This window comes from Phyllobates terribilis, unplaced genomic scaffold (genome assembly GCF_046119375.1).
Source record: "Phyllobates terribilis strain yellow unplaced genomic scaffold, ASM4611937v1 Scaffold_4__5_contigs__length_816908805, whole genome shotgun sequence".
Lineage (NCBI taxonomy): Eukaryota > Metazoa > Chordata > Amphibia > Anura > Dendrobatidae > Phyllobates > Phyllobates terribilis.
The window spans coordinates 490,698,910-490,770,998 of NW_027362764.1; positions in this window are offsets into that span (position 1 = coordinate 490,698,910).

Sequence of the window (72,089 nt, forward strand, 5' to 3'; positions counted from 1 at the left end):
CCGGAGTTTCACCATCCCCGACTCCGGAGAGAGAGACCCCTGGATGAACCCCTGATCCCGGCTCCAAAGCCCGTAAAGAGGATCTCGCCCCCGCTAGCGGAAGCACAGTTTGAGTGGGACCCCACCGGAGAAGATCTTATGGGGTTCACTCAAGAGACTCGGGCAGCTGCAGCGGAGCGTGCTGAGTGCTGCTGCCAACAGCTCGAGGACTTCGAGAGGGAGCGGAGAGAGAGGCGGGTCCGGGAACAGCTAGCTCAAGTAAAGAGCGCGGAGCAGAAGAGCCGGGCCAGGAGAGACCCCCGTGCAGCGCATAGTCCCCGCACCACCGGGACTGTGATAAAGTTTAACCTGCAGCATGGGTGGGGCTTCATCCGAGACCACCACACCCTAGGCGACGTCTTCGTAACCAGGAGAGACGTTGAGTCCCACCTACCGGAGGGACACAGAGGTCGTGACCTTTACATCGGGGACGAGGTCACCTTCACCCGGCACAAGTGTGCCAAAGGTCCCTACGCCCTCCATGTGCATCGCCTGACGGAGGAAGAGCTGCGGTGTGAGGAGGAAGAGCAAGAGGACCCGGACGGGTCTGAAACTAGAGCCAAAGTTAACCAAAAAGCAAGAGCAGGAGGACGCCGTCGCTAAGGACAGCGAAGCAGAAGCTGTATATAGTTGCCCGTCGGGGCACCGTAAACTGAAACCGTAAACTGAAACCGTAAACTGAAACAGTAAACTGAAACTGAAACTGTTGTTGCTAATATAGTCCCCGTTGGGACCAGCAAGTGTGAACTGTTACCCGTTTTTCCCTTAATCCCACTGACCGAGGACTGAGAGCGGTCATTCCTCCCCAATACCTGGCCGAGGACTGAGAGCGGCCATATCCTTGTATATAGTTGCGCGTCCTAAAGCGCCCCCTACCGGTTTTATAGGAAAACCAGTTTTCTAGAGAGACTGTCGCACTTTACCCGGTCACACGTTGCACAGTGACCGGAGGAAGAGCCAGAGGCGACGAGAATGTTTTATATGGAAAAGTTTTATTAATATATATATATATGATGTTTTATATGTTTATGCAAAAATTTGTATGTTTTGGTGTTGTTTATGTCTTACAGCCCGAGGACGTGCTGTGATTTACCAGGGGGGAATGTAGCACCCTGAGGATTCGGCTGCTACAGGGGTATTGCACCTCAACCCAGAGGTGTGATATTCCACTCCCGGGTAAGGATGGAGTGTGGAACTGAGCTCGGTAGGCTGCATGCACTACATACATCCCATTTCCGAGGAACAGACCGACGGTACTCCCACTTAGAAATGTGCAGGTACGACCGAGTCTGTTCCTGGCTGGAGTGGGAGGGGGGTGGTACATCCCAAGTAGTGTAGGGGCAGATAGGGGGAGCAGCCTGGGTAAAGATAGGAGCTCATTGGGTGCTGGTCGCCTGAGCTCACACATAGAGGGTGTATATAAGGTGGGCACCATCAAAGATCAGGGTCAGTCAGCCACAGTCAGTCAGGCTGTGAGTCTTTGCAGAGAGAAGTCAGAGGAGCAGAGAAGCCCCAGAGAGAGAGAGAGGAGAAAGCAAGAGAGACCCAGAGGGGGAAACAGAAGAGAGGACTCTGAGACCCCAAATCCAATCTTCGGGTGAAGAGTCGGCATCAGGGTACCGGAACCCAAGCTGGTGGGGGCAAAAACATACCCCAGCCAGAGACCGGAGGCCGTGGGCAGCGTCTGCCACGGCCACCCACCACATCCACCACGAAGGCATACCACGTGGAGGGTCAGGGAACCCAAGGCCAAGGGTCTCCCAACAGAAGGCCCGAGGGAGCTGGACCTGGGTGGATCACTAGTGGGGACGGCCAGAGAAAGGACAGAAGGAGAGCTCAGGGTCACGCTCCGGACTTGCTTGGGGGTTGGCTGGATCCAGGACCTGGTGGATGCAGCACGGCTCGGGAGGTCACTTGAAGCTGGAGTGACCGGAACATCAGCAGTGAGTAAATACCCTAAACTGCATAACCCGACTCTGTCTTCATTTAACACCTATGCTGCACCACCACAACCCCCATCCTCTGCACCTGACCCCCTGAGGCTATACCCCACCCGTTGGGGGTTATACCATCAAAAGCTGCACCTACACCATCAGCCTCAGCGGACCCTGCTGCAGCGGCGGCCATAGTGACCGCAATACAACGGGTGGCGTAGTCGACATAAAGAACTTATTAACATCTGTAGGACTGCCACATACAACTGAGTTTGACACCCTGGGCACGGACCGGGTCACAGCCACTCGGAAGACTACAACTCCCATCTGATCCGGCTCCGGATATTCCCCCTAAAGAATATGGCCCAGGGGGCGCGTCACATTGGCTGCTACTAAGGTGGAAAAATAAACTGATGAAAAAAATATTACTGAAATATTTTTGATCCACAAAGGAATTCAGTTTGGACCTTTCTGTATCTTGACCTGCTGGTATAGATGATGGTCTTGACAGCAAAACTTTACACAATTCTTTTGGTCCTATTTTAACTAAAATATGACATACGGATATAACAATTGGTTTGGGTCTTGGATATGAAATTATACAAGAATAACCAAAGGTACTATTAAAACCAAGATGACTACAGCTGCTGTAGATCAGCCTGTTGTTCATTTTCTATGTAATATTTCACTTAAACAGCATTTTAAAACTTTTTGCATTACTTGTAATGTTTGTCTATTATTCCATATGACTTGGAGACAGGTGGCACTTCTTGTTAATAGTGTATTCTTAACTCATCTAAGACTGGAGCCACAGGTGGTCAGAGACTAAAAGCAGCTATTTGTAGAGACTTGGTTGCATTAACTGGCCTCTGTCAGCGGAGCTGAGCGCAGTCGAGGGTCATGGAAGTTGTCTTGCCTTTTTGATACAAAGACAGAAACAATGGCTAAATAGTTTGATTAGTGAAGTACACAGAAGCAGGGTTCAATATGTATCTGTAGATGCTGAATGACAGACAGATATGCTTTTAATACAAGTACTTTGAAAAATAAGGCATGTATTATAAAACATTTCAATAACAGACCAAAAATTCAATAAGCATTGTTCTTAATACACAAATACCTGAGTCTATCCCTTGTCTCAGTTCAAGATTTCTACTTTGAAGTGAGTACTATAAAATGTTTGTTTCAGTCATCAAGTAAAGCCACTGTAAGACCATGCCATTCTAATTCAGAACAGTTCATACATGCTTGTGAAAATTAAAACTACAGAATCCATCAATTAATACATGCTGTATATGGTACAGTCATGCATGATTAAAAAGGCACTCCCATGAAAATGTTCATCCTCTTAATATATTGCAATCATCATATTATAAAGCACTATGTTAGGCATCAGGCTGGTGCTGGATTTGAAATGGGCCCAGGATGTTCTGTGGTCTCCCATTCTGATCCAGCTGGGGCTGATGCTGCTCAGCATCATCATCAGCCTCAACGCCTACCTGGTCCACGAGATGCACAGATTGTCTCTTGGGGATTTGTGCCTAGCAATGTTAAGCATAGGTTGAGGAGGGAGACAGGGCTCTTGGAGTTTAAGTCCAGGTTTCGCCGCACTGAGCATGCCCGTGACCTGGCGGACCGTGATTGGTGGTTTGGCAACCACCTGACCCGGTGACCTGACACCGCCTGATTGGTCCACGGGTGGCGTCACCAATGGTGCGACGGTGGGCAGGGCTTAGTCTTTAAAAGGCCCGCCCACAAACATGGCAGCACGCTCTGATCATTGAGCAAGTGATGCTGTTGTGTGGACGACTGTGTTCCACTTAGTTTCCATAGGCAGGTGTAGTGGAAATAGGCTTCGTCTAGCAGTCTGGCTCTGCCAAAGGGGTCCCCTAACACCCCGAGCAGCCTGCAGATGTCCTATCCACGGCTATCGCCTGCCAGCCACGTGGAATAGTACCCTTCAGTCTGGTAGCACGCCAGCTGGAGGCACGTGTACCCGTCGGCGTAGTCACACATGCATCCTAGCGCCACCAGTATAGTCCCTGTGCTGTAACAGGACTATAGATAATCTATATCTCTCGTGCTGCTAACGGAGATGGTGCAAATTGCTATACCCGTTCCAGTGTGCAGTAACACGGAAGGGTTTATCATTTAAGTTGGTTGCTTTCCTTTTCACCCGGAAAGTGTTTGGCAGCAGTCCACCAGGCTGCATCGCGGACCCCGGGGTCGGTTGCGTTCCATTATAATAAAGTTGTTTGCAACCGCCCCCCTAACAGTATCAGAGCGCCAGGGTGTTGCCGAACATGGCTGAAAACCAGCAACTGCAGCGCTATATCCAGCAGCTTGATACCAGACTTCGGACTCTGGAACAGCTGACCCGGTAGTTCAAATCACTGCAGTAGCTACCCAGGCAGCTTCTCAAGCAGCCAATCTGGTTAACTCGGCTGCGGTGATTGCTGCGACAGCTGCAACTGCCCCATTACCCTGTTTTGCTCTCCCGGAAAATTTTCTGGAGACAGTAAATCCTGTAGGGGTTTTATTAATTTATGCTCCATTCAGTTGGAGATGATGGAGGCACGGTTCCCCTCCGAAAGAGCCAAAGTGGGTTATGTCATCTCATTACTCTCCCACAGGGCTCTGGAGTGGGCTACTCCTCTATGGGAGTGGAATGATCCGGTTGTAGCAAATGCGGGTCTTTTCCTTAAGACCCTAAAAAGTATATTCCTAGGTCCTCAGGTCACGCATGATATGGCTCTTAAGCTTCTTGCGTTGATCCAGGGTTCGGCCACCGCCAGCCACTATGCCATCCAGTTTAGAACTCTAGCGGCTGAACTGGATTGGTCTGAGCGGTCGCTTATCCCGGTGTTCTGGAAGGGTCTGGCTGGGCGTATTAAAAATGCTCTATCTACCAGAGAGATTCCAACCTCCCTGGAGGAGTTAATCTCTCTTGCTAACCGAATTGATTTGCGTCATGCAGAACACAAATTAGAGTTGGAGGTTCCCAGACCTCAGTATCGGTTGGCACCGTCCTTCTCTAGACCCGTTTCCAAAACCGTGACTCCCGACCCGGAGCCTGAGGCTATGGATATATCCCGGACTGAGTCTAGTCCCTCTCGTTCCCGACCTGCACATCTCTTGGAGTACCCTGAAAATAAGGGCTCCAAGCAGTCGGGAGAGCGAGTAGGTCTTACCACCGTTGGAGGAGGTGTGTTAGATTCTGGGTCTTCTTCCTCCAAATTATTATATAAAGTGACATTGTCCTTTGGTACATCTGCAGTTACTGCCAAGGCGTGGGTGGACTCCAGTGCTGATGGCAACTTTTTGTCATCTACGTTTGCCCAGAGGCACGCCATCCCTATAGAGTTACTGCCAAGACCAATGAACATTAGAGTAGTCAATGGTTCACTCCTGGACATGCAAATCACCCACCAGTCGATTCCCCTCACCATGTCATTTCCTCAGGGCCACCCGGAGGTCATCTCCTTTATTATTATTCCACGTGGATTAGACGAGGTGTTATTGGGTCTCCCCTGGTTACGTTGTCACACGCCACACATTGACTGGAATATGGGGAGAATTTCTTCCTGGAGTGAGAATTGTGTGTCTCAGTGTATGGTCACAGTCACCCGGAGGGTAGTCTCTGATCCCTCTACCGTTGTGGCTTCCGGTACAGATTCTTTGTCTGTCCCCAGGACCCGGGTCTTGTCAGACTATGTCAAAAAGAACTCTCAGGTAGAGAGGGTGGCTGCAGTGTCCTCTAACCAGGTTCCGTCAGGGAGGACGTTTGTTTCCCCTAATTTACAAAATGTGGTGCTCTCCTGGGCTCATGCCCCTAAGATCGGAGCTCATCTGGGGGTCAAACGTACCACTAAGTCCCATCAAAGGTCCTATTGGTGGCCCCGATGGCGCCAGGACGTCAAGGAATTTGTTCTCACGTGTGCCTTCTGTGCGAAAGATAAAATCTTTCCGTCAAAGTCCGGCTGGTCTTCTCCATCCGTCACCCGGGATGGACTCCACAGATAGTCAGTTGACATTTCTCGTCGTTCTGCTCCCGTATTCTATCCGGGCGACAGAGTGTGGCTCTTGGCTCGCAATACTAAATTATGCGGGAGATCTGCCAAGTTTGCTGCTCGCTTTATTGGTCCGTTCAAAATTTTGGCCCAGGTAAACACTGTAATGTACCGGTTACAGTTACCACGATACCTGTGGGGTCACGACACTTTCCATGTGTCGCTCCTTAGACCCGTTCACCTGTCAAAACTCGCTGAACCCCAACCTGCTACAGTCACTAGGGGTGATAATCTCGAGCTGCAGGCTATTATGGGGTCTAAGATGGTTCGTGGGAAAAAAGGGTACACCGGAGGGGTCACGGATCTGAGGATCTTCCCTGTGAACCGGTGGACCACATTCATGCTCCCCTGCTCGTTGAGGAAAATGAGTGTCAAGTGGAGGGGGATGTTAGAAGGGGGGATAATGTTAGGCGTCAGGGTGTTGCCGGATTTGAAATAGGCCCAGAACCTTCTGTGGTCTTCCATTCTGGTCCAGCCAGGGCTGATGCTGTTTAGCATCCTTGTCAGCCTCAACGCCTACCTGGTCCACAAGATGCACAGATTGTCTCTTGGGTATTTGTGCCTAGCAATGTTAAGCATAGGTTGCGGAGGGAGACAGGGCTCTTGGAGTTTAAGTCCAGGATTCGCCGCACTGAGCATGCCCGTGACCTGGCGGACCGTGATTGGTGGTTTGGCAACCACCTGACCCGGTGACCTGGCACCGCCTGATTGGTCCACGGGTGGTGTCACCAATGGTACGACGGTGGGCAGGGCTTAGTCTTTAAAAGGCCCGCCCACAAACATGGCGGCACGCTCTGATCATTGAGCAAGTGATGCTGTTGTGTGGACGACTGTGTTCCACTTAGTTTCCATAGGCAGGTGTATTGGAAATAGGCAGGCTAGTGGAAATAGGCAGGTAGCTTCGTCTAGCAGTCTGGCTCTGCCAAAGGGGTCCCCTAACACCCCGAGCAGCCTGCAGATGTCCTATCCTTGGCTATCGCCTGCCAGCCACATGGAGTAGTACCCTTCAGTCCGGTAGCACGCCGGCTGGAGGCACGTGTACCCGTCGGCGTAGTCACACACGCATCCTAGCGCCGCCAGTGTAGTCCCTGTGCTGTAACAGGACTATAGATAGTTTTTCACCGCATATCTCTCGTGCTGCTAACGGAGATAGTGCAAATTGCTATACCCTTTCCAGTGTGCAGTAACACGGAAGGGTTTATCATTTAAGTTGGTTGCTTTCCTTTTCACCCGGAAAGTGTTCGGCAGCAGTCCACCAGGCTGCATCGCGGACCCCGGGGTTGGTTGCATTCCATTATAATAAAGTTGTTTGCAACCGCCCTCCTAACACACTGTGTACTTACAATTGCTCATTTTGCCTTTCTACCCAACTAATTATTCTCTTTTCCATTAGGTCTACGACATCACGTGATTAAAAACTGACTAGCTGAATCCTACCAGGCTCTATGTAGAAACAGGAAGTCAATTTTCCCTGTATGAGTCATAAGTCACTGCAAAAGTCCATAGCAGGGGGGAGGAGGGAGCAGCTGGGTCAGGAGTTGAAGCGGGGAATGGTAAATTCAGGAACAGGAGACTTCCTGTTTCTACATAGAGCAGAGAAAAGAGAAGAATTAACTGGGTAGAAAGATAAAATGAGCAATTGTAAGTACACAGTGCTATATAATATGAAGACTGCAATATATTAAGAGGATGAAAACTTTGATGAGAGTGCTTCTTTAAGTCTATAGAAGTCTTCTCTAATATCAGCCATTAGATAAGTGTCACCCACTGTGCCACGGACCAGGCTTACCCTTGGAGGGGTGTGGCTAAGCGGTCACCTGGTTTTTACTAGAGCTCCTGATGGTGGAGTTGAGCTTGAGCTGTAGGTAGCCAACAGGTACCACTCCAAGGGCAGTGCCCATTGCTGCAACAGATAACCCCAGGGCTCAGGATCGCAGACATGGACTCGGAGTCCAAGGTAGGACCGGATACTGATACAGGTTCAGACAGTGCGGATTCTGAAACACAAGACAGGATGGACACTGGTACTGGTTCAGGTACCACCATAACAGCTTCAGGTTCAGGTACTGCCAGAACGGTGTCAGGCTTAGTTACAACTGGAGCGGTTTCGGGTTCAAGTACCGCCGGAGCGGTTTCAGGTTCAGGTACCGCCGGAGTAGCTTCAGGTTCAGGGACCAAGGGATGCAACTTCAGGTTCAGGTAACACAGATAACAGGAACTGGTTCAGACAAGGTGGGTTCAGCAACGAGTTCAGACTCTAACAGAATAGGTTCAGGAACAGGTTCAGGTTCAGACTAGGCGGGTTCAACAACAGGTTCAAGTTCTAACAGAATAGGTTCAGGAACAGGTTCAGGGACCTTACAACTAACTCACAGGGACAAACTCAAACTAAATGCTTCCCAGCTATTGGCTGGGGGCAGATTCAAAGTCCACACGCTACCCCATAAAAAGGCCATGGAAGACCCACACCCAGTGCGCGGGTCCAGGAGCAGGGGCATCTGCGGCAGAACAGGGAGATGCCACCGAGCGACCATTGTGCCGAGTATGTCAGCGTCCCTGCTGGGAGGAGGTTGAGGGAACATGCCGGGACGCCAACATTGGCGTTACAATAAGCAATTGAGCTGCTACTTGTTCGAATAATTATTAACAATTTGGGACTAACAAATAAAGTAGCACTCTGTAGCACTAAGTATGCAAACATGAAATATATGAAATTTGAATAGCAATACTGCTCAGGAAAATAGAAATAATTGAGAAATCTTAGCGCATAAATTGACCAATTAATGTATACCTGGTAGGCACGATAAGGCGTTTCTCGATATCAGGACCTACCAATGTGTTTCCTGTCTTAGAGACTAACTGTTAGAACCTTGCTCTTAGGTTTTTTCCTTTGCTGGTCACATGACCTTGTTGGCCTATTTAATCCTGCTCCGCCCTTCTGGCTTTGCTGGACTTCATTGTATAACTACTTTCTAGCTAGCCTGTGCTCTGTATCTAACTCTGTTAGTTTGCTTGATCTACGGACCTCTATGTTCTATATATTTTGTTTGTTCGTCTGTCTGCTACTATTTCTGTTAGGAGGTGTCCCATTTTCCTCCCAGTCCTGAGTACTTGTAGGGATTCCTTCCCCACATCTATACGTCTCCGTACAGACTAGCTTAGGACTTTAGCAGGTCTGATCGCAGGATCAGGTTCCCTGTTACATCGTAGGGATTCAGCTGAGTTCTATCGTAGGGACAGATCTCCTCTCTTTCCTTAGCTCTGGTAGCAGAACATAACAGTAAGTCCAGCCCGCAAATTCTCTAAGGAAAGATTTTTCTGTTCCATCATGGTGTCGGTTCAGGATTTGGCTCATCGCCTGCAGGGACTCTCTCTGGAGGTGGCCGAGCTCCGTCAGCACGTGAGTAACTGTCCTGGAGCACATTTCTTGGAGCCTAAGGTATGTTTGCCGGATTTATTTTTTGGTGAACACCGAGAATATTTTTCATTTAAAAATGCTTGCTTATTGTATTTTCGTTTGAGACCCTAGTCCTCTGGGGATGAATCCCAGCGCATAGGGTTCATAATGTCACTTTTGCGCAAAGAGCCTCAGGAGTGGGCCTTTTCTTTGCAACCTAGTGATACATGCTTCAGATCAGTGGATAGTTTTTTTTCTGCTTTGGGACTATTATATGATGATCCTGACCGTGTCGCATCAGCTGAGACTGAGTTGAGACGTTTGAAACAGGGATCAGGTAATGTGCAAAAATATTGTACTCATTTCCGTCGTTGGTCTACTCAAACAGGGTGGAACGATTCTGCTCTGAAAAGTCTATTTCTTGCTGGGCTCAATGAAAGGGTTAAAGACCTGCTAATTGCTTATCCTACACCTGAAGATTTGCAACAGGCTATGCAATTAGCTATACGGGTGGATAGAAGACTGCGTGCAAGGGTTAATGAGAGCAAATCCTCTGCTATGTCAGTTTCTGGTTATGAGAATGTGTGTACTAACAGTGGTGAACCGATGGAGATTGGATCGGTGGCACCTCGCTCTCAAGAAAAAGACCGTAGATTTTCTGAAGGCTTGTGTTTCTATTGCGGAAAATCTGGTCATTTGATTAAAGGCTGTGAGCTTCGTATGAAGAAAGAAAAAAAAAATGGTCAGTCATGCCCGTATTGCCTGTTTAAATTCCAAGGGTGTATTTTTAGCTGCTTCCACGATTGCTCAGGAAAAATTAATGGAATTTCGGGTGTTTGTTGATTGTGGGTCTACTCTGAATGTAATTGACGGGGGATTCTTGGAAAGACTCAGTTTAAAACCCGAACCTTTATCATCCCCCATTGCTGTGGTTTCTGTGGATGGTTCCCCTTTGAAGAATATTACTCTCAAGGTCTGTGAATTTCCTCTCACTATTAATGGTGTTCACCATGAGAAATTGGATTTGGTAGTTTTGAATAACTTGCCTTCTCCAGTAATATTGGGATTACCCTGGTTAAAATTTCACAATCCTGTACTGGATTGGTCTACCAGTGAAATTAAATCCTGGAGCCATAAATGTTATGACAAGTGTTGTAACGGGCGTATTGCAGCTTTGGATAGGGGAGAATTGCCTGTTCCTATTCAGGATTTTTGGAGAGTTTTTTCTGAGAAGGAATCGCAGGTTTTGTCTCCCCATAGAGACTATGATTGTTCTATTGAATTTGTCCCTGGAGCGACTCTTCCTAAAAGTCGTTTATTTAACCTTACTATTCCTGAGAGGAAGGCTTTGGAGGAATACATACAGACAAGTTTGGCCGCCGGTCACATTAGGCCCTCTAAGTCTCCTGTGGCGGTTGGATTTTTTTTTGTAAAAAAAAAGGACGGCGGTTTACGTCCTTGTCTGGATTTTCGTGAGATTAACAAAATTACTGTACGCAATCCTTACCCACTGCCATTGATTCCTGATCTGTTTAACCAGTTAATGGGGGCCAAGTGGTTCTCTAAAATTGACCTTCGGGGGGCATACAATCTGTTGCGCATGAAGGAGGGTGATGAATGGAAGACTGCTTTTAACACTCCTGTGGGTCATTTTGAGAATCTGGTTATGCCTTTTGGTCTTACTAATGCTCCTGCATTTTTTCAGAATCTTATTAATGACATCCTTAGACCTTTGATCGGCAAAAATGTGGTTGTGTATTTGGATGACATTTTGATTTATTCGCCGGATCTGGAGTCTCATTGGCGGAGCGTACGTGAGGTATTACAGTTGTTAATGGACAATTCGCTTTTTGCTAAGCTGGAGAAATGTGAGTTCGCTGTACAGAGAATTAGTTTTTTGGGTTACATTATCTCCAGCGAAGGTTTTGAGATGGACCCGGTTAAAGTTCAAGCTGTACAGGAATGGCCTAGGCCTATTGGTTTGAAATCGATACAGAGGTTTTTAGGTTTCGCCAATTATTACAGAAAATTCATAAAAAAATTTTCTAATATTGTCAAACCTCTGACCGATCTCACCAGGAAAGGTGCTGATGCGGTTCAGTGGTCTTCTGAGGCCATTGAAGCTTTTGTGTATCTCAAGGAGAGGTTCACCTCTGCTCCCATCCTTATGCAGCCTGATGTGACTAAGCCGTTTTTGGTTGAGGTTGATGCTTCCTCTGTGGGGGTTGGCGCAGTATTGTCTCAGGATAACGGGGATGGATTACATCCCTGTGCCTTTTTTTCAAAAAAATTTTCGGAGACTGAACTGAATTACGATATTGGTAATCGGGAATTATTGGCTATTAAACTCGCATTTGAACACTGGCGCCACTTCTTGGAAGGTGCGGAATTTCCCGTTCAGGTTCTTACGGATCATAAAAATGTGATATATCTTGATGCTGCCAAGCGCCTGAATGCCCGTCAGGCTAGGTGGGCACTGTTTTTCTCGCGGTTTAATTTCTCCGTTACTTACATCCCTGGTACTAAGAATGTTAAGGCGGATGCCTTGTCTCGCAGTTTTTCTCCCATAGTCGGTGCTGAGAAAGAGGAGAACATTTTACAAGAAGGTGTTGTGATAGCTGCTTTGGACTCCGTTTTGGAAGATGAGATTCTTAAAGCACAGGAGATTGCCCCATCTAACACTCCTCATGGGAGGTTGTTTGTGCCTGGGACCTTTAGGAGAGATTTGTTTGTTGAGTGTCACGAATCTCGGTTGGCAGGTCATCCCGGAATCTCTGAGACCAAGAGACTGGTGGGTCGCAGTTTTTGGTGGCCTGGATGGCAGAAGGAAGTCATTAAGTGGGTGCGTCAATGTACTATATGTGCTAGATCTAAGTCCTCACATACTCCTGCTGCGGGGTTGCTTTGTCCTTTGGAGGTTCCCAGTGCTCCTTGGACACATTTGGCTATGGACTTTATAACTGACCTTCCCCCCTCTGAGGGTTTTACTGTCATCTGGGTGGTCGTGGACCGTTTTAGCAAGATGTGTCACTTGGTTCCCTTCGTCAAACTGCCCTGCGCTAAAACTCTCGCTAAGGCCTTTGTCAAGGAAATTGTCAGACTTCATGGCGTTCCTACTGACATTGTTTCTGATAGGGGTCCTCAGTTCGTGGCTCGTTTTTGGCGTGCCTTTTGTGACAGGTTGGGAGTTCATTTGTCATTCTCGTCCGGATATCATCCTGAATCTAATGGCCAGACAGAAAGGAAAAACCAGGATGTTGAGCAGTTCTTGCGTTGTTTTGTGGCAGACAATCAAGAGGGGTGGTCTGATTTTCTGCCACTTGCTGAATTTGCTCTTAACAATCATACATCTTCTTCTGCTGGTTGTTCGCCTTTTTTTTGTTGTTCTGGGAGACATCCGTCGTTTGGGTCATTCTCCAAGTTGGGATCTGCCGTGCCTGAGGAGGAGAATTTTTACGGTGATTTGGAGAGAGTTTGGACGGATGTGCGTGGTAATCTTCAGGAGGCCAACAGAAAATCTAAAGACTACTTTGATAGGAAACGACAGGAGGTTTTGTTCGCTGTTGGTGACATGGTTTGGTTGTCCTCTAGGAATCTGCGGTTGAGGATTCCTTCTAAGAAATTGGGTCCCAAGTTTGTAGGGCCCTTTAAGGTGCTTCAGGTTGTCAACCAATCTGCTGTTAGGTTGGAGGTTCCTACCTCCTGGAGAATTAATCCGGTATTTCATGTCTCTCTGTTAAAAAAAGCTGCTGTGTCGGATGGTGACGCCTCTGCCTCTGTTCCTCCGGTGGTGGAGGACGGGGAATATGAAATTTCTCGCATCCTTAACTCTAGACGGTATAGAGGTAGTTTGCAGTATCTTGTGGCCTGGAAAGGTTTCGGACCCGAGGATAACTCTTGGGTGAGGTCAGATAATGTTTCCGCGTCCAGACTTATCAGAGCGTTTCACAGGAGATTTCCTGATAAGCCTGGTCCTAGGGGATCCGGAGGATCCTCTTAGAAGGGGGGGTACTGTTAGAACCTTGCTCTTAGGTTTTTTCCTTTGCTGGTCACATGACCTTGTTGGCCTATTTAATCCTGCTCCGCCCTTCTGGCTTTGCTGGACTTCATTGTATAACTACTTTCTAGCTAGCCTGTGCTCTGTATCTAACTCTGTTAGTTTGCTTGATCTACGGACCTCTATGTTCTATATATTTTGTTTGTTCGTCTGTCTGCTACTATTTCTGTTAGGAGGTGTCCCATTTTCCTCCCAGTCCTGAGTACTTGTAGGGATTCCTTCCCCACATCTATAGGTCTCCGTACAGACTAGCTTAGGACTTTAGCAGGTCTGATCGCAGGATCAGGTTCCCTGTTACATCGTAGGGATTCAGCTGAGTTCTATCGTAGGGACAGATCTCCTCTCTTTCCTTAGCTCTGGTAGCAGAACATAACACTAACATCTGCATGTGTATGGGAAGGTAAGAACCTGCTGTAATTAAAACCGCCTGTGGCTTAGAGGCGGAGTGCTTAGTCAGAATTGGCCAATTTATGCGCTAAGATTTCTCAATTATTTCTATTTTCCTGAGCAGTAATGCTATTCAAATTTCATATATTTCATGTTTGCATAATTAGCGCTACAGAGTGCTACTTTATTTGTTAGTTATATATGGAGGTGGCTACTCTTAGTAAGCACCTGTACACACCATTTTTTTGTTTTAGATGTGTTGATCGGTTTTTTCATTTATTTACAATTTGGGATAATCCAACAAGAATCCTCACTAACAAGTCCGGAAACTTAACTTTTATTATGAATTAAAATAGTGGGGTATTAATAAACATGAAACATTCTGTCCCTATATTGCCTAAACAAATCTAATATAGTGTAGAGGCGATTGCCAAAATATCACTTTGTGACACAGTGGGGCCTGGATGTCAACACTATAAGGCAGATAGGACAGTTTTTACTGGATCACATGTTCCCTTAACATGTTTCACCACAGATGCGGCATCATCCGCTATTCTAGCTATAGTCCCACCCCCTTGACGCCACATGGAATGCCTTTGGAAGTGCATTTTGCTGCAGGTTGGATTGCTGCTAAAAGGGGAAAAAAAACAAAAACCTTTAAATCTTCTTCCTTAGCGAGTATGACCGGAGCCGAGTTGAACAAGCTGAGTGTGACCGGAGCGTAAGTGCAAACGGAACGAGTGTGAAGGAACTGAGTGTGACCGGAGCGTAAGTGCAAACGTAAGTAAGTGTGTGACTTGTTTTTCAGTGACTTTGGATTCAGGGAGTTTGGAAGGGAGGAATTTGGACTGAATTGCTGTCTATATTTTATTAATTCTTTACATTTCTTTTTACCTAACATTTCTGTCTAGTGCAATCCCCATTAGGAAATGAGCTCCATTATTGACAATGCTATCCAGTGTACATCTTGCCACATGTATGCAATCCTTGAACAGCCGGTCGGGGGTGCATACTGCTGTGCGTTTGGAAGCCCAGGTACTGGATCTAAATGAACAGCTGGCAACACTGAGATCCATTGACAATATGGAAAGGAGTCTGCTGCTCACTGAGCAGCTGCTCACTGGGGTAGATGTGGGGGAGGGTGGTAGTAGGGAGCAGCAGGACAGTGAGGCAGCTAGCTGGGTGACAGTTAGAAGGGGGGGTAGAGGGAAGAGTGCCAGGGAGGATAGTCCTGATCTGGCACAACCCAATAAGTTTGCAAAGTTGGCAGATGAGGGGGGTGTCGGTACAGGGGTAGCACAGCAAGGCATGTCCTCTGAAAGCCAGAGGAGTGTCAGCTCCAGAAAGGAGGGAAATAGGAGAGCAGAGCAGGCCAGCCAGGTGGTGGTAGTGGGGAACTCAATTATTAGGGGAACAGATAGGGCAATCTGTCACAAAGACAGGGATCGTTGAAAAGTGTGCTGCCTACCTGGCGCTCGAGTCTGGCACATCACTGATCGGGTTGACAGATTACTGGGAGGGGCTGGTGAGTACCCAGCAGTCATGGTGCACATTGGCACAAATGACAAAGTTAGAGGTAGGTGGAAGGTCCTTAAAGATGATTTCAGGGAATTAGGCTGCAAGCTTAAAGCAAGGACCTCCAAGGTGGTATTCTCTGAAATACTACCTGTACCACATGCCACGCCAGAGAGGCAACGGGAGATTATGGAGATAAATAAGTGGCTCAGGAACTGGTGTAGGAAGGAGGCGTTTTGGTTCCTGGAGAACTGGGCCGACTTCTCAGTTGGCTGCAGATTCTACGCTAGGGACGGGCTGCACCTCAATGGGGAGGGTGCAGCTATGCTGGGGGAGAAAATGGCTAGAAGGAAGGAGGAGTGTTTAAACTAGGGATTGGGGGGGAGGGTATTCATTTTATAGGTGGGGAAGATAGTGCAGATAGTGACCTGGGCACAAATAAAGAAATTGGGGGTGGGGTTAGAACATTCAATATAGTAAGAAGGAAAAGAGGTACAGAGAGATACATAAAATGCATGTACACTAATGTCAGAAGCCTCACCAACAAAATGGAGGAATTAGAATTAATTTTGTTGGAAAATAATTATGACATGGTGGGGATATCTGTGGGTCCCTGTGGGTGGAGATAAAGGGAGGGGGAAAAAATAATAAGCAGCGGAGAATATCCTCATAAAGCAAATAGATGAAGCAGCGACTCAAGGAGAAGTCATTTATGGTGGACTTTTGTGGCGCCCCTGAGGGTTCGGACGCCACAGAGGTACTGCATCTCGTCCAGAGGTGTGGTATCTCACGCTCAGGTAAGGAAGGAGTACAGCTAAGGACCCTAACACCTGCATCCAACACATACCCGCAGCGGGGGTAGGGCGAGATTGCTCCTAAGGGAGAGCACAGTCCCGGGTTCCTAGCTGGGGGGCAGGAACTTTGTAGTGGGTGTGGGAGGAGGAAGTAGCTTAAGGGAGCACATGAGAGGAAGGTATATATAGAGAAGCCATCTTGTTGAGTTCAGTCAGTCAGATCAGAACAGCAGTGAGAGAGAACAGTCTACAGTGAGTGGAGCAGGGCTCTGCAGGAGCTCTGCTCAGGCAGAGGGCCTGAGGGGAGGCCCAGAACTGAATAAAGAGGAGAGGGAGCAGGAAGGGCTCCAGGAACGGAAGAAGGGACACCAGGGGTACGGGCAGTGCGAGAGGCCACCCGTACACCCGAATCTACCAGGAGGTGGAGGGGTCAGGCCACACAAAGGGGACCGGTCCCTCAACTAGCGGAGGACTTTATGCCTTAATTAGAAACCGGAGGCTGCAGTATTTCATGTCCTGTAGCCAACAGTCCATATCAGTCTCACCAAGAAGGTAACTATAGAGGACCCAGGGGACGGAACAGACGTCTCCCGACAAGGCCCGCAGGTACCGGATTGGGACACTTGGTATGAGGTGCAGGGAAAAGGCCAGAGAGAGGACACAGAAGGGGGTCCTGCTAAGTACTCCGGAGATACCTGAGGGTGGACTGAACCCCTAGCTGAGTAAGCGCAGCACGACGAGGGAAGTTACTTTGGTACCTGTAACTTGGACTGCAACAACCGTAAGTAAAGACCCTGAGGACTGCATTCCATTGTCTCTGTGATTCTTGCTGCGCCATCAACCCCTGCACTACAACGCCCAGCACAACCTATCCCATCTACACTGCCCTGGAGCTAAGCTCTACCTGTCGAGAGCCACACCATCCCTGCTGCAGTAACATCAGCTCCAGAGGACCTGCCCTGCAGTGGCGGCTCCCTTAGCTGCATACCACAGGTGGCATCACGAATATTGTACATAATCCCCCTGTAAATAATTCCCTATTGAATGACCGCCCTGGGTCACGAACCGGGTCACCGCCACTGTGACATCCCCCGGCATCGGTATCCCACAGCCCAGGGGGCGCGTCACTTCAACTACCCTGAAATACTTTGGGGAACAGAAACCTGTAGTTCAAGCAAAGGTAATAGGTTTTTGACAACTATGAGAGACAATTACCTTTCACAACTGGTTCAGGACCCAACAAGAAGGGGGGCACTGCTAGACCTAATATTAACCAACAGACCAGACCCCATATCAAATATACGAGTTGGGGGTCACTTGGGCAATAGTGATCACAAAATAATAAGTTTTCATGTATCCTTTAATAAGATGTGTAGTAGAGGGGTTACAAGGACACTAAACTTCAGGAAGGCAAATTTCCAACGGTTGAGAGATGATCTTAGTGCAATAAACTGGGACGATATCCTGAGACATAAAACTACACAAAGCAAACGGGAGACATTTATTAGTATCCTAAATAGGACCTGTATACAATATATACCCTATGGGAATAAACATGCTAGAAATAGGAGGAAACCACTATGGCTAAATAGAGCTGTAAGGGGCGCAATAAGTGACAAAATGAAAGCATTTGGAGAACTAAAGCAAGTAAGTAGTGATGAGGCATTAAATAAAAACAGAAAATTAAATAAATTCTGTAAAAACCAAATCAATGCAGCAAAGATTGAGACAGAGAGACTCATTGCCAGAGAAAGTAAAAATAATCCCAAAATATTCTTTAACTACATAAATAGTAAAAAACTAAAAAATGATAGTGTTGGCCCCCTTAAAAATAATCTGGGTGAAATGGTGGATGAGGATGAGGAAAAAGCCAATATGCTAAATGATTTTTTTTCAACCGTATTTGCACAAGAAAATCGCATGACAGAAAACATGATTAGTGATGACAAAAATTGTCCATTAAATGTCACTTGCTTAACCCAGCAGGAAGTACGGCGGCATCTAAAAATCACTAAAGTTGACAAATCTCCGGGCCCAGATGGGATACACCCGCGAGTACTGCAGGAATTAAGTAACGTCATAGATAGACCATTATTTTTAATCTTTAAAGATTCCATAATAACAGGGTCTGTACCACAGGACTGGCGTATAGCAAATGTGGTTCAAAAAGGGGACAAAAACCAAACTTGGAAATTATAGGCCAGTAAGCTTAACCTCTACTGTGGGTAAAATCCTGGAAGGTTTTCTAAGAGATGCTATACTAGAGTATCTGAAGAAGAATAACCTCATGAACCAATATCAACATGGGTTTACGAGGGACCGTTCCTGTCAGACTAATCTGATCAGCTTTTATGAGGAGGTAAGTTCCGGACTTGACCAAGGAAATGCAGTGGATGTTGTGTATATGGACTTTTCAAAAGCTTTTGATACAGTTTCACACTAAAGGTTGATACATAAAATGAGAACAATGGGGATAGGGGAAAATATATGTACAGTGGTGGCCAAAAGTATTGGCACCCCTAAAGTTCTGTCAGATAATACTCAGTTTCTTCCTGAAAATGATTACAATCACAAATTATTTGGCATTATTATCTTCATTTAATTTGTCTTCAATGAAAAAACACAAAAACAATTGTCCTAAAGCCAAATTGGATACAATTCCAAACCAAACCTGAAAAAGGGGGTGGACAAAAGTATTGGTACTGTTTGAAAAATCATGTGATGCTGCTCTAATTCGTGTAATTAACAGCACCTGTAACTTACCTGTGGCACCTAACAGATGTTGGCAATAACTAAATCACACTTGCAGCCAGTTAACATGGATTAAAGTTGACTCAACCTCTGTCCTGTGTCCTTGTGTGTACCACATTGAGCATGGAGAAAAGAAAGAAGACCAAAGAACTGTCTGAGGACTTGAGAAACCAAATTGTGAGGAAGCATGAGCCATGTCATGGCTACAAGTCCATCTCCAAAGACCTGAATGTTCCTGTGTCTTCCGTGCACAGTGTCATCAAGAAGTTTAAAGCCCATGGCACTGTGGCTAACCTCCCTAGATGTGGACGGAAAAGAAAAATTGACGAGAGATTTCAACGCAAGATTGTGCGGATGGTGGATAAAGAACCTTGACTAACATCCAAACAAGTTCAAGCTGCCCTGCAGTCCGAGGGTACAACAGTGTCAACCCGTACTATCCATCGGTGTCTGAATGAAAAGGGACTGTATGGTAGGATACCCAGGAAGACCTCACTTCTTTCCCCGAGACATAAAAAAGCCAGGCTGGAGTTTGCCAAAACTTACCTGAGAAAGCCTAAAACGTTTTGGAAGAATGTTCTCTGGTCAGATGAGACAAAAGTAGAGCTTTTTGGGAAAAAGCATCAACAGGAAAAAAAAAGAGGCATTCAAAGAAAAGAACACGGTCCCTACAGTTAAACATGGCGGAGGTTCCCTGATGTTTTGGGGTTGCTTTGCCGCCTCTGGCACTGGACTGCTTGTGCATGGCATTATGAAGTCTGAAGACTACCAACAAATTTTGCAGCATAATGTAGGGCCCAATGTGAGAAAGCTGGGTCTCCCTCAGAGGTCATGGGTCTTCCAGCAGGACAATGACCCAAAACACACTTCCAAAAGCGCTATAAAATGGTTTGAGAAAAAGCACTGGAGACTTCTAAGGTGGCCAGCAATGAGTCCAGACCTGAATCCCATAGAACACCTGTGGAGAGATCTCAAAATGGCAGTTTGGAGAAGGCACCCTTCAAATATCAGGGACCTGGAGCAGTTTGCCAAAGAAGAATGGTCTACAATTCCAGCAGAGCATTGTAAGAAACTCATTGATGGTTACCGGAAGCGGTTGTTCGCAGTTATTTTGACTAAGGGTTGTGCAACCAAGTATTAGGCTGAGGGTGCAAATACTTTTGTCTGGCCCATTTTTGGAGTTTTGTGTGAAATGATCAATGATTTGATTTTTGCTTCATCCTCTTTTGTGTTTTTTCCTTGCAAGCAAATTAAATGAAGATAATAATACCAAAGAATTTGTGATTGCAATCATTTTCAGGAAGAAACTGAGTATTATCTGACAGAATTGCAGGGGTGCCAATACTTTTGGCCACCACTGTATGTGGGTTAAGAACTGGCTCAGTGATAGGAAACAAAGGGTGGTTATTAATGGAACACACTCAGACTGGGTCTCAGTTAACAGTGGGGTACCACAGGGGTCAGTATTGGGCCCCCTTCTTTTTAATATATTTATTAATGACCTTGTAGGGGGCATACAGAGTAATATTTCAATATTTGCAGATGACACTAAACTCTGCAGGGTAATCAATACAGAGGAGGACAATTTTATATTACAGGAGGATCTATGTAAACTAGAAGCTTGGGCTGATAAATGGCAAATGGGCTTTAATAGGGATAAATGTAAGGTAATGCACTTGGGCAGAGGAAATAAAATGTATAATTATATGCTTAATTGTAAAACACTGGGCAAAACTGTCACTGAAAAAGACCTGGGTGTATTGGTGAACGACAAGCTCACGTTTTGTGGCCAGTGTCAGGCAGCTGCTGCAAAGTCAAATAAAATAATGGGATGCATTAAAAGAGGCGTAGATGTTCATGAGGAGAACATAATTTTACCTCTATACAAGTCACTAGTGCGGCCACACTTAGAATACTCTGTACAGTTGTGGTCTCCGGTGTATAAGAAAGACATAGCTGAACTAGAACAGGTGCAGAGAAGAGCGACCAAGGTTATTAGAGGACTGGAGGGTCTGCAATACCAAGACAGGTTATTACACTTGGGGTTATTTACTTTGGAAAAATGAAGGCTTAGGGGTGATCTTATTACTATGTACAAGTATATGAGGGGACAGCACAAAGACCTTTCTATTGATCTTTTTACTCTGAGGCCTGAGACGGGGACAAGGAGGCATCTTCTACGTCTGGAGGAAAGAAGGTTTAATCATAATCACAGACGGGGATTCTTTACTGTAAGAGCAGTGAGACTGTGGAACTCTCTGCCGCATGATGTTGTAATGAGTGATTCACTATTAAAATTTAAAAAGGGCATGGATGCCTTTCTTGAAAAGTATAATATTACAGGTTATATATATACTAGATTGCTTGATAGGGCGTTGATCCAGGGAACTAGTCTGATTGTCGTATGGAGTCGGGAAGGAATTTTTTTCCCCAATGTGGAGCTTAGTGTTTGCCACATGTTTTTTTTTTGCCTTCCTCTGGATCAACATGTTAGGCTATTGGTTGAACTAGATGGACTTAGTCTTCCTTCAACCTTAAAAACTATGTTACTATGTTACATCTGTGTTTTTGTCAATTATAATAAGCAGTCACCATTAATAGCTAAAGCATAGTTATAGCATATATAGAATCCAATAAGGAATATTTATTTTATATACCTCCTGGAGAAGATATATGAATAGGTTTAAAGTTGTTATCGTTACTATTAATTTCACTGTAATTAAATTATTTCAATTTTAACTTTCTACTGTATATTAAATAAATTTTACTATACAAATGGATAACTAGAGTTATGTATATATGCAGCAGATGAAATAAGTATTGAATATGTCTCCAATTTTCTAAGTAAATATATTTCTAAAGGTGCTATTGACATGAAATGCTCACCATACAATCACCATACAATCCATACAGGCAAAAATAAATCAAACCATAGATGTCTATAAATTAAGTTATGTGTAATAATGAGAAATGACATAGGGAAAAAGTATTGAACACGCTTACTGAAATTTATTTAGTACTTCATACAAAAGCCTTTCTTGGTGATGACAGCTTCAAGACGCCTCCTGTATGGAGTGTGGTAAGACGACTCACTCGGCTGCCTTCAAAAGTAGACTTAAGAACGTTTTCGTCTGCATGTTTATTTAAAATGGCATACAGCACTGCAAGTTCAGCAAAATAAACACAGCCTTGCTGATATAAAGGCAAAACAAAAGATAAATGATAGCCCAGTCCATATGTGTGGGGGATTCGCCCGCTTCAGTTGCAGCACACTTCAGCTCCTCCTGAGCTGAAGTTCCACAGTCTGAAGACTTCCTTCTCCAAACTCACACAACAGAGAAAAAAAACAGTGACTGAGCATTTAGCTTACCCAGCCACACCCTGAGGTGGAGATATGGTGAATGACTTCCCACCCTTCTCTATGTCATTCACAAAAACACTCCCTTTTAAAATGGTGGTTTAACTGCCAACACATAACATGCTGGAGGAAATTTGTAGGTTTAGTTCACTGACGCTAGTAGCCGAAGTGAAACATATCTCCCTTCACATATATCACAAGTGTCTCTGTCACAGGAGAAACTAGTCCCATGCATTGCTCAGGTGTGATTTTGGCCTGTTCTTCCACACAAACACTCTTCAAATCCTGAAGGTTCCCTGGGCTCCTTCTATGAACTCTGAGCTTTAGTTCCTTTCATACATTTTCTATTGGATTCAGGTCAAGTGATTCGCTGGCCCATTCTAGCAGCTTTATTTTCTTTCTCTGAAACCAATTGAGAGTTTCATTGGCTGTGTGTTTGGGATCGTTGTCTTGCTGAAATGTCCCCCTCATTTCATCTTCATCATCCTGGTAGTTGGCAGCAGATTTTTTTAAGGATGTCTCAGTACATTTGTCCATTCATCCTTCCTTCAATTACATGAAGTTTGCTAGTGCCATATGCTGAAAAATAGCCCCAGAGCAAGATGTTCTCACCTCCAAGCTTCACTGTTGGTATGGTGTTTTTGCAATGATATGTAGTGCCTTTTGGCCTCCAAACATGGTGTGTATTATGGCATCCAGAGAGTTCAATTTTGGTCTCATGTTGTTAGAACCCTCCTGTTAGTTTTTTCTATCTTGTGTTTTGCGGTCACGTGACCATCTGCCTATATATTCCAGCTCCGCCCTTCTGTCTTTGCTGGACTTCAGTGTTGTTTGACTGTTTTGCTAGCCTGGTGCTTCGGTGCCTATCTCTGTCAGTTTGCTTGGTCCTCTGGGACCTCTAGTACTTTTTGTCAGTTTGTCTTTTGTGTTCTACAACAATTTCTGTTTAGGAGGTGTCCCATTTTTGTCCCAGTCCTTAGTTCTTTTAGGGACCCCTCACTTTGTTCTATAGGTCTTTGTTCAGACTAGCCGAGGACGAAGGCGGGTCTGTTCACTAGGAACAGGCAGCCTGCTACATCGTAGGGATTCAGCTTAGTCTTACTGTAGGGACAGCTTTCCCCTATCTTTCCTTAGTTCTTGTTGCAGATCATAAAGTCGCAGAGTGCATCTTCTTACAGTCACCACTGTACTTACAAGAGCTTCAATCAGCAAGATATCTTGCGTAAACAGTATTTACTTCATACTGGATAAACATGAGATACAATTCAGTGTCACACAGTCCGTGTGCTGCCGACATAACACATTCAGGAAAGAAAGAAAACACAGGAAGTAAAAACAACCAACAATTGAGAGCTTTCCTCCCCCATTACAGCAAGCATATAACTTTACACACTATCGCCATCTGCTGTCTGGTTAGTATAAAGTCCTCCTTTCACTTATAATAAATCCTAATCTGTTGTATATGCCAACACCCTTTCTCAACAGTAAGGACTTATTCAATCAAACCCAACTTTTTTATTAGTCTCTGGTGTTTATCAGCATTCAACGCCTTCGTGAAGATGTCTGCTATCATTTCTTCAGTAGGACAATACTCTAACTTCAAGACTCCTTGTTCCTGATGATATCTCAAGAAATGATATTTCACATCAATATGCTTGGTTCTTGGATTGACTCTTTCCATCTGAGGAAGAACAAGACATCCTTGATTGTCCTCTTTCAGTTTTGTTGGTTCCAACTGTGGTTGTCCTAATTCTGTCAACAATTGTCTTAACCACAGTACTTCTTGACTCGCATGTGCTGCGGCAACATATTCTGCTTCTGTTGAAGACAGTGTCACAATTGACTGTTTCTTACTTGTCCAACTTATTGGTCCACCTGAGAGAAAAAAAATATGTCTACTGGTAGATCTTCTGTCAGTTGGATCTCCAGCCCAATCTGCATCAACATATCCTGTTAAAATGCAATTATCACTTGTGGGTAATTTCAGCTTAACATCGCTAGTTCCTTTCAAATAATGCATTACTCTCTTCACGGCATTCCAATCAGCTTTATTTGGTTTTGATACCTTTCTACTCAAGATTCCTACTGCTGCTGCGATGTCTGGTCTTGTAACGGTCGCTAGATACAGTAGTTTTCCTATTGCTGTTCTGTATTCTTCATTATTTGGTAGCATATTTTTTTCACTGTTCATCTCTTTGAGATAATTAGTTTTCATTGGAGACTTTACTGTTTTTGCATCCTTTAATCCAAATTTTTCTGTTATGTCTTGAATCATGTGATTTTGATTCAGTAGGAAACTTCCGTCTTCTTCTCTTGCTACCTGTTTTCCTAGGTACTGTTTTACATTTCCCAAGTCTTTGATTTCAAAATGTTGCTTCAGGATTTTTAGAGTGTTTTCTTTATCCCTTTCTTGTTTAAAACAAATCAAAATGTCGTCTACATATATGAGTACATAAACCCATCCATTAATCAGCCTTTTTGTGTACAAGCATGGATCAGCTTTGCTTCTTTGAAATTTTTCATTTGTAAGTACTTCCGTGATTTTGTCATTCCACGCTTTAGCTGCTTGCTTTAAACCATATATGCTTTTCTGTAGTTTGCAAACTTTGTTTGGATTTCTTTCATCTTTGAATCCTGGAGGTTGCTCCATGTAAATGTCTTCTGTTAAATCTCCATTCAAAAAAGCTGTCTTTACATCCAGATGTCTCAGTTCCATCTGTTTCATTGCTGCAACTGTAAGTAAAGTTCTTATTGTAGTGTGTTTGGCAACTGGAGCAAATGTCTCATCATAGTCTTCTCCATATTTTTGAGAATACCTTTTAGCTACGAGTCTTGCTCGGTATTTTTCAGCTGTGCCATGTGTTTGGTATTTTACTTTAAAAATACATTTACATCCTATGGCTTTTCTTCCTTCTGGCAAATCTGTTAGTGTCCATGTATTTGAATCATGCATGGATTTAATTTCTGTTTCTGTTGCTTCTATCCATTTATTAGCTTCTTCTTCAGGAAGTTTAGATATGTCTTCCCAAGAGGTAGGCTCATAGATTTTTCTTATGCTTGTCTTGTATGAGAGACTTTTTGGTGGTTTTCCTTTGTTCTCTCTCATTGAACGTCTTGGTTCTGTGTCTGTTTGTAGTTGTGATTCTTCACTTTCAGTATTTTTTTCTTCATTGATTTCTACTTCTTTCTCATCAGATATTTCATCAGTTATGTCACTATTGTTTTTCTCATTTTATGTTTCAACTGAAATCATAATGTCTTCATTTAAATCTTCAATGAATGTCACACTGTTACTCACCGTAACTCTGTTTGTTTTGGGATCTAGGATTCTATATCCTTTGCAATTTTCACTATATCCAACGAATATTCCTTCCATGGATCTGTTTTGAAGTTTGGAATGTTTTTCTGTTGGAATGAATATAAAAACTTTACATCCAAAAACCTTTAAATGATTGACACTTGGTTTCATACCTTGCCACAGTTCATATGGAGTTTTCGTCAGTTTTCTGTAAAAAAGTCGGTTCTGTAGATATGTAGCTGTCATTGCTGCCTCACCCCAATATTTCTCTTGTAGTTTGGAATCCGTCAGCATACATCTTATCATTTCTGTTAGAGTTCTGTTTATCCTTTCTGCTACTCCATTTTGTTCAGGTGTGTATGGAACAGTTTTCTGGTGTTCTATTCCATTTTGTCTTAAGTAGTCTTCTATTCTGTGACCTGTAAATTCACATCCATTATCACTTCTGATGATGACACTTGGCTTCCTTTGAAATTTGTTACTTGATCTTGTTACATAGTCTACAAGTTTATCAAAAACTTCACTTTTGTTCTTAATTAAGTATGTGACGGTGCATCTTGAGTAGTCGTCTATAAAAGTCAACATGTATCTATTGCCTCCTGATGTAGTCACTTTCATGGGTCCACATATGTCAGTATGCACCAAATCAAGTGGTCTTTCGCTTTTCATCTCACTTTCTTTTGGAATAGATATCCTTGTGGCTTTGGATTTTATACAACATTCACATCTTACGGTAATTGAGCAATCTGATATCTTTAAATCTTTTGTCAATTCTTTTCTCTGTAGTTCCCTTATACTGTCAGGGTGTCTATGTCCTAGACGTCTATGCCACATGTGAATACAGTTTTTGTGATCATGTGTACATACCTTCATCTGTACCTTTGGTGTGTCAAAATTATATAATTGTTCATCTGCCTTGACTTTGGTGATCACCTTGTTTCCTGCTATAATTGCACACTCATTGTCTTTGAATTTTACTGTAAGTCCTTTTGCTGTTAAACGTTTCACAGATAATAATCCGCCTTCCAATTTTGGAACATACAACACATCCTGTACAAGTATCTTTGAATCTTGTCCGAACTTGTTTGAACAATTTAGCATACCTTGTCCGATACCTTCTGCAGTTATTTTGCTTCCATCTGCAAGATAAATGGCTTCTTTCTTATCTAAATCAAGATCAGTAAAGAAATCCTTGTCACTTGTCATATGACTCGTTGCTCCAGAATCAATAAACCAACCAAGTGATGATTTCTTGTCTGTTACTTTAAATGTGCCATTCCAATTATTCTCACATGAATCGGAAATTGTGCTTTTTACTTTCTGTGTATGCTTTTTATGTTGTAATTTTTGTTGTTCTGCTTTCCATATGGTAAAGTCTTTCTTTAAATGACCTTTTTTATTACATCTGAAGCATTCTCTTGTCTCTTTATTATAGGGTTTTTTAAATTCTGTAGCTTTAAGAGCATTTTCACTGTCCTTTTCAGTAGAAGAATCATTTCTTTGTTCTTTTCTTCTCTGTTATTCATCTATTAGTCTTGTTTTCACAAAATCTAATGTAATGTCAGTTTCTGGTCTCGTCTCAAGGGCATTTATCAAGGCTGTATACGAATCTGGTAAACTGCACAATAATATAGCTGCTACATGACTTTCTTTAATGTCTTCACCAATAGATCTTAGCTGTGATATCACTTCCATCATTGAGAATATGTGCTTCTGCATGTCGTCATTTGCACTCAATCTCATACTGTAAAGCTTTCATAATAAAAATAACTTGTGATTCAAGCTAGGTCTTTCATACAGTTTTATCAATTCTTCCCACATTCCTTTAGCTGTTTCTTCATTTCTTATATGTATTAATTGAGCATCATCCACTAATAAGCTAATGGTGGCTCTCGCTTGTCTATTCTTCTTATCCCATGTCTGATTATCTTGATCTGGTCTTTCTGTAACAATTACTTCCCATAAATCATCCTTAGATAACAACATCTCTACTTTGAATTTCCATAACTGATAATTTTCACTATTCAGTTTAGCTACTGTGAATTTCAGTTCTGTGTTACTCATCATCTTTATATAGTCTTACTTGATTAGAGAGTTATACTGAAGATATTCTACTGTTTTTTTTCTTCTTGCTGATAGTTCCTGTATGTCCTGCTTGTGTTGAATTCTCTGTAATTATATCCAGCTCCTGGGATCATGAATTCCTTTGTCACTCTGTATCTGGATTTATTTCCTTCTGTTTACAGAGTTTATCTGTGTGCTCCGTTATCTGGGGTTATAAACCAGGATCCTCTTGTAGTGCAGGCCTGTAGTGTCTGGGCTTTAGTGTCTGGGTTCCGGCCTGGGCCCATAACCTGTCGCAGAGTGCATCTTCTTACAGTCACCACTGTACTTACAAGAGCTTCAATCAGCAAGATATCTTGAGTAAACAGTATTTACTTCATACTGGATAAACATGAGATACAATTCAGTGTCACACAGTCCATGTGCTGCTGACATAACACATTCAGGAAAGAAAGAAAAACACAGGAAGTAAAAACAACCAACAATTGAGAGCTTTCCTCCCCCATTACAGGAAGCATATAAATTTACACACTATCGCCATCTGCTGTCTGGTTAGTATAAAGTCCTCCTTTCACTTATAATAAGTCCTAATCTGTTGTATATGCCAACACATAACACATGTGACCAGATTATATTCTCCCAGGAATTCACAGGATTGTCTAAATGTTGTTGAGCAAACTTTAAACATGCTTGAACATGCTTTTTGTTCAGCAATGGAGTCTTGCATGGTGAGCGTGCATACAGGCCATGAAGTTTCGGTGCATTACCTATAGTTTTCTTTGAAACAATTGTACCTGCTGATTCCAGGTCTTTCTGTAGCTCTCCACATGTGGTCCTTGTCTCTTGGACAACTCTTTTGATAATTCTTTTCATTCATCTGTCTGAAATCTTGCGCTGAGTGCCTGGTCGTGGCCAGTTTATGGTGAAATTATGTTCTTTCCACTTCCAGATTATGGCCCCAACAGTGCTTACTGGAACCTTCAGTAGTTTAGAAATTCTTCTGTAACCAATGCCATCAGTATATTTTGCAACAATAAGGTTACAAAGGTCTTGAGACAGCTCACTAGTTTTACCCATCATGATATGTTTTTTATGTGGCACATTGGTAGTGAGACACCTTCTTAGAGGCCATCAGTTGAACCAGCTAATATTATTTTTCATTAAGTGGCAGGATTTCTTTCTAATTACTGATAGATTTCAGCTGGTATCATAACTTTCCTTGGCTATTTGCAACTCTCTTTCTTCATGTGTTCAATACTTTTTCCCTGTGTCATTTTTCATTATTACACATAACTTACTTTATGGATATGTATGGTTTGATTTCTTTGCCTGTGTGGATTGGATGGGTTGTTACCGAAATCTAGTGAGAATTTTATGTCAATAGCACCTTTAGAAATATATTTTAAACTAAGTTTGAGGTGCAGAATAATCATAACATAGAGCAAACTGATTAAAAGGCTGGTGGAGTGGCAAACGACAAATAGTGTCACAATTATTTTACTTTTGTAGCAGACCTGAGCAAAGTGTGGCCTGCGGACTGGGGCATCAAAAGGGTTCCAAACAGTGGTCACACAGATGTCAAAGGTCCAGTATATCCGGTATCTGCATGTTAAGGGCACAGATATTGGTGAATACAATGGTGGCTTTTCAACCATTCAACCTGTGCATCTGAGACTCAGCTCAAAAGGCGCTATAATGTCACTGGATTGGTGCATCAGGAGGAATGTGGCTAGGTAAGTAATTCTATTTCTTTTATGTTTTACTTTTTTGTTAGTCAATAGTTTATGGAAACTGTGGGAACACTTTGGGTGCCATCATAAAAGTGTGTGTAGGACTGTGGGCGCCATCATCCTATGTCGGCGGTTGTGGGGCACATCATACTGTGTGTGGGGAGCTGTGGGAGCATCATAATTTGCTTGGGAGCTGTGGGTTTCATCATGCTGTGTGTAGAGGAGAGCTGTTGGGTTCTTCATGCTGTGTGCTAATTTGTTGTCATAAATCATTAGTATATGTAAAAATAAGAAACTTTGTAATATAACTTATTAGATAAAACAGCTTCTTACTTTCTCCAGGACTGATCACTCATTCTCAAAATTCCTAACTCATGGGTAAAATCTGTCTTCAGTGAATACACATTTTCACATTACTGAGATAGGACATAACAGTTGTTGCTCATAATGTCTCTAGAGAACTATAAGACTGTGTGCCCACGATGCGGATTTAATGCGTTTCCGCGGCTCTGCAGCTGCCAGCCCCTGACTCCTTGTAACACTGCTCCCACAGAGCTCCTGTTGTTTCTTCCCATAGCTGCTTCTCTTCTCTGTCTCTACTTCTGGCATGGCCCAGGAGCTGGGCCCAGCCAGAGCCACAGCTCCCTGTCAGCCCTCCTGGCTGAACTCTCCCTCAGAACTCTCTAACCCTGCCTCAGCCCCAGGTTTATACAGGGGAAGTTCTTCCCCTCCCAGGACTGGGCAGGAGGTGTGGCATGCATAGGATTCCTGACCAAGAGACCTCCCACCTGCTCTCAGACATAACATTGCATTACTGTGGAAACCAGACCCCTGGGGTGCCACATCTGCATCATGGGCACATAGCCTAAAGAGCCTCTAGCCCCTCTTCCCCTGCTCCATAGAATATAAAGCAGTAACTGTCATCTCCTATCTCAGTAATGTGAATATCTGTGTTCACTGGATACAGATTTAACAAATGAATTGAGAGTGAAAGAAGCAAAGTTCATCGATAAGATATATTACAAAACTGCTTATTTTCATTCGTACTATTAATTAAATAAAAATTAAACTAACAGTTACTATTTTTAAAAAAAGGAGTGTATTCAAATCCTTTTAAGTTCTGAAAAATAAATAATACGTCTTTCCTATATAGCAAATAACGCATACGGCTTGCAATGAATGGCAGTGTGGCTATTGTTTGTGGCTTCATACCAAAACTGCAATTAATTGCAACTGCGCTCCAACTATAGAACTAGTACTTTCATTTAGAAGTGTGATTCATTAAGAAGCCAAAGGCTGACACTATCTTGTTACAGAATGTGTGTATCCATGTCTCCTCACTCTTTGACAAAGCCTACTCTTTGGCAAACATAAAAATTGAGGGCACATTTATTATCATTTAACCTCTTGTTGGCATTAGTGAGAACTGGAAGTATAGTCAGTTTACATATCTGCTTTCAGGATCAAAGGTTCAGCACTGAGAAATATAGCTTAGCATTATTATATTTTCCTTAACAAGGTTAATGATGTGCATTGGCTTCTTTCACAGTGAGATTAATCATAATTTTACTAGGACTTCATTTTGCACTGTCAGTCTCTTCTGCTTAAATAAACGCAAATGTACTATTTTTCACACACAGATGGCCAGACTGTGCACCCATAACATAGAATTCTCAATATAACCCAAACTATTAGTAGCACTATTCTAGATAAACAATGACATTAGTAAAGATAGTAGAAGGTTTATCTTCGGCACAAATAATTATTCAAGAAAATTTGTTGCATAAAGTGATGTTAATGTTACTCCAGTTCCGACAAAGAGTATTTAACGGGAATGGTGGAACCACCGCGCCGTGGTCCGAGGAGAGCTTGGAGGGGTGTAACTAGGTGAACACCTGACTCTTTGTTAGAGCCACTGAAGTTGGGGTTAGACTTGGCTACAGATGGACACCAGGTGCTACTCCAGGACGAACCTCAGACACATGGCAACTGACCCTCAAGGGCACATAGCTGGAATGACCTAGAAATGGAAAGCTTGGCTGGTACAGGCAGACATGGCTGGAATACAGGAACAGCAGGTGCTGGCGGGAACTGCTGGTATACAAATGGGCACTGGCAGGTGCAGACAGGTATGGCTGGTATACAGGTGAGCACGGCAGGTGCAGGCTGGCAGGGCTAGTATACAGGTGTGCATGGCAAGTGCAGGTAGGTATGGTAAGTATGGCTGGTATACAGGTGGGCATGGCAGTTGCAGGCTTGCACGTCTGGTATACAGGTGGGCACGGCAAGTGCAGGTAGGTACGGCAAATACGGCTGGTATACAGATGGGCTCAGCAAGGGCAGGCAGGTACGGCAAGTGTGGATGGTATACGGGTGAGCATGGCAAGTGCAGGCAGGTGCGGCAAGTACGGCTGGTATACAGGTGGGCACAGGGAAGTACTGGAAGACAAACTAGAACAGGGACCTGAGAACTAGCAAGCATGAAACTAGCAGAGAATACACGTTGCTCAGGCACCTCTCAACAGGTGGAGTTGCCTTAAATAAAAAGTGCCAACTCCACTTTTTTACAGCCGCCGCTCACTATGCACTGAGCAGTGATTGCAGCCTTGACGGCCGCACCTCTATGACTGAAAGCTCGAGGCTGCTGGGAGACATAAGGTTAATTTTCTCCCGGCAGCGGAGCTCTCTGTGCAGTGGCTGCATGGCTTTTGAACTCTATTAACTCGCAGAATAACCCCATATTTGCAGGTTCATAGCGTTTTTTTACATGACACGTTCCCTTTAGGTTACGAGCACACATTGAGTGGTCAGTATTTTCCATCAGTACTTTTCCTCTGATTGTCCCACTCTTGGTTTCAGCTTACAAATATTGAGGTAAAAAACTCACCAAATACTGATTGTGTGCATGTGGCCTTAAGGTAAAAACCCAGTGATGTAGAAAAGTCAATGGTCCCAATTCATCAAACAATTTCTGCCTGAATTTTGGAGTAAAGTTGTTGGAAATTTCAGAAACATTTTTGCACAACTTATAGAATAAAACTAGGAACACATTTGATAGCTAGTGTACTAAATAGCAAAATTGTAAATTATTTTATTTAGAGGAAATGTTGTCTCTGTAAAAATGGGGTCATTACACAATGAGGGATAATTTTGGGCCATTAAACAGCTTGAGAGCTAATCCAGGGGCCATTATACTGTTTGAGGGCTAATGTGGGGACATTATACAGCTTGGAGGCTAATATGGGGGGCCATTTTACAGATTCGGGCCTAATGCAGGGGCCATTATACAGTTTGGAGAGCTGTGTGGGGCCATTATTCAGCTTGAGGGATAATGCAGGGGTCATTATACAGCTTGGTGGCTAATCTGGGGGCCATTATACAGTTTGGAAGCTAATGTGAGTGCCATTATAGAATTTGGGGGCTAATGTGGGGACCATTACACTGTTTGAGGGCTAAATTCGAGGGCCATTATACAGTTTGGGTGCTAATGCAGGAGCCATTATACAGTATGTGAGCTAATACAGTGGGGAAAAAAGTATTTAGTCAGCCACCAATTGTGCAAGTTCTCCCACTTAAAAAGATGAGAAAGGCCTGTAATTGACATCATAGGTAGACCTCAACTATGAGAGACAAAATGAGAAAACAAATCCTGAAAATCACATTGTCTGATTTGGAAAGAATTTTTTTTCAAATTTTGGTGGAAAATAAGTATTTGGTCAATTAAAAAACAAGCAAGATTTCTGGCTCTCACAGACCTGTAACTTCTTCTTTAAGAGGCTCTGTCCTCCACTTATTAACTGTAGTACTGGCACCTGTTTGAACTTGTTAGCAGTATAAAAGACACCTGTCAGCAACCTCAAACAGTCACACTCCAAACTCCACTATGGTGAAGACCAAAGAGCTGTCGAAGGACATCAGAAACAAAATTGTAGCCCTGCACCAGGCTGGGAAGACTGAATCTGCAATAGGCAAGCAGCTTGGTGTGAAGAAATCAACTGTGGGAGCAATAATTAGAAAATGGAAGACATACAAGACCACTGATAATCTCCCTCGATCTGGGGCTCCACACAAGATCTCACCCCGTGGGGTCAAAATGATCATAAAAATGGTGAGCAAGCAAAAATCCCAGAACCACACAGGGGGACCTAGTAAATGACCTGCAGAGAGCTGGGACCAACGTTACACAGGCTACCATCACTAACACACTACGCCGCCAGGGACTCAGATCCTGCAGTGCCAGATGTGTCCCCCTGCTTAAACCATTACATGTCCGGGCCCGTCTGAAGTTTGCGAGAGAGCATTTGGATGATCCAGAAGAGTATTGGGAGAATGTCATATGGTCAGATGAAACCAAAGTAGAACTGTTTGGTAGAAACACAACTCGTCGTGTTTAGAAGAGGAAGAATGCTGAGTTGCATCCAAAGAACACCATACCTACTGTGAAGCATGGGAGTGGCAACATCATGCTTTGGGGCTGTTTCTCTGCCAAGGGACCAGGATGACTGATCTGTGTACATGAAAGAATGAATGGGGCCATGTATCGTGAGATTTTGAGTGCAAATCTACTTCCATCAGCAAGGGCTTTGAAGATGAAACGTGGCTGGGTCTTTCAGCATGACAATGATCCCAAGCACACCACCAGGGCAACGAAGTAACGGCTTTGTAAGAAGCATTTGAAGGTCCTGGAGTGGCCTAGCCAGTCTCCAGATCTAAAACCTATAGAAAACCTTTGGAAGGAGTTGAAAGTCCGTGTTGCCCAGTGACAGCCCCAAAACTTCACTGCTCTAGAGGAGATCTGCATGGAGGAATGGGCCAACATACTAGCAACAGTGTGTGCCAACCTTGAGAAGACTTACAGAAAATATTTGACCTCTGTCATTGCCAACAAATGATATATAACAAAGTATTGAGATGAACTTTTGTAATTGACCAAATACTTATTTTCCACCAAAATTTGAAAAAAATTGCTTTCCAAATCAGACAATGTGATTTTCAGGATTTCTTTTCTCATTTTGTCTCTCATAGTTGAGGTCTACCTATGATGTCAATTACAGGCCTGGCTCATCTTTTAAAGTGGGAGAACTTGCACAATTGGTGGCTGAGTTATGTGGCGCCCCTGAGGGTTCAGTCGCCACAGGGGTACTGCACCTCATTAAGAGGTGTGGTATCTCCTCTTCTAGGTAAGGATGGAGCATCATCCAGGACCCCACTTCACACTCAACACTACACCACTCCCATCCTGCAGGGGGCCTAAATGCACCAGGGTGCTGCCCCGTTCCGGGATAGAGGAGATGGGGGGGGACCAAAGATAGGGGGAACCAAGTAGTGGGTGAGGGTGGAGGAAACACTTACAGGAAGCACTGTTAGAATGATATATAATATATAAAAGTATATATCAGTGGCGCTCTTGGGAATAAAACCGAGAGGTCTGCAGCAAATTTATTATCTTCCAAAAATCCACAAATCCCTCACAAATCCCCCTGGCAGACCTATCATTTCCGGGATCCAATGTCTTACATCCAATCTCTCTAGATTCATTGATCGCCATTTGCAGCATCTGGTCCCTCAACTCCCAGCCTTTATTAAGGATAGTAAGCACATTTTAACCATGCTGAATAAGATTACCTGGAAAGACAACTATATCCTGGGAACTCTTGACATATCATCACTATACACAGTAATACAACCTAAAAAAAGCTGTGAAGCTGCTACTTATTTTCTCAACAAATTGAGCAATACCCCCCCAGAACAAATCACATTCATTATAGAATGTATGGAATTTATCTTGTCCCACAATTATTTTCAATATGGGACGAACTACTATACCCAGGAATGGGGTACTGCCATGGGGACCAGATTCGCGCCTAGTTATGCCAATCTATATGTAGGCAGATGGGAGGATCTTTATATCTACCCAGGTGGGGCTCTACACGCGAATCTGGTCCTCTGGCAACGTTTTATTGATGATATTTTTTTCATCTGGTCCGGAGACCAGAAGTCACTTGATGAATTTCTATTGGAAATTAATGTTAATGAATTTTTCCTTGAATTTTCCTCTAACGTCAGTAAACAGCAAGTGAATTTTCTAGACATTGATATTTATATTGAACAAAATCATCTTTTTACACGTACTTACTCCAAACCTACTGACGTTAATGGCTATATACCTTTAGACAGTTGTCACCTACCAAACTGGCTATTAAACATCCCAAGAAGCCAATATATGAGAATCTATAGGAACTGCGCAAGGGAAACTGATTTTGAGGTGGAAGCGCAAATACTTACTAAAAAATTTTTGGACAAAGGTTACAAAAAGGACTTTTTGTTAGCTACTCATAAAACTATCTCAGAATCACAACGTGAAAATCTACTAACTGATAAAGCCAAACATGATGGAATGAATCAGGACAATAGGAATCAAGAAACCTTGGCAGACATCCCCATCATCACCCAATTCAATGCCAATACAAAGATTTTAAAAAAAAATTGTCCGAAAACACTGGAGCATCCTGAAGGAGGACAAAATCATTGGGGATTTAATACCCCCACATCCCAAATTTGTCTTTAAAAGAGCTAACAATCTAGGGAACATCATTGCTCCAACAGTAAAAAATCCAATGATAACTAACTCCCATAATATGGAAGGCCCCCACCCAAATAATCACACAGGCTTCTATCCATGTCATAAATGTTCTGTTTGCAAATGCCTATCATTGAAAAAACAAAAAACTATTAAAAATCAAAACATTGAACTTCCAATTAGTGATTTTATTACATGCTGTACAAAGGGAGTGATTTATGGGTTAAAGTGCCCATGTGACAAGCTATACATTGGTCGCACTAAACGCCCTCTGTATGTAAGGATCAACGAGCACCTTAGAAATATTAAAAATAAATTTGCAGGTCACCCTCTCTCCAGACACTACACCATGAAACATGGGGGGAGGATTATTGGTACCCAAGTGACCGGTATTCAAACTGTCCCCAAACACTGGCGACAAGGGGACTACATTAAGTATATGTCTAGAATTGAGAGTCAGTGGATTTTTAATATGGATACTCTGAGACCTAAGGGTCTCAACAGCGAGATTGAATTATTTGCGTTCAATGATTGAAGGACCTCCTACCTGGAATGAAGGACTTCCCACAATGGCCGCCTATAAAGTATATAAACAGCAGGTACACCTTTGAGAGCCATCCCTGAGGAAGGAAACCGTTCGTTTCCGAAACGCGTCGGAATTGGAATTGGCTCTCTCAGCGCTCCGTAGCCTGAGGAATCACATGACCATCACGTGTCAGTGACGTCACGCAAGGTCCTTCTTGCCTTGCCGGCTCCACCTGAATCTGCGCGCCAACGAGGTTATATTGACGGAAGCACATAGCCACCGGCCGGGGCTCTGCTTCCTCCTGCCGCTCTACTCAACCACCCACGAGGTAAACCAGATACCATCTATATACTAAAGGACAACAGCAGTACCCGCAACGCACCTTCCAGCTTGCACTCTTACTGCCCCTTGCAATCATTTATACCGAAGAGGAGGTAAGACTCTCATTGCTGTAAGACTCTCATTTGCCATAAGATTAATATTGATATCCGCTAGAGATACTGACCACTTTTTGATAGCAACTATACACTCTACTTAATAGTGCATCTACTGGACACATATTAACGTTGGGTACTATATAAACTATATATTGGACACTAGTATCGGGTCCTCCTCCCGCTACTACCACCTATTGGGGAGACCTATACAGTGACGCATGTATTTTGAATTAGTTACAATTCTCTATCTCTTTCTAGGGCAACTAGGCTAATTAAGTGCTCTGCTCTACCTCCCTCAAGACCCTTTTTTATCTCTAATCAACGCCATAGGATCATACACAGAACTGCGATACCAGGTATCCTGTGGGTTTAAAAATCATAAAGAGTACGATTTTAAAACCATAAATAAGCACGATTGTAACACTTTTTAACTAATAATTTCTTTAAAAATCTCTTGCACAAATAGGCACCTATATATTCTAGCCACTTGGATATCACCCCCGGTGAGAATACGCAACATAAGAATACTCTTATACAAGGAAGGTAATTATCTCTCTTCATCAACCTCTACAATAAGAACCAAAACATGCCCTACTGATACACCTCCCCTCTCTCCCCCTTCTAGGTATCATTGCTAATCTATGGTCCCTCTGATACCCTGACTGGCTACTATCAATTGGATTTTTTTATCTACCCACCTCTGGGGACACATTCATAATTATTTTCTTGGAATTGCTATTTAGACCTTTTAACTTATTTATAATAAATTGATTTTATTGATAAATTTATCTCTCTCCCTCCTTCTTCTCCGACAGCTCAGCGCGAATTTTTTATATTTATATTTATTTGATATATAATATATGGCCATCTTAAGTTCAAGGTCCTTTGATTGTGGTCTTCTGTCAGGATCAAGCACGAGTCTGTAGCTGGCTGAAGATTCACGGTCCTCGTTCTCAGGCCTCAAGACGAGGAGCGGGTCAGAGTTAACCAGTGTCTCAGCCCGGTCAGGGTCCCGTTCTAAGAAGGCCTTGGAGGCGATCAGAGGAGATAGGCTCCACAGGCAAAAGGATCCCAGGGGGATATGGACGGAGAGGAGTCGCCACCTGTATTCTTCACTCTGGCCAAGCCAGAGGGATTCCTGCTGCAAGAGGGGTGACCGGCCCCCAATATCTGACTGTGTACTTCACGTCACAGTTGGAAAAGCCCGGCGGCTTAGTAGATCCCAGGGGGGAACACAAGCGGGAGGAGAAGGAGAAGGAGAAGGAGAGGAACACACCAACGGGGTCTTGACAGGTGTTCCTGATCTACCTGGGAAGTGCTGAACCCCCTTCCTGGTGGCCGCAGTACGCCGTGTGTAGCAGAGAGAAGCTTTGAGGCTGAAAGTTCATCTAAAGTGAGTAAAAACCTGGATGACTTCATTTACCACCTCCGCTTGGTTATTCCCGCGCGGCACTGCACCCACCATCCCTCCACACAGTTCATCTAACCCTGCCCTGAGGCCTACTCCGCCTGTGGGGAGTAGTACCAACTGAGCTGCCAGAACATCAGCCTCAGAGGACTGTGGCAGTGCTGGTGGCCCTTACCAGAAACCACAGGTGGCGTAGTCGAACAACCACTCATCCAAAAGCCCATTATTTTTCATGTGACAGCCCTGGGCACGGAACGGGTCAAGGCCGCGACTGCATCCCCCCAACATCTGCAAGGCCCGGCTCCGAGTATCCCCCATCTGCTCAGGGAGGGCATCAGACTTACTCAGTTGGGGCCTATCATGGGGGCAATCATACAGTGTGTGGGGACTACTATGGGGGGCTTTCATTCAGTGGGGGGCTATCATATTGTAGGTGGGCCCCTCATATTGCAGGGACATCTGTGGGGGGTCCTCAGAAAGTTTATGGTCTATTATACAGTGTGTGAGCTAATGGAGGTGCCATTATACAGTTTGGGGCCTACTGTGGAGGCAATCATACAGTGTGGGGCCTACTGTGGGGGCCATTATACAGTGTGGGAGCTAATGTGGAGACCATTATACAATTTGAGGGCTACTTTGGAAGCCATCATAAAGTGTGGGGATTACTGTAAAGGCCTTTATACAGTGTGGGGGCCATTATACAGTGTGGGTTCTACTGTGGTGGCCCTTATACAGTGTAAGGGCAAGTGTCGGGGTTATACAGTGTTTTGGGGGAGCAGTGCGTACGTCATACTATGTATAGGGGAGCTGTGGGGGTACCATGCTGTGTATAGTGGATCTGTGGGCCATCATACTGTATCTATGGGAGCTGTGGGCCAATCATACTGTGTATAAAGGAGCTGTGGGACCACCGTACTCTGTATAGGGGAGCTGTGAGCGCATTATACTGTGTATAGGAGAGCTGTTAGCCCATTATATTGTGTATAGTGGAGCTGTGGGCCCATCATACGATGTATTGGGGAGCTTTGGACCCATCATACTGTGTATAAGGAAGCTGTGGTGGCATTATACTGTGTATAGGGGAGCTGTTGGCCCATCATACTGTATACAGAGGAGCTGTGGGGACATCAGTCTGTATATTGGAGCTGTGGGCTAATCATACTGTACATGGAAGAGCTGTGGGGGCATCATACTGTGTATAAGGGAGCTGTGAGCCCACCATTCTGTGTATAAGTGAACTGTCGGTACATTATACTGTGTGTGGGATAGCTGTTGGCCCATTATACTGTGTATATGGCAGCTGTGGGCCCATTATACTGTGTATAGAGGAGCTGTGGGCCCATCATACTGTGTATAGAGGAGCTGTATGTTGGAGGTGTTAGGAGACATTATTAAATGTTAAGTGGGCACTTAAGAAGCAGTATTGTTATACGGGCACTCAGGGTACTGTGACTGTCAAAGGTGCACAGGGGGCATTATTTTTTTCCAGGGTCAAAATGTGAACATTATTTTCTAGGCCATTTGCCCGGGCATTAATCTTTTCTAGGAGACAATGGAAATTTTACCATCTAGAGGGCACAAAGGATGCATTTTACTTTGTAAGGTGCACAGTAGTGGGCATTACTATGTGGGGCAGTAAGAGGAGCATTGTTATTGTGCAAGACAGCAGGTGCAGTAATAGGGACCCATATGGCAGCAGCGGCTCAGCAATGGTTTAAGGAATTTGGGAATAGACGGGGACAATACAGGAAATGTGAAAATTCAAATGTGTTTTTGTTGTAATCTCTGCAGATGAGTCATGGCTGGAAGAAGAAGTCATGTCGGTCTGGGCCAGATGAAAAAGATGGGAAAAGTGAACGACTTCCTCAGAAAGAACGTCAGCTGTAAGTCACCAGCTATAATGCACTGTAATCACTTGTGTGTTCTGCATTGTCTCTCTTTCCCATTCTTTCAGCTCTCAGGACAACATCTAACCACCTGCATCCTGCTATTCAGTAGTATTGTTGAGATCGGCGAGGTCTATTACCATTATCTTGATTCATCAGAGGTTATGTCCATATCTCTATATGTCTATTTCTTAGACTCTATTGAATTGATTGCAGTTTTGTCAAGTGAAATATTCCTATGGACTGTATTGGTTTTTCAGACCATTACCTGGATCGCCCATAAGGTTATAATTGTATCTTTACACACCTTACAGGGGCCGCTGGATTTCTTGCTTTAGGTGATAGATTATAATCTATAGTATTACTGTCTATGACACTCATACTCATTCTTTCAGTGTGCTAGGTGGTGTATCACATATTGGATCTGTTTGAGCACCTATACTAAATCTACATTTGGTGCTGATGATATGGTTATTATACTAGTCCTGTGATAATATGCTCTACTGTATATTTTCTTTTGGGTAATGAGAGGCAAGGTACAGCCCTGTTGTGGGTTGATGTGTTCTTGTGATTTTTAAATGTTTTTAAAATATGTTGTGTGGTTCTGTATGTACCAATAAAGTATTGATATTTTTATGGTGATCCCTGGACTATGGCATGTCTCTTTACTCTTCATACTATTACACTTGCGTGCTCTGCAGGACTGATATCTACCACTATATGGTCATCATATGGCAGTAATATTGGTGTTTATCTTTGTGATTTATTTTCAGTAACAGTGTGGTCATCTACTGAAGTTCCCCTGCACCCACAATTAGGGTGCACCACCATAGTTCTAATCAGGGTTACCAGATAGGGGCCCACTCAGATATTTCGTCCCCCCCCTGAGTTGAACCCCTAGCTAAGCCTTGGCCAGAATCCCCAGCAATGGTGATGGCTGGACATAAACAGTATAAGAAGCAGAACACCATAGCTCTGTAAACTGTTTAGGAGTCAATCTGCAGTACCCAGCAGCAGCTACTACAGAGTCTACAGGGTTGTGGTGTTCTGCTCCATACACTGCTTACATTCGACTACCAGAGTTGATAATAGCTGATTGGTGGAGGTGCAAGGTATCAAACTCCCATCAATTTTATATTGATGACTTATCCTGAGTTTAGGTTACCAATATAAAAGTAGTGAACAACCCCTTTAACATACGTGTCTGAAATAAAAGAGAGTAAAGTGAGTAGATGAAAAACAACATTATGCACTAAAACATATAAACTGTGCAAGCCATACTGTATGTTGAGTAAAGTTTATGGACTGATAAATCTACACTTTTGACTTTGGACCCTGGGAACCATGGACCATCAGTGGAGCATGTTGGACGTTCAACACAAGTTTCTAGATGTATGAAATCATCTGAAGTTGCTAATCTACCTTTGATTGAAAACATAAAAAATAGAAAATACATGCTAAGCATCATATATTAATCTTTGAGTTTTGATAGGAAAAAAAATGCATTTCACAGCAAAATGATGGCTGCAAACTATAGTTATAACATGGTAGAAAATGCGTCTGCCATGTGTTCCTTAAAATAAATACGATACAATGGTCTTTGGTGGCAGAGACAAAGGAGATAGTTTTGAAACAGTTTACTCACAGGGAAACAAGCTTGATAGTTGCAAAGTCTATTAAGAGGCAACGGCCTTGATGCTTACAAACAATATCACAAGAGGCAACAGCCTGAACAGAGATAGATACCATATTTTTCAGACTATAAGACACTTTTTTCCTTCAAAATTTTGGAGCAAAGTGGGGGGCTGTATCTCCTTTACTCTGATAAAGTCTGTGTGTCACAGCCCCTTTCTTGGTTACCTCACTTTGACAGCACTGCAGTAACTTGTCTAGGAAGCTCGCGAGCTTCTGTAGTTTACTACTACCACAGTTCTGCATATTAGTCCCTCACATGCAATTGTGTCACCCCAGGCCTGGATGCCACAAATATTAAAGGCTGTGTCTGAGAGCAGAAGGGAGGTTCCCTGGTCAGGGACAATTAGCATACAGCACCTCCTGTCCCAGGCCAGTAGGGGGAGCTGGCTGCCCGTATAAAAGCTGGAACTGAGGGCAGGGTTAGGGAGAACTGGACGACCTAGCTCAGGACTGAGACTAGTCCCAGAGAAGGAGGGACAGTTCAGCTGTAGCCGAGGAGTCCGTGAGGCAGAGGAGAAGCTGCGAGCCAGGGACAGAGGCGATGAGAGCCGGTCCTGGCTGAGAGAACTACACTACCGGACATTGGGGTCCAAGGCTGTGAGGGTTGAAAGCCCAGCAGCAGAGAACCAACCCGCGAGGGATTTCAGGTCCCTTGGCCTACGAAGCCTGGAGGCTCCGCCACACAGAGGGACCAGTACAGCACGGAGAAGCAAAATGTACCTAAGGCCCGAGTCGCAAGCCATACAGGCGAAGTACACGGCCAGCTCAGGGACATGGGCTATTACACCACGAAAAGGGGGATAGTCAGCAAGGGCAGAGAGAGAACGGTAGGCCTTCACACTCACCCTGACCAGTGGGGCTCGCCCGAATGCTCTCAGACACCCAGGCCCATTCCTACCCGGTACTCCTGTTGGATCAGTAGTAATACCTACAATAAAGACCCTGGACTGTTTGAAGCGGACTCTGAACTCTTATTACTGCGGCCTGCACTATCACCCCCAGCATTCACATACGCTGCCCTGAGGCTACACTCTTCCCATGGGAAGTTATCCGACCCCTGTGCTGCACACCAACATCAGCTTCAGTGGTCTGCCTTGCAGCGGTGGTCATCCCTGACCGCAATCCACAGGTGGCATAGTCAGACATTCATAACTCTACAAATAGACTGCCACAGCATTTGGTCTGACCACCCTCAGCCACGGGATCGGGTTGCCACTACTACCCCCATCATCGCACTGAAGCCCGGTTCCGGGTGCCCCACGGCCCAGGGGGCGAGTCACAATCTCCTTGCCATCTCTGCGGTAGTAAGTCTCTTTACTCTTGTGTTCCTGCACTGATCTTCCAACTTGTGCGCAAGCGCCAAAATATGTGTACGTCACATCCATGCGCGACTGACACACAGGTCCTAGCTGATGATGTATGCACGCACCAGTTATTTTCTGACAATTTGCACATGCATCAGGAAAATGTCCGCTACACCATGCTTTACCTCCCGTAAATCCAAACAGCCGATTTTAATTATTGTTGGTTATTTGCCTATATATACTTCGTGCTACATAGCTTTACTCACAGACCCCTGAGGAAGCCACACTTTGGTGGCAAGATCATGCGTTGGGCATTTGCCCTGTCTTTTCTTCTGACCAATCTCATGGATCCAGGTTATCATGCTTAACTTGCGGCTCTAATGCAAGCACCATTGGCAGGGCCATCTCCAGGTTTTTCTGGGCCCCGGGCGAAAGAGTCTCAGTGGGCCCCTTTAATACATACCACGATTCATGATGCACAGATACCGCAGAGAAATATATATATATATATATATATATATATATATATATATAGTACAATGCAAAGATTTCACTTCTTACATTACATGAGTGATATCTATTGTAAATTCTACAATAGTTCAGAAACCGGTGAATCGCTCCACACAGTATACTGGGCACCATAAAATGCTCCATACTTAATACAGGGCTCCATATAACGCTCCATACAGGATACTGGCCCCCATAAAATGCTCCATACAGAATACTGACCCCCATATGAGGCCCCATACGGAATACTGGCCCCCATATAAGGCTCCATACAGAATACTGGCCCCCATATAACGCTCCATACAGGATACTGGTCCCCTTATAAAGCTCCATACAGGATACTGGCCCCCATATAACGCTCCATACAGGATACTGGTCCCCTTATAAAGCTCCATACAGGATACTGGCCCCGATATAACGCTCCATACAGGATACTGGTCCCCTTATAACGCTCCATACAGGATACTGGCCCCCATATAATGCTGCATGCAGGCTGTTACCCCCACATAATGCCCCATACAGGCTGTCCCCCCCTTATAATGCTCCATGCAGGCTGTTCCCCCCACATAATGCACTATGCAGGCTGTCCCCACCCCCTTATAATGCCCCATGCATGCTGTTCCCCACCTTATAATGCCCCATGCAAGCTGTCACCCCTCCTCTTTATAATGCCCCATGCAGGATGTACCCCCCCTCTTTATAAGGCCCCATGCAGGATGTCACCCCCCCTCTTTATAATGCCCCATGCAGGATGTCACCCCCTCTCTTTATACACTGTGTTCCAAATTATTATGCAAATAATATTTTCTCAGATTTTCCCAAATTACCTATATGAATTGCAGTCATTGTAATTTTCCTGTCAAATAAATATTAGTGTACAATTGAAAGGTTTTTGTACAAACTGCCTATGATAACAGTATATTTTTTAAAAAATAAAAAGCACAAACTGCACTCAAAATGCATGTTCCAAATTATTATGCACAGCAGAGTTTTCAACCTTTTCATTTTAATAAAGAACAAAAAAATGGTCATTTTTGTAATTATAAGCATTAGCAGGTTATTACAAACTGAAATCAAACAGTTTTCAACTCAAAACTTTATTCTAGGTGATGTTACATTTGCACATAGGACCCCTTGTTCGAAAGGAGCTTCTGAACTCTCTCGTTCATTGAATTTGTCAGGTTTTGGATGGTTTCTGCTTCAATTGTTTTGCATGAGGACAGAATACCCTCCCAGAGCTGTTGCTTAGATGTGAACTGCCTCCCGCCATCATAGACACTCCTTTTGATGATGCTCCAGAGGTTCTCAATGGGGTTGAGGTCAGGGGAGCATGGGTGCCACACCATAAGTTTGTCCCCTTTTATGCCCATAGCAGCCAGAGATGCAGATGTGTTATGTGCAGCATGAGACGGGGCATTATCATGCATGAAAATGATCTTGCTGCGGAATGCACGGTTCTTCTTCTTGAACCATGGAAGGAAGTGCTGTTTGAGAAACTCAACACACATTATGGAGTTCATCTTTAGCCTTTCAAGGATCCTAAAAGGGCCGACAATCTCTCTCCCCATGATTCCAGCCCAAAACATTACTCCACCTCCTCCTTGTTAGCGCCGTAGCCATGTTTGCATGGGGTGTCCATCAACCAGCCATCCTCCACTCCTTCCATCTGGACCATCGAGATCATTTCATGCATGATAATGCCCCGTCTCATGCTGCACATAACACATCTGCATCTCTGGCTGCTATGGGCATAAAAGGGGACAAACTTATGGTGTGGCACCCATGCTCCCCTGACCTCAACCCCATTGAGAACCTCTGGAGCATCATCAAAAGGAGTGTCTATGATGGCGGGAGGCAGTTCACATCTAAGCAACAGCTCTGGGAGGGTATTCTGTCCTCATGCAAAACAATTGAAGCAGAAACCATCCAAAACCTGACAAATTCAATGGACGAGAGAGTTCAGAAGCTCCTTTCGAACAAGGGATCCTATGTGCAAATGTAACATCACCTAGAATAAAGTTTTGAGTTGAAAACTGTTTGATTTCAGTTTGTAATAACCAGCTAATGCTTAGAATTTAAAAAATGACCATTTTTTTGTTCTTTATTAAAATGAAAAGGTTGAAAACTCTGCTGTGCATAATAATTTGGAACATGCATTTTGAGTGCAGTTTGAGTGTTTTATTTTTTAAAAAATATACTGTTATCATAGGCAGTTTGTACAAAAACCTTTCAATTGTACTCTAATAGTTATTTGACTGGAAAATTACAATGACTGCAATTCATATAGGTAATTTGGGAAAATCTGAGAAAATATTATTTGCATAATAATTTGGAACACAGTGTAATGCCCCATGCAGGATGTCACCCCCCTCTCTTTATAATGCCCCATGCAGGATGTCACCCCCCCTCTCTTTATAATGCCCCATGCAGGATGTCACCCCCCCTCTTTATAATGCCCCATGCAGGATGTCACCCCCCTTCTCTTTATAATGCCCCATGCAGGATGTCACCCCCCCTCTCTTTATAATGCCCCATGCAGGATGTCACCCCCCCTCTCTTTATAATGCCCCATGCAGGATGTCACCCCCCCTCTCTTTATAATGCCCCATGCAGGATGTACCCCCCCTCTTTATAAGGCCCCATGCAGGATATCACCCCCCCTCTTTATAATGCCCCATGCGGGATGTACCACACCTCTTTATAATGCCTGTAGCGCAGGCGTCCCTGCCCTCTGCTAGGCAGGGACGCTGTTCCCCTCACCTCTCTGCTCTGTGCCCGGCGTCCTCCTCCCGCTCTGCTGGCAGCGCGCGCTCCTTCCCGGCCACTGTGCTTAGGGCGCGCGCGCGCTCTCCCTCCCTCTTAAAGGGGCCGCGCGCGCCGTCCTAAGGAGTCCCCGGCCAATGGCCGGAGGACTTCACCATATATAAGGCACCTCCTCCAAAATGGAGGTGCCCGAGCAATGTTGTTGCACTGTTCACTACTCTGCTTCAGCCCTCAGGTCCCGTTGCCAGTTACCTGCCAGATACCTGCCAGATTCCTGCCAGCTAGCTGTCTTATTCCTGCCTGATTATCTGTTACCTGCCTGCTAGTCTGAGGTCCGACGGTCTGCCTTACTACTCCTGTCAGTCTGTCTAAGGACCAGCCTGTCCGCTCACCTGGGAGCGCACTTCAGCCACCTGCCTGCTTGCCTGAGGTCCGACGGTCTGCCTTCCAACTCCTGTCAGTCTGTCTATGGACCAGCTTGCCTGCTCACCTGGGAGCACACATCTGCTACCTGCCTGCTAGCCTACCTGAAGGCTCCGCCGTCACGTGCTATGACCACCTGCCTGTCCAGTGACTCCTGCCCGCTCACCTGGGAGCGCTCATCTGCTGCCTGTCCGCTAGCCTACCTGGAGGCTCTGCCGTCACGTGCTGTGACCACCCGCCTGTCCAGAGACTTCTGCCCGCTCACCTGGGAGCGCTCATCTGCCTCCTGTCTGTTGGTCTTCCTGGAGGCTCCGCCGTCACATGCTGTGACCACCCGTTCATCCAGAGACTCTCGCCTGCTCACCTGGGAGCTCACGTCTATCATCAGCCACCACAGGTCGTACCAACCCTTTACCCAGAGACTGCCCCGGTCACTTGCCGTGACCATCTGCCCGTTCATCCAGAGACTGCCCCGGTCACTTGCCGTGACCATCTGCCCGTTCATTCAGAGACTGCCCCGGTCACTTGCCGTGACCATCTGCCCGTTCATCCAGAGACTGCCCCGGTCACTTGCCGTGACCTCCAGCCCGTTCACTCAGAGACTGTCCCGGTCACCTGCTGTGACTTCCTGCCCGTCTTCCCTGGTCGCCACCCGCTCCCTTACAAGGACCGCCCCCTTGTATAGTAGCTCAGAGGTTCCGCCTCCCAGACCCGTTACAGTTTGCTCGGGCCATGGAACCCGGTGGCACCCAAGCTCCCTCGCTCTCGGACCTGTGTCATGAACTGTCCCGTCAAAGGTCCCAACAGGAGTCCATCCTGGGTCACCTGCGGAATGTCAATACTCGCCTGGACACTCTGACTGCTCCACCAGCAACCTCCGCCAGTGCCATGTCTCGCAATCCGGCAGCTCCGCTGCCCACTAATACCATGGTATCCTACCCCGGACCCCGGCTTTCTGCACCTCCTCGCTTCGGAGGCGACTCCGCCCAGGCTCGGGGCTTCATAAATCAGTGCACCCTGCACTTTGAACTATTGTCCCACCAGTTTAACTCCGACCGAGCCAAAATTGCATTCATCATGTCCCATCTCACCGGGGAGGCCCTGGCCTGGCTAAATCCTCTATGGGAGAGAGGAGACCCCCTGGTGTCCAACTTGCCTGCTTTTCTCACGGCTTTCCGGAAAGTCTTCGACGAACCCGGACGGAAGACCTCATCCGCATCATCACTGCTACGCCTCCGTCAGGGAAGTCTCACCGTGGGCCAATATGCCATACGGTTCCGTACCCTTGCCTCGGAGCTGGCCTGGGATAACGACGCTCTGGTATCCGTCTTCTGGGAAGGTCTGTCCGGCCGTATTAAAGATTAACTTGCCGGTCGGGACATCCCTACCACTCTCGATGACCTAATAACTCTTGCCACCCGGATTGACCTACGGTTCCAGGACTTTGCCAAAGAGGTCACCCGTGAAAGGAGGTTACCACGTCTAGCTCCTACTTTTCAGAAACCCGTCACTCCCTCCGTCTCTACCCAGGTACACTCTCCTGAGCCTATGCAGGTCGACCAGACCAAGATGGTCAAAACCCGTCAGGACCGTGCCGAGGGGAGCTGCTTCTACTGTGGCAGTAAGGAGCACCGGATCCGTACCTGCCCGGAGAGGTCGGGAAACGCCTGTGTCTAGGTTCGCTCAGAGAGGTCGACCTAGACAAGAATAAATCCTCTCCATCTCTGCTGTTGTCAGTCTCAATCGTCTGCGGGGAGAACCGTTATTTCGAACTAGCCCAACTTGACTCTGGAGCAGCCGGGAATCTTATTTCACAGTCCCTGGTAGAGAAATACCGCATCCCCACCAAACCTCTGGCGGTACCCTTGTCTGTTGCTGCCGTGGATGGGGGTCTCTTACCACGCCCCATCCAACTCATCACCGAATCCATTACTCTGCAGGTGGGAATGCTGCATTCTGAGAGTATCTCCTTTCATGTTCTGCCTGGACTCTCCCACGCCCTCTTGCTAGGCCTACCTTGGCTCCAGAGACATGCACCCGTGCTTGACTGGCAGACCGGAGAGGTCCTTCGCTGGGGACAGGACTGCCATAAGACCTGTCTGGTTGCCGTCCATCCCGTCCGTCCTTCTCCTACCCCAGCTAATCTACCTGGACTTCCGATTCCTTATTGGTCTTATGCTGATGTCTTTAATAAAAAGGAAGCAGAGACACTACCCCCTCATAGACCATACGACTGCCCTATCGACCTGTTACCTGGTACTACTCCTCCCCGTGGGCGTATTTATCCATTATCCGCTGCTGAGACCCGGTCGATGTCCGAATATATTGAGGAGAATCTGGCCAGGGGATTCATCCGGAAATCTACCTCCCCGGCGGGAGCAGGCTTCTTTTTCGTCAAAAAGAAGGACGGCTCTCTCCGTCCCTGTATAGACTATAGAGGCCTTAACCAGATCACGGTGAAGAATAAGTACCCCCTTCCGCTCATTCCGGAGTTATTTGATCGTCTGAGGGGGGCTAGAATCTTCACCAAACTGGACCTCCGTGGGGCGTACAACCTGGTTCGTATCCGTCAGGGGGATGAATGGAAGACGGCATTCAACACCCGGGACGGCCACTATGAATATCTGGTAATGCCCTTTGGTCTCTGTAACGCTCCTGCCGTCTTTCAAGAGTTGGTCAATGACATCTTCCGGGACCTTCTCTACTCCTGCGTAGTGGTGTACCTGGACGACATCTTGGTCTTCTCTCCGGATCTCCAGACTCACCGGAGGGACGTTCGTCAGGTCCTGCTCAGGCTCAGGCAGAATCACCTCTTCGCTAAATACGAGAAGTGCCTCTTTGAGCAGACTTCGCTTCCGTTTTTGGGCTACATTATTTCACAGACCGGCCTACTAATGGATCCAGAGAAACTGTCTGCCATCGAGAAATGGCCTCGACCGGAGGGGTTGAAGGCCATTCAGCGATTCCTGGGCTTCACTAACTACTACCGCCTCTTCATACCACACTTCTCTTCCCGAACTGCCCCAATTTCCACGCTCACCCGTAAGGGTACTAATCCCAAAGAGTGGCCGCCCGAAGCAGAGGAGGCCTTTCTTTCCCTAAAACAGGCCTTCTCTTCCGCCCCGGTGCTGCATCGCCCGGACGGCAACAAGCAGTTCTTCCTGGAAGTTGACGCCTCCTCCTCTGGAGCCGGAGCGGTACTTACTCAAAAATCATCTTCCGGGAGAATGGTAACTTGTGGCTTCTTCTCCAAACTCTTCTCCTCTTCTGAGCGCAACTATTCCATAGGAGACCGAGAGTTATTGGCCATCAAGCTGGCGTTGGAGGAGTGGCGTTACCTACTCGAGGGGGCTCTTCACCCGGTAATAATTTACACTGACCACAAGAACTTGGCTTACCTCCAGCATGCCCAGAGACTTAACCCGCGCCAAGCCCGGTGGTCCTTTTTTTTTGCTCGCTTTGATTTTGTTCTTCATTTTCGCCCGGCTGACAAAAACGTCAAAGCAGACGCCTTGTCCCGATCCTTTCTGGTGTCCGATCTCGAGGAAGAACCTAAACATATCATCGATCCCGCCAGAGTAATGCAGGTGGCTCCCGTGAGTCTAAATCGTCTCCCTCCCGGTAAGACGTTTGTTTCAGTACCTGATCGGAAGAAGATCCTACACTGGGGCCATTCGTCTAAACTAGCTGGCCACGCCGGTCAGAAAAAGACCCTCCAGCTTATTGCCCGGCACTACTGGTGGCCTACCCTGCACAAGGACGTAATAGACTTTGTTTCTGCCTGTGTGTCCTGCGCCCGCAACAAAGTCCCGAGACACCTGCCAGCCGGTCGCCTCCTTCCGCTTCCTGTGCCTGCTGCCCCCTGGCAGCATATTGCTATGGACTTCATAACTGATCTCCCCGTCTCCGCCGGTTGTACGGTCATTTGGGTGGTCGCTGATCGCTTTTCCAAGATGGCTCACTTTATTCCCCTGCCAGCCCTCCCGTCTGCACCCGAGCTGGCTAAAGACTTTATCCGCCACATCTTCCGTCTTCATGGCTTGCCCCTCCACATCGTGTCGGATCGTGGGGTACAGTTCACCTCACGTTTCTGGAGAGCCACTTGTAAACTGCTAGACGTCACCCTGGACTTCTCTTCCGCTTACCACCCACAGTCCAATGGTCAAGTGGAGCGGATCAATCAGAACCTGACCAGTTACCTCCGGCACTTCGTTAATGCCCATCATTCAGACTGGGTGGATCTCCTACCATGGGCCGAGTTCTCTTATAACAATCACGGGAGCGAATCCTCCTCCAAATCCCCGTTTTTTGTAGTCTTCGGTCAGCATCCTCGGATTCCTTCTCCTGTCTCCACCTCTGTGGACAACCCGGCTGCGGAATCTCTCGTTAGCAAATTTTCCTCCATTTGGGAGAGTACCCGATCCGCACTCCTTCAGTCGTCCGAACGGATGAAAAGACACGCTGACAAAAAACGCCTGGATCCTCCACAATTTCGTCCTGGAGATAAAGTCTGGCTCTCATCTAAATATGTCCGACTCAAGATACCTTCTTACAAGTTAGGGCCTCGGTTCATCGGTCCTCTGGAGGTCATCAGTCAGATCAACCCGGTGGCCTATAAATTGAAACTCCCGGCCAACTTACGGATCCCTAACTCCTTCCATGTATCTCTCCTCAAACCTGTGGTACTTAACTCTTTTTCCAAGTCTACAGGTATGCCTCCTGCTCCGGTTTCTGCTGAGGACGAGTTTGAGGTAGAGAACATTCTTGCCACCAAAAGGGTAAGAGGAAAGACCTTTTTTCTAGTAGATTGGAAGGGGTTTGGTCCTGAGGAGAGAACGTGGGAGCCCCGGGAGAACATCCATGCCCCTCTTATCCTAGCTAAATTTCTGTCTGGCCTAAAAAAGGGGGGGCCTAAAGGGGGGGGTACTGTAGCGCCGGCGTCCCTGCCCTCTGCTAGGCAGGGACGCTGTTCCCCTCACCTCTCTGCTCCGTGCCCGGCGTCCTCCTCCCGCTCTGCTGGCAGCGCGCGCTCCTTCCCGGCCACTGTGCTTAGGGCGCGCGCGCGCTCTCCCTCCCTCTTAAAGGGGCCGCGCGCGCCGTCCTAAGGAGTCCCCGGCCAATGGCCGGAGGAATTCACCATATATAAGGCACCTCCTCCAAAATGGAGGTGCCCGAGCAATGTTGTTGCACTGTTCACTACTCTGCTTCAGCCCTCAGGTCCCGTTGCCAGTTACCTGCCAGATACCTGCCAGATTCCTGCCAGCTAGCTGTCTTATTCCTGCCTGATTATCTGTTACCTGCCTGCTAGTCTGAGGTCCGACGGTCTGCCTTACTACTCCTGTCAGTCTGTCTAAGGACCAGCCTGTCCGCTCACCTGGGAGCGCACTTCAGCCACCTGCCTGCTTGCCTGAGGTCCGACGGTCTGCCTTCCAACTCCTGTCAGTCTGTCTATGGACCAGCTTGCCTGCTTACCTGGGAGCACACATCTGCTACCTGCCTACTAGCCTACCTGGAGGCTCCGCCGTCACGTGCTGTGACCACCTGCCTGTCCAGTGACTCCTGCCCGCTCACCTGGGAGCGCTCATCTGCTGCCTGTCCGCTAGCCTACCTGGAGGCTCTGCCGTCACGTGCTGTGACCACCCGCCTGTCCAGAGACTTCTGCCCGCTCACCTGGGAGCGCTCATCTGCCTCCTGTCTGTTGGTCTTCCTGGAGGCTCCGCCGTCACATGCTGTGACCACCCGTTCATCCAGAGACTCTCGCCTGCTCACCTGGGAGCTCACGTCTATCATCAGCCGCCACAGGTCGTACCAACCCTTTACCCAGAGACTGCCCCGGTCACTTGCCGTGACCATCTGCCCGTTCATTCAGAGACTGCCCCGGTCACTTGCCGTGACCATCTGCCCGTTCATCCAGAGACTGCCCCGGTAACTTGCCGTGACCTCCAGCCCGTTCACTCAGAGACTGTCCCGGTCACCTGCTGTGACTTCCTGCCCGTCTTCCCTGGTCGCCACCCGCTCCCTTACAAGGACCGCCCCCTTGTATAGTAGCTCAGAGGTTCCGCCTCCCAGACCCGTTACAATGCCCCATGCAGGATGTCACCCCCCCCTCTCTTTATAATGCCCCATGCAGGATGTCACCCCCTCTCTCTTTATAATGCCCCATGCAGGATGTCACCCTCCCCTCTCTTTATAATGCCCCATGCAGGATGTCACCCCCCCCTCTTTATAATGACCCATGCAGGAATGTCACCCCCCCTCTCTCTTTATAGTGCCCCATGCAGGATGTCACCCCCCCCTCTCTTTATAATGCCCCATGCAGGATGTCCCCCCCCCATATTATGCCCCATGCCTCCATACATTAAAAAAAAAAAAATCCAATACTCACCTCCCTCCTCCTCACCTGCTGCCCGCTGCTCGGGTCCGGACTCCAGTGTTGCTGGCGTCGTCCCGCTCTGCGCTGCCTGTGACGGCTCAGGGAAGGGAGCGGTGGAAAGACGTCACCGCGCCCTCTGACCTGAGATGTCACAGGGAGCGCACAGCAGGAAGACAGCGGATCTGCGGAGTAGAGATGAGCGGTGTTCGACTAGAACTGTTCGCCAATCTCAAATTCGAGCTGTTTTGGGCGGTGTTCGAGTTGTTCGACGAACCCGAACGATTTGCAAAAAATTCGGCTGTTCGAGGTTATGTTCGATAACTGTTCGTGCACCAAAAGCGTGTCCTGCATGTCTGGCGCTATTTAGAGCACCAATCATGCAGGGATTGTCTGCCACTCACTGTAATGCCACAGCCATGGTGGTTGTGGCATTACAGTGATTGCCCAAATCGATGGGAACAGTGCCAACAGTGAAACATGAAAAGCCGGCAATTCAGCAGCGGCATACACCGGTACCCGACAATTTAGAACCGAAAGAATAGAGCATCACACATAGATTAGATAGATGTCAGCCACATATATACGAAGTACAGTGACAGTGTTGCTTACTGTACTTGTCATTTAGCGTAAAGGATTTATCAAAAAAAATAATAGTGTTTTCATGCACCTTCTCTTTAAAAAAGCCGGCCGGCAATTCAGCAGCGGTACCCGACAATTTATAACAGACAGAATAGAGCTTCACACATAGATTAGATAGATAGAAACATGTCAGTCACATATATATGAAGTACAGTGATAGTGTTGGTTACTGTACTTGTCATTTAGTATTAAAATAAAGCATTTATTATTAAAAAAATTGGCGTGGGGTTCCCCTTAATTTTAGGCTCTAGCGGAGGTTAAGCAGACGGCTGGGGCAGATGTTTGAAGCCTGGGAAGGGGGTAATACCCACGGAGCTTCCCAGGCTACTAATATCAGCCCCCAGCTGAATACATAGCCTTTACTAGCTATTAAAATGGGGGACCCCCCAAAAAAAATGACGTGGGGTCCCCCCTAATTTAATAGCTAGCAAAGGCTAGGCAGACAGCTGGGGGCTGATATTAATAGCCCAGGAAGGGAGCCATGAATATTGGCCCCCTCCCAGGCTAGAAACACCAGCCGTCAGCCGCCCCAGAAATGGCGCATTCATAGGATGCGCCAATTCTGGCACTTAGCCTCGCTCTTCCACGCTGCCCTGGTGCGGTGGCAGGGGGTAATAGGGTTGGGGTTGATGTCAGCTTATAATGCCAGCTGACATCAAGCCCAGGTTAGTAATGGAGAGGCGTCTATAAGACACCCCCATTACTAACCCCATAGTCAAAGTTAAAAAATACACAAACACCCAGAATAAAGTCCTTTAATTGAAATAAAGACACAATCCTTTATTGTTCTAAATTAAACCATACTTACCATCACGCCCATTCCAGCTGAAGCCAACGATCTCCTGCAATAAAAGAAAAATAACAAAGCAACCTCATCCTTACCTTTCCATGGTTCCCACGACCGCTTCAGCTCTGCTACATCGAGATGACAGGCTGGACCGCAGCAGAACGCTGCCATCCAGCCTCTCATCCCGCAGACACTGAGAAGCGCAGGCTTGCTTGCGCTGCTCAGCGTCTCTCTGTGACGACATCCAGATGAGCCGAGTTCATGTCCAATGAACTCGGCTCACCTCATGCACGTCACTGACAGCGTGGGAAAATTCTCACGCTGAAGCGGTGAGTGCAGGAGAATTTTCCCACGCTGTCAGTGACGTGCATAAGGTGAGCTCATGTCCAATGAACTCAGCTCACCTCCTGCACGTCACTGACAGCGTGGGAGAATTCTCCTGCACTCAGCGCTTCAGTGTGAGAATTCTCCCACGCTGAAGCGCTGAGTGCAGGAGAATTTTCCCACGCTGTCAGTGACGTGCATGAGGTGAGCCGAGTTCATTGGACATTAACTCGGCTCATCTGGATGCCCTCACAGAGAGACACTGTGGAGCGCAAGCAAGCCTGCGCTTCTCAGTGTCTGCGGGATGACAGGCTGGATGGCAGCGTTCTGCTGCGGTCCAGCCTGTCATCTCGATGTAGCAGAGCTGAAGCTGTCATGGGAACCATGGAAAGGTAAGGATGATGTTGCTTTATTATTTTTCTTTTATTTCAGGAGATCGTTGGCTTCAGCTGGAATGGGCGTGATGGTAAGTATGGTTTAATTTAGAACAATAAAGAATTGTGTGTTTATTTCAATTAAAGGACTTTTTTCTGGGTGTTGTGTTTTTTTTAAATACTTTACTAGAAATTCATGGTGGTCATGTCTAATATTGGCGTGACCCCATGAATTTCGGGCTTAGGGCCAGCTGATAATGCCAAGCTGGCCCTAACCCCTTTATTACCCAGTGAGCCACCGCATCAGGGCCCTGGATGAGTTGGGTACAGCGCCAGAAGATGGCGCTTCTATGAACGCGCCATTTTCCGGGGTGGCTGCGGACTGCAATTTGCAGCGGGGGTGGCCCAGAAAGCTTGGGCCTCCCTGCGCTGCGGATTCCAGCCCCCAGCTGCCTAGTTGTACCTGGCTGGACACAAAAACAGGGCGAAGCCCCACGTCAATTTTCTTTAAATTATTTCATGAAATAATTAAGAAAAAAAGGGCTTCCCTATATTGTTGTGTCCGGCCAGGTACAAATAGGCAGCTGGTGGTTGGGGGCAGCCCGTTCCTGCCTGCTGTACCTGGCTGGACACAAATATAGTGCGAAGCCCCACGTCAATTTTTTTTAAATTATTTAATGAATTTCCTGAAATAATTTAAAAAAATTGAAGTGGGGCTTCGCACTATATTTGTGTCCAGCCAGGTACAGCAGGCAGGAACGGGCTGCCCCCATCCACCAGCTGCCTATTTGTACCTGGCCGGACACAACAATATAGGGAAGCCCTTTTTTTCTTAATTATTTCATGAATTTCATGAAATAATTAAAAAAAATTGAAGTGGGGCTTCGCACTATTTTTGTGTCCAGCCAGGTACAGCAGGCAGGAACGGGCTGCCCCCAACCACCAGCTGCCTATTTGTACCTGGCCGGACACAACAATATAGGGAAGGCCTTTTTTTCTTAATTATTTCATGAATTTCATGAAATAATTTAAAAAAAAGTACGTGGGGCTTCGCCCTATTTTTGTGTCCAGCCAGGTACAACTAGGCAGCTGGGGGCTGGAATCTGCAGCGCAGGGAGGCCCAAGCTTTCTGGGCCCCCCCCCCCGCTACAAATTGCAGTCCGCAGCCACCCCGGAAAATGGCGCGTTCATAGAAGCGCCATCTTCTGGCGCTGTACCCAACTCATCCAGGGCCCTGGTGCGGTGGCTCACTGGGTAATAAAGGGGTTAGGGCCAGCTTGGTATTATCAGCTGGCCCCAAGCCCAAAAATCATGGGGTCACGCCAGTATTAGACATGACCGCCATGAATTTCTAGTAAAGTATTTAAAAAAAACACAACACCCAGAATAAAGTCCTTTAATTGAAATAAAGACACAATTCTTTATTGTTCTAAATTAAACCATACTTACCATCACACCCATTCCAGCTGAAGCCAACGATCTCCTGCAATAAAAGAAAAATAATAAACCAACCTCATCCTTACCTTTCCATGGTTCCCACGACAGCTTCAGCTCTGCTACATCGAGATGACTGGCTGGACCGCAGCAGAACGCTGCCATCCAGTCTGTCATCCCGCAGACACTGAGAAGCGCAGGCATGCTTGCGCTCCTCACTGTCTCGCTGTGACGGCATCCAGATGAGCCGAGGTCATGTCCAATGAACTCAGCTCACCTCATGCACGTCACTGACAGCGTGGGAAAATTCTCACGCTGAAGTGCTGAGTGCAGGAGAATTCTCCCACGCTGTCAGTGATGTGCATGAGGTGAGCTCATGTCCAATGAACTCAGCTCACCTCCTGCACGTCACTGACAGCGTGGGAAAATTCTCCTGCAATCAGCGCTTCAGCGTGAGAATTTTCCCACGCTGTCAGTGACGTGCATGAGGTGAGCCGAGTTCATTGGACATGAACTCGGCTCATCTGGATGTCGTCACAGAGAGACGCTGAGCAGCGCAAGCAAGCCTGCGCTTCTCAGTGTCTGCGGGATGAGAGGCTGGATGGCAGCGTTCTGCTGCGGTCCAGCCTGTCATCTCGATGTAGCAGAGCTGAAGCTGTCGTGGGAACCATGGAAAGGTAAGGATGAGGTTGCTTTATTATTTTTCTTTTATTGCAGGAGATCGTTGGCTTCAGCTGGAATGGGCGTGATGGTAAGTATGGTTTAATTTAGAACAATAAAGGATTGTGTCTTTATTTCAATTAAAGGACTTTATTCTGGGTGTTTGTGTTTTTTTTAACTTTGACTATGGGGTTAGTAATGGGGGTGTCTTATAGACGCCTCTCCATTACTAACCTGGGCTTGATGTCAGCTGGCATTATAAGCTGACATCAACCCCAACCCTATTACCCCCTGCCACCGCACCAGGGCAGCGTGGAAGAGCGAGGCTAAGTGCCAGAATTGGCGCATCCTATGAATGCGCCATTTCTGGGGCGGCTGACGGCTGGTGTTTCTAGCCTGGGAGGGGGCCAATATTCATGGCTCCCTTCCTGGGCTATTAATATCAGCCCCCAGCTGTCTGCCTAGCCTTTGCTAGCTATTAAATTAGGGGGGACCCCACGTCATTTTTTTTGGGGGGGTCCCCCATTTTAATAGCTAGTAAAGACTATGTATTCAGCTGGGGGCTGATATTAGTAGCCTGGGAAGCTCCGTGGGTATTACCCCCTTCCCAGGCTTCAAACATCTGCCCCAGCCGTCTGCTTAACCTCCGCTAGAGCCTAAAATTAAGGGGAACCCCACGCCAATTTTTTTAATAATAAATCCTTTATTTTAATACTAAATGACAAGTACAGTAACCAACACTATCACTGTACTTCATATATATGTGACTGACATGTTTCTATCTATCTAATCTATGTGTGATGCTCTATCTTTCTGTTCTAAATTGTCGGGTACCGCTGCTGAATTGCCGGCCGGCTTTTTTAAAGAGACAGTGCATGAAAACACTATTATTTTTTTAAATAAATCCTTTACACTAAATGACAAGTACAGTAAGCAACACTCTCACTGTACTTATTATATATGTGACTGACATGTTTCTATCTATCTAATCTATGTGTGAAGCTCTATTCTTTCTGTTCTAAATTGTCGGGTACAGATGCTGAATTGCCGGCCGGCTTTTTTAAAGAGACGGTGCATGAAAACACTAATATTTTTTTTAATAAATCCTTTACACTAAATGACAAGTGCAGTAACCAACACTGTCACTGTGCTTCTTATATGTGTGACTGACATGTTTCTATCTATCTAATCTATGTGTGATGCTCTATTCCTTCTTGTCTAAATTGTCGGGTACCGGTGTATGCCGCTGCTGAATTTGCCGGCCGGCTTTTTAAAGAGAGTGTCTTCTGAGCAGTTTGTCAGCTTTTGGACACCTTTGCAGGTGTTTTCTATGTGTTTCTATGTGTTTTTGTTTGCCTGCCATTGGTTTTAACGGTGTTCGACGGTGTTCTAAGGTGTTCGACGAACAGTTCGACGAACAGTTCCTCGAACATCCCGGTGTTCGACGAACCGAACCGAACCCGAACACTACGGGGTGGCTCAACACTACTGCGGAGGCACGGGGAGAGGTAAGTATCCGGCTGCCGGGGCCCTGAGCAAGCGGAGGAGAAGGGCGAGCGCTGACACCGCTCTCCTCCACCCATAGCCCAGCGGGGTGCGCGACCGCCAGTGGGCCCCCCTGCCTGCTCAGGGCCCCGGCACTTGCCCGGGTGCGCCGGGTGCTGACGCCGGCCCTGACCATTGGCATTTCAGTTTGGTGAATCCAGGCAACAGCGGTTTCCCTAATTTTCAGGCTAGCTTTCTATATCTAGCACCATTAGCACTTTACATATATATTTGATATTTGGTAACCTTTCTTATATCGTGTGTGCATCAGTATTTATTCTGCTTGCACCTTTTGCTGCTAATGCTTTGCTTGTCACCCTATTACTGCTGATTTATTTGCATGTACTGTGGTATCATATCTCTTTTATACTGCGTATCAATTGAGCCCTTAGTTGATAGTTTTTTGCTGACACTACATGCAAATATCCTTTGTTATTTTCAGATTCTGGATCCATTATTATTTAAAGGATATAACATTATTCAAATCACTGGTCATTCGAATGACAGAGCTCCTTCTCTCTATTATGAGTATATCTGTGCTAAGTCTTGTTTGACTTTTTTATCGTTTATAAACTTTTTTGTTGCTTGCACTAATAAAAGCTTCCTTATAACACTAATACTAATAATAATAATAATTACTAATAATAATACTGTTCTTTTTTCTTTTTAAAGTCTATTAAGAGGCAACGTGTTTGATGCTTACAAACAATATCATAAGAGGCAACAGCCTGAACAGAGATAGATACCGTATTTTTCAGACTATAAGGGTGTGTGCACACGATGCACTTTTAATGCGTTTCCTCGGCGTTTTTGCAGCTGCGGAAACACATTAAAAACGTATGGTAGAAGGGCAGCAATGTTCCTCAATGGAAATCCGCATGTGCTGTGCCCATGCTGCGGAGTTTTCCGCAGCGTTTATGCTGCCCTCAAAAATCCGCAGCATGTCCATTAATTTTGCGGAAACGCGGCGTTTTCGCCGCCATTGACTAACATTAGAATGCACCAATACCGCAAGACTGCATTTGTACTTGCGCTATTGGCGCGTTCTAATGTGCGGATGGTACCCGAGTGTGGAGAAGATGAGACTCTCCTCCACACCCAGGTACCATAAAAAAGCTGTAAAAACAAGAATAAAATAAAAAATAAATGTATACTTACCTTCTGTCGGCCCGCGCACCGCTCCTGCTTGGTTCCCGGCACTTTGCAGTGAGTTGAAGGACCTGCGCTGACGTCAGAGTCATGTGACGGGTCACGTGCCACTGACGTCGGCAGGTCTTTCAATTCACTGTTGCCGGCAAGGGAGAACGGAGTGAGCGGGACACCGGGGGCCATCGGAGGGTAAGTATACATTTATTTTTTTATTTTTACCACTCTCTCGGGTCACACTATATAAATCCATGCTGTTTGCATGGATTTATATAGTGTGACCTAGTTGGCACAAGCACTTTCCAAGTGATGCTAATCGCTTGGGAAGCGCTTGTCCATCTGCATGCGGAAATGTCAGTGGGACCGCTTCATTTCCGCATGTCCCTGGCAGGAAAACGCATGTACAATCCGCATGCGTTTTTTTCTGCCAGGGAGATGTAGAAACGCTCAGGAAAAAATCCTGAGCATTTCTGCATCGTGTGCACATAGCCTAAGACACACTTTTTTCCTCCAAAATTTTGGAGGAAAGTGGGGGGCTGTATCATACAAATGTACTTTGCTGCTGTGGCTATGGATGGGGGGGCACAGCAGCAGCGGAGGAGCGGGGCACAGGAGGCAGGAGCCGCCTCCTGCAGCTAACACTGTGCCCGTTGCTAAAGAAAATGAATATTCACTGCTCCCCACCATGGGCGTGTGAAGCACTTGACTATTCATTCTCCTTAATAGCGCGCACAGTGTCAGCAGCAGCCGCCGCCTCCTGCAGCGGCTCGGCTACCATGCACGCCCACTATTAAAGAGCATGAATATTCACTACTCCCCACACCCATTACTCTTGTGCATCAGCATACAGACTCCCTTTGTTGTGGAATCTCCTCTCGCCAAGTGAGCAACTACTCTTAGCCTTTCTGGTAAATGCACATTTCACTCATAGGAGTATACTACATATCTAATTGTGCTAGGTGTTATCTCACTATCCAGCAATAGTGCTTGTCTAATGGTACATAGAAAATAAAGCAAAACATAAAACATCAGGTATAAACCCTTCATTTTTGTAAGATGGTTGCAGACCCACATTCAAACCTCCACAAAAATGGTACCTGAACAGGTATGCTATGAAGTATTCAAGACTTATATTTTTTGTTGCTTGCAGGGGACTGGTATTCGCTCCTCTGTGCGAGGAGGAACAGAAAGAGAACTGCCAAAGCAGTACAAAATGACATCCAGTGGCTACTCGCATTCATGCTTCTGACCATACTGTCAGAAACAGACTCCCTCAGTGGACCAATGACCAATACTGGTACCGGTGTTCACAGCCCTACACTATTTAGCTCAATTGACATTTGTCAGAGAACAGCAGACTTGTAAGGTCTGCCATTGTTGCTTGGTCTCTTCACAGATGATCGCTGGTTCACATTGAGCATATATGACAGACATGAGAAAGTCTGGAGAAGCAGTGGAAAGCCTTAGGCCTCTTTCATACGTCCTGATATTTCCAGTACTGGAAAAAACAGTACTGGTGCTATCCGTGTCCGTGTGTCCATGTGTTACATCTGTGTGCCATCCATGTGCACCATCAGTATGACAAGTACCGGCGTACTTACATCACCGCTCGCAGCGTGAGTAACGGTAAGGTTACCGCAGTTCATAGACCATATCACACAGAGCGTACTGTGGGCACCGCTGCCTGTGACCGGCGGTAACCTTCATTACGTCGCCACTCATCACTGCAGCTGACGGTACTCTCATTGTGTTCCGACTAGCGTAGTGAGCGGTCACAATACTGATGTCACCACGCACCACACCATCTGGATGTAGCAGAGTTGGGGATCATCGTGGGACCTCATCATTATGGATTAATGACGGACAGGTGAGGATTACTTTGAGTTTTAATTTTTATTTTTATGTTAATAAATGGGTAAAAGAGGGTAATTGTCGGGGAGTGATTTGCACAATTAAAGGACTTTTACCTATGTGTGTCTTTATTAATTTGAACTACAGGGTTAGTAATGGGGGTGTCTGATAGACTCCTCTCCATTACTAACCTCAGGGCTTGATGCCAGCTGACATCAACCCCAAAACTATTACCCCACTTGCCAATGCATCAGGGCAAGTGGGAAGAGCAGAGGCTAAGAGACAGAATTGGCACAACTAATGATGTGCCATTTCTGGGGCGGCTGAGGGCTGGTATTCTTAGTCTGGGAGTGGGCCAATATCCATGGCCTCTTCCCAGCCTATTTATATCAGTACGCAAATATCTGTTTAGCTTTTGCTTGTTATTAAAAATAGGAGGACCTCATGCCATTTTTTTGGGTCCCCATTTTAATAACAAGTAAATGCTAAGCAAACAGCTGTGAGCTGTTATTAATATTCAAAATGTAATTAAGAAATGGCACTTAACAGGAACAGTGGAGGTCAAGATTAGTGTTGAGCCACCCCCGTAGTGTTCGAGTTCGGTTCGGTTCGTCGAACACCCGTGTGTTCGCCGAACTGTTCGTCGAACACCTTCGAACACCGTTAAAACCAATGGCAGGCAAACAAAAACACATAGAAACACATAGAAAACACCTTCAAAGGTGTCCAAAAGCTGACAAACTGCTCAGAAGACATAACTAACACATGGAAAAGTGACAAGTACATATAGTCATGCGAAAATAAAAGAGGTGGAGGAGTAAAAGGAGGGGGAGACACAGATATAGGCATGTCATGCCCTTCTAAAATCCAAAAAGTGAGAAGCCGACACGGCCAGTCCGCTCCTGCCCGTGCCACCTCCGTGTCGCCGGGTTTGTGCCAGAGCCGCGGTGAACCCTGATGGCCAGCCCCCCTCTCCCAATACTGGTGCCTGTCCGCTGGTGGGTCGAGCGAGCCCCCCTGTGGTGGAGGCAGCTCTAAGCTTTTTAATTTAAATTGTCTCTCTAATTTGAATGAATACACTTTAAATCCATTTACAAGGATCTATTGGAGGGCAAGTCTCATGCCAGCAGCCGCGTAATTCCAGCTCCAGTAGCGTCCACTAAAGCTGCTGCAGTTAAAAAGCTTTTATAAGGATCGAGCTCGGCTGTCCACCGCAAGGCATCCTACTGCCAGTCCCAGCCCCTATGCCTTGGGGTGCCTCCTCATGCTCTTCACTGAGTATCCCGTGGTCCCGAAGCATTTCCTTTGAAAAAATGAAGTGTCCAAACTACAGGTGGTGTAGCTTGCTTAACAGCCGGGATAATCCGCTGACTAGCAGACCCTGCTACTAGGCACAAAGTATTTCCTGGGCTAGATGCAGTTAAAAATTTGTAATTAGATACTCTCGTTGGATGCTGAGAAAGCATTCCATAGAGTCTCCTGGCACGCCATATATGATTCTCTTAAAAAGCTTGGGGTAGGGGTCTAGGGGACCCTTTTATAGCCAAAATCACGGCCCTGTATCGCAATACGTCACCTAGGCTGAAGATAAATGGAACTGTAGCACCCTGAGGGCTCGGTTGCTACAGAGGTATTGCACCTCACCCAAAGGTGTGATATCTCACTCTCAGGTAAGGATGTAGTGTGGATCAGGACCCGACACCTGCATGCATTACACCACATTGCCGTGGGGCAGGGCGACCAATATGCCCCTGAGATGGGCACGACAGTCCCTGTCCCTGGCTGGAGTGGGGGGAGGGAACACTGAGGAAGGGGAACCCTGTAGTGCAGGAGCAGGGAGGAAGCAGTTCCTGGGTGCATTGAGAAGGGCGTATAAAAGGTGGGCACCATCTTAGTTCAGTGCAGAGAAGTCTGAGCAGAAGTGGCAGTGAGCAGGGGCTCTGCATGAGCTCTGCTCCGGAGGCGGGCCTAGTAACAGAGGCCCAGGCCTGGAAGAGGGAGAAGGAAGGAAGAGGAGCGGAGAAGGCTCCAGGAACGAGGAACGAAGGGATCTCAGGGGTGCGGACGGGCGAGTCGCCACCGCACGCCAGAATCCACCTGCGTGGAGGGGTCAGGCCAAAGGGGGAGACCGGTCCCCGAAACTAGTGGAGGCAGGAAACGACCCTCAGCTAGAAACAGGAGGCTGTGACATTTTATGTGGCGCAGCCCCTCGCTACACCCGCTAGGAAGGCACCACATAGGGTCAGGGAAACTGGCGCCAAGTTTACCAAGAGGAGGCCCGAGGCAGCCGGACAGAAGGGTTGGTAAGAAAGGCCAGACAAAGGACACACAAAGGGGGTCCTGTGAAGCGCTCCAAAGTTATCTGGGAGTTGTCTGAGCCCCTCACCTGGTGAGCACAGTACGACGTGGGCAGCCGTTACCTGCAGACGTGGTCTGGATAATAAGAACTGTGAGTAAAGGCCCTGGACTGCATCACTGACTCCGTGTCATTACTGCTGCTGCCCTGCACCATCACCCCCATCCTCCGCATACACTGCCCTGAGGCTATACTCCTCCCGTGGGGAGTTATGCTACGCTCTGCTGCACCCACAACACCAGCCTCAGCGGTCTGCCCTGGAGCGGCGGTTCACTCTGACCGCAATCCACGGGTGGCGTAGTCGGACATTTAAACATCAAAACCACATAAATAGTTCCGCCACTGGTTTGACCGCCCTGAGCCACGGAACCAGGTTGCCGCCACGGAGACTACAACCACCAGCATCCACCAAAAAGGGTCCGGCTTCGGGTGTCCCAAGGCCCAGGGGGCGCGTCAGAACATTTTCATCACCTTTCACAATCACCAATGGGACAAGGCAGGGATGTTCTCTGTCCCCTCTCTTATACATCCTAGTGACGGAGCACCTGCTCTCATCAATTCGCCATAACCCCAATATTAGGTGGATTGAGGTGGGAGGCACCGAGTACAAGTGCTCTCTATTTGCTGATGATGTCCTAGTATATATCACTCAATCACATATATCCATCCATGCTATTATGGCTGAAATAGATCACTTTGTTACATAGTCAAATTTTAAAATCAATGCAGCGAAGTCTGAGGCCCTCGATGTCTCCCTCCCCAAATCCATATAGGATTCCATCCAGTCCAACTTTCCCTTTGCCTGGCCCTCACAGGGTATCAAATACTTAGGAATTCCTATTCATAGAGACCTCTCCCATCTATGTTATCTTAATTTTGGGCCCTTTATTGAACAACTCCATACAGACCACGGTTGGCAAGTTAGAACTGTAAGATTCACTACGTGAACTACTGGTGTTTTGTGGAAAAGCACATGTACACTGTGTTCCAAATTATTATGCAAAAAGTGTTTAGGAGTGATAAGGGAAGAATTTGTTTGTTTGTCAGTTAAACTCATTGATGGTGATGTGTGTCAGGGCTCTTTATATCACTGTAAGCAATTGCAGACACCAGTGCTAATTAGTTTGTCAGGTGTGTCCAATGAAAGGCAAGACTACTTAAGAAGGCTCTCTCACATTATTCAGCAGCCTACATTTTCTGCCAAAATGGGAAAGAAAAAGGATGTGTCGGCTGCTGAGAAGCAACAAATTGTGGAGTGTTTAGGTCAAGGCATGACTACAATCAACATTGTGCGATGATCAGGATGAAGTGTCTTGGCAATCAAGAAGTATGTAGCTGATTCACAGTACACACGTGTGCGTGCTGATAAGGGCAAATTGAGGACTCTTTCCTACAGGCAATTACGTCAGGTTGAAAGAGCAGCGGCAAAAAAGCCTTGTCATAGCAGCAGACAAGTTTTTGAAGCTGCTTGTGCCTCCAACGTCCCCCGAACAACAAGATGCAGGGTCCTTCAGAGGTTTGCAGCTGTGCATACGCCATCCTGTCGACCTCCTCTATCCACTTCACACAAGCAGAAACGGCTCCAGTGGGCCAAACATTACATGAAGACTGATTTCAAAACTGTTTTGTTCACGGATGAGTGCCGTGCAGCGCTCGATGGTCCAGATGGATGGAGTGGAGGATGGCTGGTTGATGGACACCCCACGCAAACACGGCTACAGCGCCAACAAGGAGGAGGTGGAGTAATGTTTTGGGCTGGAATCATGGGGAGAGAGATTGTCGGCCCCTTTAGGATCCCTGAAGGCGCTAAAGATGAACTCCATAATGTATGTGGATTTTCTCAAACAGCACTTCCTGCCATGGTTCAAGAAGAAGAACCGTGTATTTCACAGCAAGATCATTTTTCTGCATGATAATGCACCATCTCATGCTGCACATAAAACATCTGCATCTCTGGCTGATATGGGCATAAAAGGGGACAAACTTATGGTGTGACCCCCATGCTCCCCTGACCTCTACCCCATTCAGAACCTTTGGAGCATCATTAAAAGGAGTGTCTATGATGGCGGGAGGCAGTTCACATCTAAGCAACAGCTCTGGGAGGGTATTCTGTCCTCATGCAAAACAATTGAAGCAGAAACCATCCAAAACCTGACAAATTCAATGGACGAGAGAGTTCAGAAGCTCCTTTCGAACAAGGGGTCCTATGTGAAAATGTAACATCACCTAGAATAAAGTTTTGAGTTGAAAACTGTTTGATTTCAGTTTCTAACAACCTGCTAATGCTTATAATTTCAAAAATGACCATTTTTTTGGTCTTTATTAAAATGAAAAGGTTGATCGAAAAGTTTGGGGGATCTAAGAGTGTGGCAACCCAGTAGTCATGATTACTTCGAATTCTGACAATATGAGGGTCATGCTGCAGGTAGTGCAGCAAGAAGGCACTTATGTGTCTTGCGCATCTCGGAGCCCCAAAATTATTTTCCGGGCTAGATGCAGCTAAAAATTATTTTTAATTTTAAATCTGGTGGAGCTTATTATAGATGGCCTAATAGGATCAGTGCTGCACACTGCTACAAAGCCCAAATTATTTTCCAGTCAAGATACAGATAAACATGATTAGTAATTTGAAAGCTTAAAACGGTTGGTAGGGTGATTTTAAACAATCATCAAGCTTTTACTCTCCCCAGGATGACACAGGGGTAGAAAAGTCGTTTCGGATCCATGATTTGTTCATCTTTATGAACGTGAGTCTGTCTACATTATCAGTGGAGAGCCGCGTGCGCTTATCTGTCAGCACACCACCAGCAGCGCTGAACACACGTTCAGACAGAACGCTGGCTGCGGGGCATGACAAGATCTCCAAGGCGTAAGTGGCTAGCTCCGGCCATTTATCCAGATTGGAAGCCCAAAAAGAGCAAGGGTCCAGTGACACAGTCGTGGCTTCAATGTTTACTTGGAGATACTCCTGTACCATCGTCTCTAGGCGTTGACTATGTGTCAGACTTCTTGTCTCCTGTGGCCTTGCAAAGGATGGGCTAAAAAAGTGGTGAAATGATTCCGCAAAATTGATGTTACCACCAGATACTGTGGTTCTGTTACGGTTTGAGTGCTGAACACTTGACGGTCCCACGGTTGGCAAGTTGGAACTGTGAGATTCACTACGTGCACCACTGGTATTTTGTGGAAAAGCACATGTAAGATTCTGCAACAGTCTCTGCTGATACTCTTGCATGCGTGCATCCCTTTCTATGGCAGGAATAATTTCTGCAAATTTACTTTTGTACCGGGGATCTAACAGTGTGGCAACCCAGTAGTCAGGATTATTTCTAATTCTCACAATTCGAGGGTCATGTTGCAGGTAGTGCAGCAAGAAGGCACTCATGTGTGTTGCGCATCCAGGAGCACCAAGTCCCTGTTGTGTTGGTGGCGAGGTAACAATCATGCTTCCTTCCTCTGTCCTCTCCCCCCAACCTCGCACAACAGAAATGTGATCAAGGTCTCCCTCATCTGATGAGTCTTCCATCAGTTCGTCCTCCACTTCTTCCTGGGCTCCTGCACCTTCCTCACTAGTTTGGCTGCTACCATGCGCCCTGGTAAAACCATCTCCCCCACCCTCACATGCCTGCCGCCTTGGTGCTGCCGACCGTCTGGACCTTGCAGATGTTAGCCCTTCCGCATACAACTCCTCCTCCTCTACTTCCTCCACCTCCTCTTGTGCCACCACCTGACTCCGAATTCTGTTTAACATGTGCTCCAGCATGTAAATCACCGGTATAGTCATGCTGATAATGGCATCGTCAGCACTAAACATCTTCGTCGCCATTTCAAAACTGTGCAGAAGGGTGCATAGGTCCCTGATCTGAGACCACTCCTCCAGCGTGATTTGCCCCACCTCTGAATCTCGTTGGCCCAGGCTATACGTCAGTACGTATTGCACCAGGTCTTGTCGGTGCTGCCACAGTCGCTGCAACATGTGCAGAGTTGAATTCCACCGGGTAGGCACATCGCATTTTAGCCGGTGAAGTGGCAGGCCCAACGACTTCTGTAGAGATGTAAGTCGCTGAGCTGCGGGATGCGAACGGCGGAAGTGAGCACACAGCGACCGTGCCCTCTGCAGAAGGCCATCTAGTCTGGGATAGTGGGCTAAAAATTGCTGGACAACCAGGTTCAACACGTGAGCCATACAAGGCACGTGTGTGACATTGCCCCGGCGAAGGGCCGCACCCAGGTTTGCAGCATTGTCGCACACGGCCTTCCCTGGTTTCAGGTCCAGTGGAGACAACCATTCATGAAATTGGTTCTCCAGAGCTGACCACAACTCCTCAGCTGTGTGACTCACATTTCCCAGACATTTCAATGTAAAAACCGCCTGATCACGTTGAGCCCTACTGCCAGCATAGTAAGGAGGTGTGCAGGATCCCTTCTGCGCAGTTAGAAAGCTTGTGGCATGACCAGACAGGCTTTGGGTGCAGGTGGAAGACCGAGAGGAGGCTGAGGAGGCAGAAGCAGTGGAGGAACTTTGACATAAAGAGGATTGACGCACAACTCGTGGGGACGGCAAGACTTGGACAGCAGCCCCTTGTCCTGCTGTCACCATAGTTACCCAGTGCCCAGTCAGCGACATGTAACGCCCCTGTCCATGCCTACTCGTCCAAGTGTCTGTGGTGAAATGCACCCTGTCACACACAGAGTTTCTCAAAGAAGCGGTGATGTTGTGTGCGACATGCTGGTGGAGCGCAGGCACACCTTTCTTTGAGAAGTAGTGCCGACTGGGCATCTGGTACTGGGGCACTGCGACGGACATAAGGTCTCGAAAATCCTCTGTGTCCACCAGGCGGAAAGGCAGCATTTCTGTAGCCAAGAGCTTGCAGATGGTGAAATTCAACCTCTTAGCTTTCTCATGGCTAGGAGGAAATGGTCTTTTACTTGTCCACATTTGAGGGACCGAGGGCTGGCTATTGTGCTTAGACGGGGTTGATAAGGGTGTCCCCGGCAAACTGCTGGTCTGTGAGAAAGATGCAGGCGGACATGTTAGGTTGCCTTAATCCAAAGGTGGTGCTATCGATGTCGGACAGCGCTCAACACCAGCTGCTGTTACCACCTCCAAAGAAAATGATGACCTGCCAATCACGCTGGCTGTTGCGGGTAAAGAGGTGGCAGGTCTGCGCCCCAAAACAGGTGTGACTGCTGTCCCCCCAGTCACAGAGGATGAAGAGGCCGCGGATGCACAAGATATGGCAGACGGTGGTTGGCCCGGCCGGCTAGGCCGCATTGTAGCACACTGAGCTTCCCACTGCAACTTATGCTTCATGTCCATGTGCCGGTTCATGCATGAAGTACTCAAACTATGTATTTTTTGGCCTCTACTTAGCTTTTGCTGACAAATGTTACAGATAACACGAGTTGGGTCATCTTTATCGATCTGAAAAAATGCCCAGGCTATGCAAGGCTTAGCACCCATGCGACCTGAAGAGCCACCACGACTTGTGGTGAGAGGCAGAGTTGTGTTTGAGGATGCAGTTGTTGACGTGCTTCCAGTACTACGTCTCTGTCCAGGAAGGCGCAACCTGACCTCGTCGTCACTAGCATCTTCCTCCACCTCCTCTGCTGACCTCATCTCTTGGCTGACTGTGGGTTGACAGTAAGTGGGATCTCCAACCTCATCATCATCACCCTGTGTGTTATCACACCCGTCGTCCTCAGAGCCAACCTGTTCCTGCCCTGACAAAAAACTAAAGTTGTCGCTCCAATCAGGTATTTGAGTCTTATCATCGTCTTCCTCATTGTCTCCACCAACAGGAGTTACAGTTTGGGAATGAGGGTCTACATTATGGTCAGAACCTTCTGCGTCTGGTCCTGGATCCGACTCATAAAGATTCTGGGCATCAGTGCAGATCATTTCCTCGTCTGGATTCACAGAAGCGCTGGAGTCGACCTCTGATTCCCAGGCTATAGTATGAGTAAACAGCTCTGCAGACTCAACCATCTGTTCTACCTCATACTCAGACGGGCAGCTGGAGATTTGGGAGCTGTGAGGAAGCAAGTGCGATTTGGGTGACACCTTTGAGGACTGGAGTATTTGTGGTGTTGAAGTTGATGTGGAGGAGAGCCCACTTAAAGGAGCACTTGATATCCGTTGAAGCACCTGCTGTTTTTGTGCCTCATCTGGAATTTGTAGCGATTGGCGTGGCCGTAAGAAAGGGATCTTATCACATTGTCCGCTAAAAGAAGTAGACATTTTAGTTTGGCTGGAAGATGGTCTTTCTTCTGCAGATGTTACTGTTGCTTTAACACCTACCCCACGGACACAACCTTTTTTCCCCTTCCCAACACGCCTATTCCCCTTTCCACCAGCAGCAGGCCTTTTTCCACTCATTTTGGTGGTTAACTAATTCACAACTCTGGAGTTGTTTGCACAAAAAAACAATGGATGGTAACCGAGCAGAGCTGAGTGGCCAAACTGTGGTATTAGGCCAAAACTATTGGCTGGGTTAGATGCAGAAAAAAATATATTCAGTTTGCAACCTGATGGAGGTCAGTATAGATGGACTAATACAACAAGTCCCACACACAGCTAGAAGCCCAAATATTTTTTCAGAGGTACTGTAGATGCAGATACAAATTATTTTTAATTTGCAACCTGATGGAGGTCAGTATAGATGGACTAATACAACAAGTCCCACACACAGCTAGAAGCCCAAATATTTTTTCAGAGGTACTGTAGATGCAGATAAAAATTATTTTTAATTTGCAACCTGATGGAGGTCAGTATAGATGGACTAATAGAGAAAGTCCGACACACTGCTAGAAGGCCAAATATTTTTTCAGAGCTAGATGCAGAAAAAAATTATATTCAGTTTGCAACCTGATGGAGGTCAGTATAGATGGATTAATAGAACAAGACCCACACACAGCTAGAAGCCCAATATTTTTTCAGAGGTAGATGCAGAAAAAAATATATTCAGTTTGCAACCTGATGGAGGTCAGTATAGATGGACTAATACAACAAGTCCCACACACAGCTAGAAGCCCAAATATTTTTTCAGAGGTAGATGCAGAAAAAAATATATTCAGTTTGCAACCTGATGGAGGTCAGTATAGATGGACTAATACAACAAGTCCCACACACAGCTAGAAGCCCAAATATTTTTTCAGAGGTACTGTAGATGCAGATAAAAATTATTTTTAATTTGCAACCTGATGGAGGTCAGTATAGATGGACTAATACAACAAGTCCCACACACAGCTAGAAGCCCAAATATTTTTTCAGAGGTAGATGCAGAAAAAAATATATTCAGTTTGCAACCTGATGGAGGTCAGTATAGATGGACTAATACAACAAGTCCCACACACAGCTAGAAGCCCAAATATTTTTTCAGAGGTACTGTAGATGCAGATACAAATTATTTTTAATTTGCAACCTGATGGAGGTCAGTATAGATGGACTAATACAACAAGTCCCACACACAGCTAGAAGCCCAAATATTTTTTCAGAGGTACTGTAGATGCAGATAAAAATTATTTTTAATTTGCAACCTGATGGAGGTCAGTATAGATGGACTAATAGAGAAAGTCCGACACACTGCTAGAAGGCCAAATATTTTTTCAGAGCTAGATGCAGAAAAAAATTATATTCAGTTTGCAACCTGATGGAGGTCAGTATAGATGGATTAA